The following is a 72,089-nucleotide window of genomic DNA, read 5'->3' on the forward strand; positions in this document are numbered from 1 at the left end:
ATTTAAAGCATGACATGAAGATAAGTGCAAAGAAGAAAAGAAGAGAAGGATAGAAAGTGTATCAATGCGTCAGCACACAGCAGACAACAGAACATCACAAGACATAACAAGTATTTCAGCAATCTGTTGTTTGCAGTTACAGAGATCTAAAATGTCAGGTTACTGTCCTATGGTGACGAAGTTGAACATGTGAGGCCCTGAGATTATCTAAAGGTACAGTGTTAAACTGCAGATATGAAAATTGCCATTACATTCCTCCTTTTGAGCATTCTATGCTCACTTTAATAATTAACATATCTGATTACTACTAGCACCGTTGTAATACACAAAATCAAAGTGTGAAGATACTATGTGATTTTGATTTAAGTATATGAGAAAGAAGGAAATAAACTATCTCAGACAATATCATCATAAAATGGTGGCGTCCACCCTGGAGGTGGAAAAAGGTCAGGAATGCCTTTCTCCAGCTGTGGTGTATGTACATATTGTCCAACAGTAGATTTGATCAAAGAGGCAATCATAGCTTTAGCACAAGGAAAATGCATAATCAATTTAACAAGTCTGATGTACTCTGTAACACATATAAGATAATAAAAAATAATAACTAATATAATATAGGCATAGGAATGAAAATAAAAATGAAAAACAAAAAAGATAAAAAGATGGCCATGTGTTTTCATCAGGTTTGGTCAGTTTGTCGGAGAACTTGTGTAACAGGTCTCTGTCGTCCCCCATGCTCCTGCATTAGTATTATGTCATGTACCCACCCCGGTCGTCAAAAGTCTGTGTCAATGGTCTGGTGCAGTCTGTTAGGTCCAATGTTGGAGGAGATTTAGAGCTAGCCTCAAATCAACAAAAGCTTTTTCTTCTTCAGATGTCCAGACAATCTTATATTATTGTGTAAGGGCAAAATTTGTCAGTTTCCCACAGCAGAGAATCAGAGACCCTGTGAAAATCAACTTTGGGGTCCGCTGTTTACTCCCAACCTGTAGCATCCTTACACCTTTTAGTCTAAGGTCCCAATTCTTGCCACCTTTCATCCTTCGATTTGACCAGTGAGACGTTGGGATCAGAGTGTGGTATGTGAAATAGAGACTGAAAAAGTGTGTCAGGCAGAGTCACTGAAACAGCCAGTCAAGCTTCAGTTTGTCCTTATCAAGGCCTTCTGTGTACCATTTGTTTTCAAACTCACTATCTACTCCAAAAGAGATAAGCGAGTTGCATTGCAAGTCATGTTTTCTCATAATATCTGTGTGTGTGGCTGTGGAGAGAGCTGTAGCTTGGTTTATGAGAGTGTCATTAACAGAGTTATGTGCAGTGTTTGGGGTTTTCCACTGGTAGGCATATAACAGGTCCTCCTTACTATATTTGAAAAAAAAAATGTTGTTTGCTAATTCTGGTTACAACTATGCCCTGTGGTGTAGCTCTTTACCAGTTTCCTGTACAGATTCAAGACATTCAATTGCTTGTGAAATCATGAGTTGTGTGTCTGTGTTCTTACGTGTCTGATGTGCAGATAGGTCACTGTTTCCCGTCTCCGTGTCAAAGCTAGATGAATCCTTCACTGTCCTCGACCCCTCCGCTAGTCAATCAGCCTGTGTGTCCTGGTTCTCAGGGCAATTCCTTGCCCAGTGTCCTGTCTTTCCACATCTGAAGCAGGCGTCAGATCTCCACCTGCCTCCACCACTTCTGCCATGCCGTGATTTTCGACAGTCTCAAGGTTTCCGCATTCCCAAGTGATGCAATTGCGTTTTATCATCTCACTGATCTCTGGTCTCATTGATGAAGCGGTCCCGAAGATGAGCTTCCCAGGGACCGACCTCATTGTTTGCCCTCATGGCAGCTGGTCGTAGGAGGCCACTGTGTGTTGTGAACCTCTGTGAGTCTGATAAGGTACGCAGACACAGTCTCATAGTCTCTCTGCTTGCACAGTGAGATTTTGCCAATGTCCATTCTCACTGGGAAAGCAGTCTTTACACCGTTACAAAGTCCAGTTATGGTGTGCGAGGGGCAGTGTATGGTAACGGCTTGGTTGGTGAGCTTGTTTTGCCCTCTTCCTCCGTCATGGCTCCTTCCACTGGTGAAGGTAGAGGTGGCGATGGAGGTGGAGATGGAGCGCTGGGCAGCACTGCCTGGGCCGGCTGTTGTCGTTGCGGGGTCGAGTCCAGATCAGGATCTAGTTAGAGACACTGAGACATGGATTTTAGTAGTGCTGTCCCTGATGTTTTGTTTTCTGTCCCTGATGGTTGCTTCTTCTACTTTGTTTTTTAAAGCTTGGAGCTGTCTTATGCTAAAACTGCCAGTGCTTATAAATCCACACTCGTTAACCCACACGTCAAGTTGGTCGAAACACCTTTTACTGTTTACTGTATTTGGTGGTTGTATCTCTGATGTTAGGCGACATTAATTGAGGTGGATTATCACAATCCTTTGAGTTTACTATGATTTGCACCTATTTTTAAAAAATAGTTTTCAAGATCTCTTCAATATCAATGTACTTTTTAGTTAAGGGCCATGGACTAAGGAAGGGAAAGAATTTTTTATCAAGATTTTTGCTTAGAGATTTCTACAGGTGGTTGTACCTTTATATACTTCAACTCCTACAGGTGGTTATACTTTAACTCCAGTAAGGTCTTACTTCTAGTTACTCTTTCCCCCCCTCTTTTTTCTTTTTCTTCTAGTGGGTGATCAGTCCACTAGATCAAAAGAAAAAAGATAGCAATATTATTATTATTATTATTATTATTATTATTATTATTATTACACTATGTGTGATTACAGTGTATTTATTTACTGAGTTCCCAGAACTCCTCCGAGTTCCCAGAACTCCTTGTGTATTTACACTTATACAAGAAAAAACAGTGTATTGATGTTATCCCTCTGAGTTCCCTGAACTCCTTGGTACCGTATTGTGCTAGCCCTGGATTCTACAGCGGTTTCCAAAACCTGCCCTGTTGACACGTCTGTCACAACCACCCTCGAGGTGGGAGAATCACTTTCTCTTCATTCCCCCAACAGCGCTTTATCCCCCTGTACAGATACTGTATCCCCCTGTACAGACGCCATATGAATGAAATCTTACTTGTTCATGTATGCTTTTTCTGAATGAATTCTTACTTACCAGAAAGACGGAGTTGTTTTGTTTTTTTTTCTTTGCCACCTGGTTCTTTGGATCACAGCGGTGAGCGAGACTTGGTCCTCCGGCGTCAGGCCCCCACTTCTACACCCTTTTATGGGGAGGTTGAGGTTAGAGTCCCGGACTCCAGCCGTGCACGGTCTTTACCCTCGCACAGAGTTCCAGCGGTCCCACTCACACGAGTGATCCTGCCGACAACGCCAAATTGTGGTGGCAGTTTCTGTTAAAACAAGACACAAACCAACGTAACAACTTGTCTTTCAGTGAATTTAATAAAAAGGGATACATTAATAACTAAAACATCTGCAGATGGACTGCAGATGGACTCACGAGCACAGCCACCTGTTGTGCACTGTGGCAAGTGAGCCCCGAATACAAAGAGTAGTCAGTATTTATACATTTAAAGCATGACATGAAGATAAGTGCAAAGAAGAAAAGAAGAGAAGGATAGAAAGTGTATCAATGCGTCAGCACACAGCAGACAACAGAGCATCACAAGACATAACAAGTATTTCAGCAATCTGTTGTTTGCAGTTACAGAGAACTAAAATGTCAGGTCACTGTCCTATGGTGACGAAGTTGAACATGTGAGGCCCTGAGATTATCTAAAGGTACAGTGTTAAACTGCAGATATGAAAATTGCCATTACACTACTTAGTTAGGTTTAGGAAAAGATCGGCTTAGTTAGGCTAAGGCAACAAACTACTAAGTTAGCTTTAGGAAAAGATGGTGGTTTGGGTTAAAATAACTCCGGAAGTGCCGTAATTTAAGTGACAAATAAATCAACTTTGACTTGTGGTTTCACACGGGACATGAACAGCGGTCTCCTGGGTGAAAGTCCTGTGTTTTTTGACCCATCCGACCTCCTCTCTACACAGCGTTTGCCACTCTTTATACTTCCAGGTTCACAATTAGGTGGAATACAGATTGATTTTGTGCTGACCATCACGAAAAAAAAGTGAAATTTGTGTCGATGTACACGATCAGTAAACACAATTTTGTGACTATTTCACGAACTGCTGTGCGACTGGGCTGAAACTTGGCTTGACTTATTTTGGGTCTAAAGGTAACCTATTGAGTTGAGGAACGGTTCTACCGGTTTAAATTTGAACAATACATAATATAACTAGAATGGCACTCGGAGAGCTCAGACCTCCGCCAAGGTTCCTGAGTATGATTCCCCCCCCCCCCCTCTCCGTGCAGCCTGCGCCATCATCCACGTGTATTTTTGCTTATGTTGAGATCAGCTGTACGTAGCGGAGCATCGTAAAACACTTCAATCAAACTGGACAGAAACAAAATAAAACTCACCTAAACCGTCGTCGTTACTCTTTCCAACAATCACCAAGTGTGCTTTGGTCCAACTCAACTGGAATTTCACCAAGTTTGATGTGAAAAAACGCAGAATCTACAGTTGTTATTTTACAGCTGTACAGTTGTCATGCGTCATCAACGCGTCATCAGTTACACTGCGCATTTGTTATACCCAGAGGTCTTAATGTTCTGGCTGATCGGAATCCTAAAAAAAATCCTGAAGCCGGATCATGATCCGGATCACCACCAAAATCTAATGGATTGTTTATTGTGCCACACCTCACCCCTCCAAAACATTTCATTCAAATCCATAGCGGACTTTTGTAGTAATCCTGCTAAAAAAAACAAAGAAACAAAACAAAAAAACAAAACAAAAAAAACCCCCAAAAAAACAAACAAACAAACAAACGCCTTCTTAGGCCTTCAGCCTTGGCGGAGGTAACAAGGCAAAAGTGGACATGGCTCACATCCTCCCCCCCCCTCCCACCCGACCCCCTCCCGCTCACTGCTTGACCCCTACTAAACTAGGGCCAAAGGTTTTGCCCTTTTAGAAAGATTCCTAAAATGTTGGGCACCCTGGACTTCTAACCCTCAAAAGGCCCAACTAGACCACACTGTCAACCATTGGACCAAATTTGAAGTTCCTAAGTTAAATAGTTTCTGAGTTCTGCTCCGGAAACAAGTGTGACACGCGAACGGAGGGAAGGACGGACACGCGGAGTGCTATCTACCCCCGACTACGTTGTCGCGGGGTTATAATAAACAACAAATGATAATAATGTAATAAAAAAACAATGTAATGAAGCTTGTGCTATTCGCCAAACAGTAATTAAATAACGTGCATTAGTCGTATGTGCATCACTGCCCTACATCATGGCGAGGGTCGTTCTGGGGAGTTTGAGGGTACGGGCAAACAACGTATATCGATAAGTAGTGGAAGTCAATTGTTCGTTCCATCGCAACATCAGCGCCCAGCAGCAGAGCTACGCTTCCGCCATTTAGGACTGATAGCGACTACCAGATGCCAGGAAAACGTCCGCCTACAAAGTAACGTACAAAAGTAAAACAATATTATTTCTATTCTATTGTCATAATTTTAATGCCTCTACCGAAATGGCCTGTGTTGAACAATAAAAATATTATAAATATACATACTATTATAACTATTTGTTTATTTATTAATTTATTAAACATTTTTGCCTGGTTGCTTCCCAGAGGAGCATAAATGTCCAGATTTTTAAGAGACTGATAAAAAATGATAATATCTGACATGACAACATGAATATTAAAGGGGACATATAAACAAACACACTTTTTCAGTGCTTGTGCACATACTAAAGATGCACGATATGTTTCTCCCCAGCCAATCAGAGCAGACTGGACTGAGCAGGAGGAGGTTCCTGAAGAGACAGGTGGAGGAGGGTGAATACAGGTATATTCAGACAGACAGGAGGAGGAAAATAATGATTTTTTTTTCATCATTAAAGCATGTAAACATGTTCTAATAGAAACCCCAAATACAAGTATGAACCTTGAAATGAGCAGGACATGTCCCCTTTAAATAACACATCATGTCATGTCTTTTATGTACAGTACAGTGTTTCTAGATAACCCAATTTAATTGTGTTATTTATTGTAGAACTCATTAATGCACAGCTCCTGAATGTGATTGTGATTTTTGACCTACTTTTCTGTGTAACATTACACTGCAGCTAACAAGGTGAAAAGGTCATTTTTCATTACACTGTGATTACATTTGTATTAATTATTTATTGATTAATTTATTTCAGTGCTGCGGGGCGTGCCACGTCCAATGAATAAGACTGTCAGCATCACACGGCTGAATGATTAGCTTCATTTCACAGAAACACTTTGCAATTAATGATTGACATTATTTTCACCCATCTCAGGAGTTCATATTTCACTGATGTATAATATCTGAGACTAAACCTACTACTGCAACACTGGGCTCTGTGTTCAGCTGCCATACTGCCATACCATCAGTGTGTCAGGGCTTAGAACATTATGATAGAACTATATGATGGCCATTCCCAAGCTCACTTACGTCTGGGTTGATACCATTGTTTCACAGATGTGGTGCTAAATTTATAATTTTTGTTAAAACATTATCAATAATCCCTCCAAAATACCACATTAAGACACCAAGACATTGAGGAACACCATAGAATAAGCCATGCTGTGATTTGGTATCAAAAACTTTTGACATTTGGAGGTTTCTGCAAGAATTGCATTTTTTGGGCGATTGAATGGCGATCACTTGTGTTGTGCAAACTGCTCAGAAAGCCCCTTATTGTCAATATACCTAGGAAAGCCATCCATCCTCTGAATGCTCTAGGTCTCTAGTCTGATCCATCCATCCTCTGAATGCTCTAGGTCTCTAGTCTGATCCATCCATCCTCTGAATGCTCTAGGTCTCTAGTCTGATCCATCCATCCATCCTCTGAATGCTCTAGGTCTCTAGTCTGATCCATCCATCCATCCTCTGAATGCTCTAGGTCTCTAGTTTGATCCATCCATCCTCTGAATGCTCTAGGTCTCTAGTCTGATCCATCCATCCTCTGAATGCTCTAGGTCTCTAGTCTGATCCATCCATCCATCCTCTGAATGCTCTAGGTCTCTAGTCTGATCCATCCATCCATCCTCTGAATGCTCTAGGTCTCTAGTTTGATCCATCCATCCTCTGAATGCTCTAGGTCTCTAGTCTGATCCATCCATCCTCTGAATGCTCTAGGTCTCTAGTCTGATCCATCCATCCATCCTCTGAATGCTCTAGGTCTCTAGTCTGATCCATCCATCCATCCTCTGAATGCTCTAGGTCTCTAGTTTGATCCATCCATCCTCTGAATGCTCTAGGTCTCTAGTTTGATCCATTCATCCTCTGAATGCTCTAGGTCTCTAGTCTGATCCATCCATCCTCTGAATGCTCTAGGTCTCTAGTCTGATCCATCCATCCTCTGAATGCTCTAGGTCTCTAGTTTGATCCATCCATCCTCTGAATGCTCTAGGTCTCAAAATGCACAGCCTTGGAAAAATGGTCTACCACAGTCAATATGATTGTGTTACCTTCTGACGGGGGTAAACCGGTGACAAAGTCCACAGCTATGTGGGACCAGGGTCGGCTGGGGACGGGCAGAGGACGCAGGAGACCAGCTGGGGGTTGATGGGAGGCCTTGCTGCGGGCACAGACGGAGCAGGCGGACACGAAGGCACGGGTGTCGCGGGTCATGGATGGCCACCAGAACCGCCGTTTGATGAAGGAGAGGGTGCGGTGGAAGCCAGGGTGGCAGGTGAGCTTAGATGAATGGCCCCATTGTAGAACTTGAGATCTGGCTGAATCAGGCACAAACAGACAGTTAGGAGGGCCATTACCTGGGTCTGGATGAGAGCGCTGTGCCTCCCGGATGCAGGTCTCAATCTCCCATTTAGCTTTTAGGAGGTAGAATGGTTTCTGGCTCTGAGCAGGATTTCTCTGGGACAGACTGGCGGGAAAGGGCATCAAGTTTGGTGTTTCGTGAGCCAGGACGGTAAGTGAGAGTGAAGTTAAACCTTCCCAGGAACAGAGCCCACCGGGCCCGGCGGGAATTTAGCCGTTTAGCAGAGCGGAGGTAAGAGAGGTTTTTGTGGTCTGTCCAAACTACAAATGGCTGCTCAGCCCCTTCCAGCATGTGCCTCCATTCCTCAAGTGCCAGAACCACCGCCAACAGCTCACAGTTTCCCACATCGTAGTTGCGCTCAGCCGGAGAAAGGCGTCGAGAGAGGAAGGCACAGGGGTGCAGCTTGTGATCCTTAGGAGACCGCTGAGAGAGGACGGCCCCCACACCAGAGTCAGAGGCATCCACCTCCACAACAAACTGCAAAGAGGGATCAGAGTTAGTTAGAATTGGAGCACTAGTGAATAACTGTTTCAGAGTGTCAAATGCTATGTCAACCTCCGGCGTCCAAGTAAAGGGGATGGCTGGGGAGGTGAGTTGTGTGAGAGGGGCCGCCACTCTACTGTAGTCTCGAATGAACCGTCTGTAGAAGTTGGCGAATCCTAAGAACCGCTGCAACTGTTTCCATGAAGTGGGTTTGGGCCACTCAGCCACCGCCTGAACCTTTGCTGGGTCCGTCTTCACCTGCCCCTTCTCGATGATGAAGCCCAGAAAACTCACAGAAGTCACGTGGAAGTCACACTTTTCAGCTTTTACAAACAGTTTGTTTTCCAGAAGACGACGGAGCACTAACCTCACATGTTGAACATGTTCTTCCATGTTCCGGGAGAAGATGAGTATATCATCTAGATAAACAAAAATGAAGTGGTTCAGCATGTCACGGAGGATGTCATTAACCAAGGCCTGGAAAACTGCAGGGGCGTTGGTGAGACCAAAGGGCATGACTTGATACTCAAAATGGCCCAGGGGAGTGTTAAATGCAGTTTTCCACTCATCTCCTTCTCTGACTCGGATCAGATGGTAGGCGTTCCGGAGGTCCAGCTTGGAGAAAACAGTGGCTTTGTGCAGGGGCTCAAAAGAGTGGTTGATGAGGGGTGGTGGATACTTGTTTTTAACGGTTATGTCGTTGAGGCCACGGAAATCAATACAGGGGCGTAGAGTGTGATCTTTCTTTGCAACAAAGAAGAAGCCGGCACCAACAGGAGAAGAGGAGGGTCGAATAAAGCCAGCAACTAGTGAGTCATTAATGTACTTCTCCATAGCCTCCCTTTCGGGACGGGAGAGGTTATAGAGACGGCTCGAGGGAAGGGGGGCACCAGGGTGCAGGTCTATAGCACAATCACAGGGCCTATGTGGGGGCAAGGTTTGGGCCCGCTGCTTACTAAACACCTCACCTAAGCCATGGTACACAGGAGGGACTAAAGAGAGGTCAGGGGGCTCAAAAGTAGGAGCAGCAGTTAAATGAGAGGGAGCTATGGCTGACTGGAGACAGTGGGAGTGGCAAAAGGTGCTCCAACTAGCAATAGATGCGGTGGACCAATCAATATGGGGGTTATGGAGTTTAAGCCAGGGCTGACCTAGGACCACAGGAGCATGAGGTGAGGGAATAACTAGCAGTTTTATAGATTCGTGATGATTACCTGATAGGATGAGACTCAGGAGAACAGTGTGATGAGTAATGCGGGCCAGGAGCCTTCCATCCAGCGCATTGACATCCTTAGGAGCAGGAAGGGCTTCAACAGGGATCCCAGCTTGGGTAACGAGGGTGGAGTCAATGAAATTATCATCAGCGCCAGAATCAACCAGAGCAAGAAGGGGGATAGAGTCACCCTGGCACACAAGGGATGCATTAAATTGCATACGGGGGTGAGGGGCTGATGGAGAGGTGGAGGTGTGGCTCATCAGGGCCTCTCCAGTTCCGGATGAGCCTAATCTTTTGGCAGGTGAGGACAAGAAGCGAGGAAGTGGCCAGCCTTGCCACAATATATACATACACCAGCCTAGACTCGCCGTTGGCTCTCTGAGGGTGAGAGGCGAGCTCGTCCCAAGTGCATGGGCTTTTCCATTGAGGGTGGAGCTGAGGAGCTGGCTGGTGAAGGACTGTCAGGGATCACCCGGGGGGCAGATCTGGACAGGAATGGAGAAGTGAGGGCATGCGGGCGGCCGGCTCTCTCCCTACGGCATTCAGGAAGACGGTTGTCTAAACGTATGGACAGGGAAATGAGGGAGTCTAAACTATCACTCTCATCCCTTGCTGCCAACTCATCCTTAATATTCTCAGCTAACCCATGAACAAACACTCCTTGTAAAGAAACTTCATCCCACCCACTCTCTGCTGCCAGGATCCTAAACTCAACTGCATACTCTGCGACTGATCTAGAGCCCTGACGGAGTGAGAGGAGACGGTTAGCAGCCTCTTTACCCTGAACAGGATGGTCAAAAAATGTTCTTAACTCAGCTATGAATAAGGGGTAAGATTCACAAGTAGGAGACTGCCTCTCCCACAAAGCTGTAGCCCACTGAGAAGCTTTACCAGTAAGTAAACCCAAAATAAATGCTATGCGTGACTTATCTGATAAGTAGGTGGTAGGTTGCTGCTGGAACACGAGAGAACACTGGAGAAGGAACCGCCCACAAGCCCCCAAATCCCCAGAGTAGCGTTCTGGAGTCGTCATGAAAGGCTCACGGGCTAGTGGGGCTGGGGTGGCATGCCCTGGTGGAGGCGTGGGGAGCGCTGGTGGGGGGTCAGCTGGTGAAGCTGCTGTGGCAGACAAGGCAGAGGCAGATGAGGCTGTGAGATGGGCGTTGACCTGGTCCATTTGGCTGCCGAGTCAAATGACATTGGAGGAAAGGGCTCGCAGATTCTCCAACAATTCATGGAGGACTTTGTCATGTTGTCCAACCAGAGCACCCTGGGAGGCTAAAGCTCGGCGGAGTGAATCTGTGTCTGCTGGGTCCATGGTGGCCAGATTGTTCTGTGAGGGCTTTGGTTTAGGACCCAGAAGCAGACACAGACACAGCTGGATGGTGATTGAAAGTCAGGTGGATTTATTATAATAAAGGTGGTGAGGGCGCTGGAGAAGGCAGGGGACAGGCAGGCTGCTGAGCAGGGTGGAGTGGCTGGAGGAATGAGCTGAGGCGGCGTGAGGATGGCTCGATGGGAGGCTGGCACTGGAATCCAGAACACAGGAGAACACAATGTTAATACGAGAAGCACTAGGAAAAAACACAAGAATTACTCTGGTAACTATAGTACAGAGCGGCCGAGAGAATACCAACTGGTAGGCAGAACAATCTGGCGAGGACTGGCAGGAAAGCTGGTGTTCTTGAACTGTGGGTTGATTAGGTGATTGTTGACAGGTGCAGAGTGCAGAGTGAAGAGTGAGACCAGGTGCCTGATGAGGAAGTCGCGCCCCTGCCACACCCACACACACACACAGACAGACAGGGGAGGGGGAGACACAGGGGAAACAGAACATAGGAAAACCAATGAAGTCACGGCCAGAGCCGTGACAATGAGGCTGTGATTATCCTAGAGATCACCACAGGTCATTTTATACAGGGAGGTCAGGTTTCAAAAAATGGTCTCACTACAATGAAATGTCTCCTTTGGGGACTAACATCATCACACATGAATACAGTAGGGCTGATTGGATCCACAAGACTCTCAGCTTTACAGTGAGACCCAATTTATGGAATTCCAAGACTGTTTAGGGACCCTAAGCATGCAGAAATATTCAAATACACCATTTTAGAATAGGTCACATTTATACTGCATGCAAACAAACTGCATGATTTTTGCCCCAAACTGCATGTGATTATCATAAAGTTGGCATGTCTGTAAAGGGGAGACTCGTGGGTACCCATAGAGCCCATTTACATTCACATCTTGAGGTCAGAGGTCAAGGGACCCCTTTGAAATTCTCCATGCCAGTTTTTCCCTGCCAAAATTTTGACCAACTTTGGTGCGTTTTTAGTGTTCTTCCCGAGGTCTTCCGGCGATCTTTCGCTTCCATTGGACATGTAGAGCAGGCGTAGTAGCAGCCACTCGGTCTTACTCTGCCTCCCAGCCCTCGCTCCAGCCTCGGTCTAGGTCTCATTCACATGAACGGAGGAAGAGAAATAACTCTGGATTCAGCTATTAGTGCGTTTTACAACTTTTAGGATTTATTGATTTAAATAAGGACTATTAGAGTGTTCATACTGGGAAGTTGATTCACCTCCAAAAAAAATGATCCTCTGAGTTACAGACGTCTCTTTCCCAATGTAAGTCTATGGGAAAAAGTATTTTTGGGCCCAATGGCATCACGTGACGGACACGGAAGTTGCAGTACTGCCGTTTGGCCACTACGGAAATTGGCTTCAACAACCGGCGCTCTTCCTGGGGGCTTGCTTCCTCCCTGAAAAAAACACAAAGTACAGCAATTCATCCAGTAGTTGTCATATTTTGCTAAAAGCCAAAAGGTAGCACTAGAGTAAAGGTCAGTGGACCGAAGGTCTGGCAGTCCATTTTGAAATATTTCAGTCTGGAACAAAGTCCTCCCTAAGGCCGTGCTGCTAGCTCGGCTGAACACAGCTTTTTTCTTATTAAATCTTGCTTCCACGTGTACGATGACACTATTAGCACAAGTTAGCTGGAACACTCACTATTAGCTGGAAGTTTTGTTAGGGATGTAAAGGCTGATATTCTTTATTTAGCAGCAGCAGTTTGCCAACACAAAATGAGCATCCTGAAGAGGAGGTGGATCTGTTGGTAGATGCACTGCCCTCTGCTCAGTCCACGCACCACATTTCACTGGCTATAACGTGTGGGTTGTGCATAATTTAAATGACAGAGGAAGCCAACATCTAGCTGGAAACATGCAATGATTTGATTTCTATTCGATTCATTCCTGCATAATGGGGCTGCAACTCTTGTTAGAAAGTTAAACAACTAGTGGTGTTGACAGGGCGATAACCAGAATTTAAGACACACTGAGGTCAAGTCCACAGCGCAAGGAAAGTGTGGCCATTAACTATCTAAAAGGGTTTGATTGTGGTTGCAGTTATATTGTGTATATTTCCCGATTTCCAAACATGAGGATCTAGCGCAGCCTTCTCCACACAGCAGGAAAACATCCTGATGCAGAAGTATTGATTGATATTTGACCTTAAAGTCGAGATGAAATGAAAAAAGCCTTTTTAATCACATCCCCGGTCATACTGTTCCCCTAGTTAACAATAATTTCTTCATATTTGTATATTAAAATCCAATAATTTTTTCTTCCTGTAAAACATGTGCTTACATAAGCTACATGTAGTACCAACCAGTTTTAACCAATAATGTGACATCCAGCCATCAATTCATTATTAACTAATATCTAGCAGTCCAATCAAATGTGAGGGAAATTATTCAAATCCAAAGTTACGAATGTAACTACGGTTCCATGAATCCTGGATGACTGCAAGAGTTCTCAAGTCGCTGGGAATCTTGTGAACCCGCTAGAACATTCTGTAGGACTGATCTCACGGAGGACACCAGGGCTCCGGTCGAAAAGTCAAAAAATTACATCCTAACGTCTTTTCCTAATCACTTCTCCTTGATCTCGATGGAAAACGTCATGAGGTCAAGGAACGATGAGAAGGATAATTCAGAAGGACTTAGGAAAAGACAACCGTGGTGTTCAGAGAATCCGACTGCTCTTTCGCTGGACTCCGTCATTATGAAGCGACGGCGGCGGATGTTAGTGACGTCAGTCTGTCGTGGTGAAACTACAATGTTCTGAAGATGGACTACAAAAGGCGCCGCGACCCCCGTGTGTTCTTAAATAGGTCTTTCAGTGACAGACTGCTTCACCAGCGGTGTGTTAAAGAGAGATACCACAGGTCTTCCTGCTGCTGGAACACTCTATCAACAGATAATAAAGATCATCTGACCTTGAACGTGGACAGCCGGTGAAAAACATCACTTCATTACCGAGGATGGAACTGAAATAAACAAAGGAATATATGATAAATATTGAGTTAATTGGAGAAGGACCATATACTTCTTCCAATTTCTTTTCAGACATATAATATTTATTTATGTTGATGATTTGTTAATTGATTATTAAAAATAAAGTGAAACTAAATGGTCACTGTCCACTCATATGAATCCCAGTTAGTGTATGAGCTTATGAAAATAATATGCAAGATAAGCATATCGTTTGTTATCAGGAACGGCCGAATGGTGTGTCGCTTTAAATGCTGTGGCCGCAAGGAATTATGGGATGTTAATCTCTCTTTTCCTTTGGTAAAGGATGGTTCAGTGTATCCTCTGCTAAAGGAGATAGTAAAGGAAGCATTGAAGCTCCTTTCCTCAACATTTAGAGGATTCAAACAGCTCTCATCATGGTTGGAACGTAAACCTAGCCAGGGTCATCCTGGATCACATGACTTTGTTTATATTAATACTTGACCTGTGCATGCGCGAGACGAAGATATTCAGAGTTAAAGCACTGCCTCTGGCGGTCAGCGAGGATAAAATAGAACCCTCTTGTAACTGTTCACAGAGTTTGTTTTTTATTGGTGCGGGTTAGCCACGCCTGCCTCCTATACTTAAAGTCAGATATTTCATGAACCATGCATGGAAGTGGTCGCAGCTATTGCAAATTCTTGCTTTTTTTAAATGCAGGACTCAATGGTGGTTAAGATCACTCATTTATGTCCAAAACACAGATTGTGAACAGTATTGCGTCCTCTATTGCGTTCTGCAGCAATAGAGTGCTACAGGAGTTAGCATTTTAGCACTTCAGGTTCCCTCGTCTGGAAGTCATTGGGTTTCTTAGTTAGATGCAGTGGCGGCCAGCCAATAGAGGGCGCTAGGGAAATCGCCACGAGCAGGCGGGTCTATGTAGCAGCTTAGCCAATAGCTGATTCATGCTCTGAACAAATGACATTAAATTTAGCCAATCAGCGTCAGCAAATCTAATACGAGTGGGGCAATTATTTTATCAGCTACTGCTAAAGTCAGGACTGCTCTCTGCGGTCTCTACGGGCGCCATTTTAACTATTACCATGGTGACCTCGACCACTACTCCAAGACCAAACCCTAACTCTGTAAAATCTCTCCTCCTGGAGCCGTTTGAGAGAAGAACTTTGACGGATAAACTCCAGGTGAAGGAGCTGGACCCAAATCAACCCGACCTGGTAATAAAACAGCAGACTGGTGAAAAAGGGAAGAGGTATATGTGAGGCTTCTGTCGTAGCTGCTACACCAGAAATACCTGGCTAGTTGGATACGGTCATGCTAATGCCTTATTTTGCTTTCTGTGCTTGCTCTTTAAGACGACGGGGACGGATGCAGCGTGCACAACAACGGGACTGAGGGATATGAAGCACCTGTCGGAAAAAGTAAGGAAACACGAGAACACCAGGACACACATGGAGAACTCTGTCAAGCATGCCGTGCTAGGCCGTGCTAGGCCGAGTGAACATCGTTACGCAGCTGGGTGACGGCCACAGGACTCCGGTCAGGAAACACAACGAGGAGGTGGATAAAAAACGGCACATTTTATCCAAAATAATCGATTGTGTGAAGTTTTGTGGTGCTTTTGAGTTGGCCTTGCATGGACATGACGAGACCGTTTCCTCGGTCAACCCTGGGGTTTTCAGGCAACACTGTGATGGAGGAGCACCGGCGGAGCCCGGTGTAAGATAATGGATGTCCATGAAAATGCGCACTACGTCCACTGCTATGTGCATCAGCTGAACAGCATCCTGCAGCAGGCAACTTCACACATCCCCAGAGAGGCTGGGGGCTTTGTGACGATGCTTGAAGACGAGGTGTTCTGTTTTTTTTCTGACATTGTTCCACAAGATCATGCAGCAGGTGGACATGCTTTTCAACCAGCTGCAGAAGAGGAACATCTACCCTGTCTTCATCAGAGCACTGGTCCAGAGGTTCACAGACAGCATGCTAACCATCAGGGAAATAACTCCCATATAGTTACTATTTGCTGATAAAGTTGTCGTTAGAAAGATGAGTTGCTCAATTCCAACAGTCTGTAAAAGCCTAAATGTGCCTTGTCATCAAAGTGAATGAACATCATAGAAGAGCACATCACAATTATATATGTTTAGAAGTTTAGAAAGGAAAGAGAAGAGACAATCAGATTTGGATAATAATGCAGGTAAAGTAGTTATTAAACACAATCCACCAGGTCAATTTGTAGAAGAGGCCTAGTTGTTATTGAAGATTAATTTAATTGAATTGTTATTCAGACTATACACAGGTTAAATGCACAGCAGAATAACATTACATTGCATCTGGCTCATGAATGTGATATAAAGATGACTAAAGATTAAAAAAAGTGAATTATATAAACATACTGTAAACAACAGTGAGTATATTGCACACAATGAATAGAATTGCACATTAAAGAGTCTGATGGCAAATTAGCAACTCAAACTTTATTTTTTCAGGGCCTCCATCTCCTCTCTGTGTGAGGACAGCGAACCTCACCAGCAGCACCAGAACCATGAAGCGACGGAGGATCACCTTAATGCTCTGGCCATGCTCTCCATGGAGAAGAAACTGGTCTGAGACATTCCTGACTTTAAGAGGAAGGTCATTGAGAGGTTTGACAATCAGAAGGAGAGAAGAACAAAATTCTTCTACAAATAAGCTGTAAAAAGCATGCAGGCTTTCTCACCACATTGACTTTTCTTGTACATAGTTGTCCTCAGTCTCATTTGCTTAAATTGGTCATGGAGGCATCACAATTTAATAGAGATTGGTAAATTAGTTGTATTGTTCTTGTTAACTGTATTTTATGTAGTATTAATATCTGTGGATGTGTTGTGGTTGTTCCTTTTGAGTAAGGTGAGAGAGTTGTAAAGCGGACGTTTTGCTGGAGTTTACCATCTCTACACCTCAGAGCACTTTAGTCCCGTGCTTATGTACATTCAGTTAAATAGCTTCAGGACTTAACAGCAGTATTACTATCTCTACACCTCAGAGCACTTTAGTCCCGTGCTTATGTACATTCAGTTAAATAGCTTCAGGACTTAATAGCAGTATTACTATCTCTACACCTCAGAGCACTAGAGTCCATGTTTCTGTACTTTCAGGTGTCTAGATAGATAGATAGATAGATAGATAGATAGATAGAAACTTTATTGATCCTGAGGGAAATTCAAGGTTCCAGCATCACAGTTCCATAGTGCAAAGCATGTTAGTAAAAAGGCAGTACAAAAGTTAGTAGTGCAAAGTACAAAGTACAAAAAAATATACCAGATATAAAAATACAAGGAGATGAAGAAAACTGTTAAAACGGAATATAGTGCGGGGTAACAGCTGCGATACACGACTATTAAAAAAGTGAATATAGTGCAGAAGAGGCTGTTAAAAAGTGAATATAGTGCAGAATAGAATAGAAGTTCGGGAAAGCTTTAAAATCTTTTGAAAATTTTTCAAATAAATTTCTCCCTAACCCAGAATTTTCACTCTTCATAGATAATTTTTTCATCAAATTGTAGGAAGTTTTGTGTCGGTCGCAGTCATGTAGCTATGGAATCAGTCGACTGACACATTTGGTGATAAATGCCTGGAAGTGAGAGCAACTCCCGGTTACGTTCCCATAGAGGCTCATGTTAAATTTGACAAAATTTTTTGGGATCAGAGTGAAAGTTACTAGGTTTAGAAACTGCTGCCGAGGCCACATTTTTCACATTACACAGACAAATTTCGCACCATATCTTCATCAGAGAGTCCTTACTCGTCTCATAAACAATCTAAGCGATAGGAGTCACGTTATGACATGTACGTCTCTGGTTAACTCCTATTATAAGTTGTCTAACTGAGTGTACTTAGCAGTGGCCATCACCACGGCAACGTTTGATTGCTGTTAGACAGACAGGTGATTAACATTAGCCAATCAGAGCAGGCTGACTAACACACACACACACACATACACACACACACACACACGCACACACACACACACACACACACACAAACACACACACACACTCAGGATTTGAAGGCATAGGGCCTTTTCCTATCAGTTTCATTCTGAGACCTCAATGGATCAGGGCCATAATTAGGGCCCATGCACTTGAAATTTAGTCAGTACCATCTAAGGACCTTAAGGATGAAAAGTTATTAAAATCCTGAGTTTTCATTGAACGACCTGACCGTGGCGTGGCGGCCATTTTGGGCCATTCGCCATGAAACATGAAGTTGTTGTAACTCCACTGTACATAGTCCGATGTGCCCCAATTTTCTCAGGCATGATGAGGGTTCAGTCCTGAGGACATTTTCATGTCAATATTGAGTCACACTCATAGCTCCCCCTACTGGCAACAGGAAATGACATGTATTCTATTTTAATGTACTCCTCCTAGCAGGTTGACCAGATCCACCTCAAATGTGGTCAGAAAAGCCTTAAGACCTTGATGATGCATTATTGTGAAGACTGTGAGGTTTCGTTGATCGGCGTTGCCGTGGCATTGCGGCAGTACTTTATGTTTAACGACTTGTAGTTTTAAAGGTTTATTCCACCCAAATACTACTCTCTCTCTCTCTTTCCCTCTCTTTGTGTTTAGCAATGCAGTTCATCTGTCTAATATACATACAAAGCATTTCTTCTTTCCTCCTATTCAGGAAAATTCAAATTTACCACTTTTGACGGTATTACAGTTTAGCTTCCAGCTTTTCTAGTAATGTATTTCAGCTCTTAGCTTCTTTAGGTAATGCAGTTCAGCTTCCAACTCTGCCAGTTGTACATTTCATCTTCTAGGTTTATCAGCAGTGCAGTGCAATGCATTTGAGCTTTAACATTTTTAAGCAAGTCATTTCACATTTCAGAATTTTCAACAATACTTTGCAATTAATTTCAGCTGTCAGCATTCCCACGCATTTTCAGCAGGAAATGCATTTTCTAGTTATATAACATTAGCATTGTATTCCATGTTTATTATTGTATTATAGTATATACAGTGGTGGAAGTACTCAGATCTTGTACTTCAGTAAAAGTAGCAATACTACCATGTAGAAATACTCTGTTACAAGTAAGGGTCCTGCATTCAAAATCCTTCTTAAGTAAAAGTGCAAAAATATTAGCATATGAATATACTTAAAGTACCAAACATAAAAGTACACATTATGCAGAATAATGTATATTATTGGATTATACTTATTGATGCATTAATGTGTTCATCACTTTAATGTTGCATCAAGTGGAGCTCTTTTTAATGACTTTATATACTGCTGGGTAGTTTAATCTATAATAATACATCATTTATTCGTTGATTATATTTTGTATTAATAATCTGAATCTGTAAAGTAACTAAAGTTATTAAATCAATGTAGTTGAGTAAAAAGTGCAATATTTCCCTCTGAGATGTAGTGGAGTAGAAGTAGAAAGAACATGGAAATACTCAAGTAAAGTACAAGTACCTCAAAATTGTACTTAAGTACAGTACTTGAGTAAATGTACTTAGTTACTTTCCACCACTGAGTACATTTTAAACTGTTGTGTTTTTCTAAGCATTCTTTACTGCTCCTGTTGGAATAAAATAATTGTTGATTATTTAACTGAAAAGTAGTAATGTGTTTCTGATACCTTCACTTTTTTTGCAGTAAATCATACCGGGATGTTTGCTGAAATTGATTGGATGTGACACAGCCCTACCTAGAAACATTTCCACAAGCCGCCACTGCCTTCTATGGAAAGTGTACAGTACCTCCTCCCTGTAGGCAGGAGTCGAAGCTCTGCTTGAAGAAGGTGCTGAGGTGTGTGTGTTGTAGCTGAAGGCAGGGGTGTGTAAACTAAACAGGAAGGCGGAGAGGTCCGTCCCCTGAGGGCCCCCCTGTGTTAGGCCCTGTTCACACCTGGTATTAACATGCGTCCTCAGTGATCCGGTTACAAGTGGACAGCTTTTAGTACGTCTGTTCACACCTGGCATTAGAATGCGTCTCCACATGCGTCTTCAGTGACCACTAGTGATTCGATCTCACTTCCCCGCTCTATATGCAAATAAACACGCAGTAAACACACGGCTAATACAGCAGATATTGTGATGTGATATCCCACATATTCGTAAATTTGGGTACATTTTATTAACATCAAAATAAAAGGTTGTTGTACCGCCGTCGCCGCTGCTTTTGCCAGACAACAGCGAGGTACAGCGCTCCAGAGAGCCGGGGAGGACAGAGAACAGATGGGGGGTCGGGTGTCAGCTCCGCGCAAAGCAGCGGAACAAAAACACAGACGCATCTCCGACAGTATAATAATAAAGCACTTTGCGTGCCTAGTCTGATAGTCTGTAGATATGTGGCTTTATCAAGACATATTTTAATAAAATACAGTTGTACCGACAGGATCCAGTAGAGCCCAGAGGCCGTTCCCATGCTGACAAGTGCCCGTGTCTGTCTGTTTATTCACCTGAGGGGCCCAGAGCCCCGCGGGTCCCAGCTGGACATCAGTAGAGTAGGCGGTCCTTAATGTGGCCCAGGACGCAATGTGACACTTGTCTAACCTGTTCAAGAATACGTCCCACTCGTCAGATCAGCTAGTAGAGGAGGAGTAGTCAACAGTCACCGTTAAAGACAAGAACAACAATTCCACACTCTCACAGTTGCCTGTGCCGACCTGACATCAACTACTGGAACTCTGCTAATATTTGCTCTGAACTATGACTGAGGCCGAGTTATGCACAGTTTACAAAGGGATCTCTATCCCTACATCTCAACACACTCCGCAGAGCCTGAAATACTTTGAGGAGTTTTCTTTTCGGCCAGATGACATCATCATTGCAACGTATCCCAAGTCAGGTAAGCAGTCATTCTTACTTCTCTAGTGTGTGCATCATCACATTTCTTATATATATACATGTATATATACACTTAAAGAAAAGATAAACTACTAAATGTGCATTTTAAAGTCTAACTACAGATTTGAGAACATTTGTGCTGTCCTACTCAGGTACGACTTGGACGCAGGAGATTGTCCCTTTGATAGTCAGTGGAGGAGATCCAGCTTCTGTTGAGACTCTTCCTAACTGGAAGCGTGCTCCCTGGCTGGAGAAGACCTTAAACGTTACCCTTGAAGAGAGGCCGTCTCCACGACTGTCAACTACACATATGTGGTACAACATGATGCCTCCATCTTTCTTTGAAGTTAAGCCAAAGGTAAATCTGCCATATGGTTTATGTCATGGTCATTATCATCAGTCTTTTGATTGGCACATTCTACCTTTGATGTCATAGAAATAGCTGAGTTAATGATGAATGTGACAACATCCTTTCAGGTCATCAATGTCGTGAGAAACCCAAGAGATGTGTTAACATCTTCCTTTCATTATTATGGGATGGCCGCCCACTTGATCAACCCAGGCTCCAAGAGCGAGTTCCTCCACAAGTTCCTTGATGGAAAAGATTGTTCTCAATTTTATTTCAATACGATATATTTGAGTCCTAAAACCCAGGGATGAGTTAGCATTTTAGCACTTCTGGTTAGATGCCTGAAATCAGGTCTGTGGTTAACACGAGCTGAAGAGATTTTAGTTTTTTGTTCTACAATATAAAATACGTCCGTAAATAACCCACTTGTGAATTCTGAAGCCTTTACGTGTCCTAAAAAAAGCGGTTGTTAAAAAGTGGCTAAATGAGACTAATAAATGTCATCACACCGACTGATCCTCCTTTACAGCCTCGTTGTGTTTACTCATGCTCATGTGACCGTGGTGTAGTTAGTTAATAGCCTAACGTTAGCCTTTTACTGCTGGCGATTGCATTCATACTTCAAAAATCATAAAAGTGGTGTTCATTTGTGTAGATTATCTTGTTGAACAAAACGTGTAATTATCAGAAACATTCGTTTGTCACAGAGCTAATTTTCTGCAAGAATCAAAAACCCAATGGAACAATCCTGTTGGCTTTTTGTCGAGGGAATCAAGGCGATGCTAACTTCCTGGTTGACCTACAAAAATGCGTCATCCCTGGAGCACTCTATACAGTAAAATTTACCTGAACTGCTGTTCAAAGACCTGAATGTTCTAAGTTATAGCTCACTCTTGATAATGGAGCTTTTGTGATTTTTTTTTTCCTTCTAGTTTTATTTGGCACATGGTTTGATCACGTAAAGAGCTGGCTGAATGCTGAAGATAAAGAGCACGTGATGCACATCTCCTATGAAGAGATGTTAATGGTGAGATATTCAACAATACTTCTCAAAAGGTTTGAACAATACTAATAGTCTACAGCCTAGGAAATAAATCCTGAAATAAATAAATGAGGCAATAAATATATAAATAAATAGAAATGTATAAATGAGTCAATATAGTTACAATAAATAAATGAATAGGTTTTTATTTTTTTTAAAAAGGATGTTTTGTCAAAGGACTTCTTTTATTTATTACAGGAGACTTTCATTTCCTAATGCCACATTTATTTCACAGCTCTTTTTATTTCCATCTGTTATATTCAAATGAATGGGGCGTGGTTGTCTCACAGATTCAAACCAAAACACAAGAATTAGCTAGCTGGCACACCCCCCACGGTCCCACCGCCTCACTCCCCGGAGACGCTGGAGACTACTTCGCCGGAAAGTTTGCTGATACACAATTATTTATTTATTTATTTAATATTGAATGAAATGGCATTCCATACAGACTAACCTTTTTACGACTAATTTGAATGTTTGGTGTGCTTTAATTATTTATCTATTATGTAAAGTGTCTATGGGTATCTCGAAAAGTGCTTTATAAATAAAACATATTATTATTATTATTATTATTATTATTATTATTATGTCTAGCAAATATAGCTTTTACCAACTTAGTTTAGTGTGCTACCATAATTAGCACTAAACACAAGTACAGCTGAGGCTGATGGGAATTTGTCATTGGCTTTGCAGGTATTTGGTCATAAACCAAAGTACAGGACAAACAGAAATGAAAAAGTCAAAGTCCTACTGTGAGAGTTGTTGCAGGAATATGAGCTGATGGGTGTTTCTCTGTGGTGCAGGACCTGAAGGGCTCTGTGGCCAGAATCGCTCAGTTCTTGCAGAAACCTCTGGATGCTGAGGTTATAGAGAAGATAGCCGACCAATGTTTGTTCAAGAACATGAAGAAGAACAACATGTCCAACTACTCTACTATGCCTGAATCTGTGGTCATGGACCAGACAAAGTCAGAATTTCTCAGGAAGGGTGAGTTTCAATGAATAACACATACAGTACAATTTCAATCCACGGTCATGGGATGCAATTCATAGTCATGCACACTATCTTTATACAGAAAATTAACTAGAAGTGACTACCTATACAAACTAATGTGCACAGATTTAATACTATATAGAAAATTACATAAACAAAACATAATTTAAAATAGGGACCTAATTTCACACACAAGTTCATTATGATTCCTCTTTTTGCATGTTGTGTTTTCAGGACTTTCTGGAGACTGGAAAAACTATCTAACAGTGGCAGAGGCAGAGTACTTTGATGCTGTTTACAAAGACAAAATGAAAGACGTTGAATATAAATTTGTTTGGGATTAAAATGAATGAAAATACTTTTTTCATAACATTCTCAGGTTTTCGTACCTGACAGACACTTAATGCTGACGAGCTAGACAATGGATCTTTAACCTTTAACCAAGAGGCTAGAGAAGGATCGTTTTTTCTAATAACAACAAATCAAATACATTTCATTAGTAGTTGCTTTATTTCCTTTTACAAGATTATTATGAATTCTCTTCTTTTATTGAGCCAAGGGTATTTTAGTCCCAGTTATGATTTTATTCCTCACATATAATCCCATGTTTTGTGCTCATTTAAATGGTGGTAACAAGTAATTGATTTGATTAATTTATCAACATGTAATCTTCTTTGCTTTACATTCACTGAATGATAAATACTGTCGTATGTAACAAAATGGAAGAAAGGCTCCTTTTGCTATGTTGCGCTCAATGCTGAAGTCTGGCAAAGATGAAACAGGATGTCAGGTCTGTAACCATGGTGACCCCAAAGAACGTATACTGCCAAGAAGTGAAAGTCAATTGTTCGTTCCATTGCAACGTCGGCGCCCAGCAGCAAAGCCACGCTTCCGCCATTTTGGACTGAAAGTGACTATCGGACGCCGGTAAAACGTCCGCCTTCAAAGTGCCGTACAAAAGTAAAACAAAATAATTTCTATTCTTTTGTCATATTCTACCAAAATGGTCTGTGTTGACCAATACAATATTATAAATATAATAAGCATTTTCAGTCCAAAGTGGCAAACAGTTTTGTCTCTTTGTTTCTAAACTCTTTGGTGACACTTCAACAATGGAGGACAAGAAGCAGCCAGAGGGGCTTTATGACCTTTTCTTTGGGGCTTTTCAGGGCAAATCTTTTCATTAGAGCATTTTTTTGTCATTTTGGCTATATTTGACTTTTTTGTTTCTGTATTATATTCATTCAATTTCTGTTCTCATTATTGTTAAAAAACAATAAAACTGGGTTGTAATTTTTCCATTTCCAACCAAAGTTCCTGTCTTGCTCTTTCTCTGAGGGTCTCTGAGGGTATTTAAGGAAAGGTAAGAGGAGCTCCTGCCTCGAGAAAAAGCTGACAGTAGTTATCAATTTGAATTTAAATTCTCAGCAGCAAAGCTAAATAAGGTTGAAGCCAAGTTGTTATATTCTGACTTGTCTGACTAAATAGGATTGGCTTGGGTTTGTTTTATGTTCTAAATGTTAAGTTGAGCTTTGTGTGGCTTATAACATTTCTCAAACATAGTTGGTGTTTTTGCCTTAAGTGTAAAAAAATAAGTTCCAGTATCAGCAATCTGTTGCAACTTATTCCTATTTATTCATTATGTCTTTAAGCATGTTTTACTGTCGTCGATCTGAATATGGAGATAACCCAACTCTAAAACAAATTTGATGAAAAAATTATCTATGAAGAGTGAAAATTGTGGGCTAGAGAGCAATTTCTTTGGAACATTTTCAAAAGATTTTAAAGCTCTCCTCCACTTTAGCCGTGATGTCAGGCGCTCTAACACTTAACGATCCACGCAATACACACCCATTATAAAATCTGAAACGGTCTGAAAATTTCACAAAACGTAAACTGCGATTTCATGAAAACCGTACAAGCTATCAAAATGCCCATTTGGCGCAATAAAGTCCCAAATATCGTTACCCATTTAAACTTTTAATCATGTTTCTACGTTAAAGGATGGTGACTCTGTATGGCCCCAAAGATGAGTGTTTTTGAGTTCTCTTCACAATGATTTTCCATTCATTCCTATGGAGCAAAAAAATCACGATTTTGCGCGATTTCTTCCGAAACCGCTGCGCGAATCTCTTAGAAAAGTCATAGCACACCAGTCCCGATCATTCCGCATGTTTTGATGTATTTTTTGTACAGGTGTTGGCCACGCCACAGGAGTAGTGCTGCAAAGTTTAGGAAGCAGAAACAAATAAGCCCGCAGGATAAGAGACCAGTGTACACTGGAAATATTGGAGAAGGTGTAGGACCATATACTTCCTCCAACTTCTTTTCAGACATGTAATATTTATTTATGTTGATGATTTGTTAATTGATTGTTAAAAATAAAGTGAAACTAAATGGTCACTGTCCACTCATATGAATCCCAATTAGTGTTTGGGTGTATGAAAATAAGCTGCAAGATAAGCATATCGTTTGTTATCAGGAACGACCGAATGGTGCGTTGCCTTAAATGCTGCGGCCGCAAGAAATTATGGGATGTTATTCTCTCCTATCCTTTGGTAAAGGATGGTTCAGTGTATCCTCTGCTAAAGGACATAATAAAGGAAGCATTGAAGCTATTTTCCTCAACATTTAGAGGATTCAAACAGCTCTCATCATAGCTGCTACTGAGATACTTCCGGGTCATTTCACTCCGTTAGGAACCTTCCTAAAAGAAAAGGACTATTCCATCGCAGCCTGGAACGTAAACCTAGCCAGGGTCATCCTGGGTCACATGACTTTGTTTATATTAATACTTGACCTGTGCATGCGCGAGATGAAGATATTCAGAGTTAAAGCACTCCCTCTGGCGGTCAGCGAGGATGAAATAGAACCCTCTTGTAACTGTTCAGAGTTTGTTTTTCATTGGTGCGGGTTAACCTTGCCTGCCTCCTATACTTAAAGTCAGAACTTTCATGAACCATGCATGGAAGTGGTCGCAGCTATTGCAAATTCTTGCTCTTTTTAAATGCAGGACTCAATAGTGGTTAAGATCAGTCATTTATACTCCTACAGTCCAAAGCGGTGTCCAAAACACACAAGACCCTGAACAGTATTGCGTCCTCTATGGCGTTCTGCAGTAATAGAGTGCTACAGGTGTTAGCATTTTAGCACTTTGGGTTCAGTCGTCTGGAAGTCATTGGGTTTCTTAGTTAGATGCCCGATATAAGTTTTGTGGTTAACACAAGCTGAAGACATTTTGAAGCTTTTGTGCGTTTTCAAAAAGATGGTTCCTAACAATTGTCTAAATTAAACGACTAAACGTCATCACGCCGACTCGTCCTCCTTTACAGCCTCGTTGTTTATACTCGCGTTCATGCAACCGTGGTGTAGCTCGTTTTTAGCCTAACGTTAGCTTTTTACTGCTGGCGGTTGCATTCAAACTTCAAAAATCATAGAAGTGGTGTTCATTTATGGAGATTATCTTGCTGAACATCATAAACATGTTTGCCACAGAGCTGATTGGAACAGTCCCACTGGATTTTTGTGGAGGGTACCAGGGTGATGCTAACTTCCTGTTGGACTACAGAAATACATCATCCCTGGAGCTCTTCAAACAATGCGGCTTTAATTGGCTTGACATATCCCGTTATCTATGCTGTGTGTGTGTGTGAAGCACATTTACTCAAAGATGCTCCAGAGCTGGCAGTGGCCTTAAAAAAGCAGAAAGCTTTGAAAAATGACAAATGAGTCCATTTGTGTAATTGATAAAAGGTGTGAGCCCGAGTAGATAGATCAGACAGAGTGTTAGGAGAGTGGAGGCCCTCAGAGACTGATTAGAAAATAGGCAACTACCAGAAGAGAGAAGAGCAAGACATCAAAAGGAATAGATTGTGTCAGTTGGCAGGGTGGGAAACGCATCAACAAAATGTACTTGTCCTGTGAATTAGTGCGATCATAGGGCTCAATCTGGCTTATTAGAGCGCGTTTTCAAGTGGATCCAAAATGAATCTTGGCTTCTTTCCCACCCTGGGACTGAAGAGTTTCAGAAGTGAGCAGAGCAGACAGAACAGAGGAGAGAGACAGAGGAGGTGAATGCAGAGCTACAGAATAGTTTTATTAAAGCATGCTACAGACGTAATGCAGAATACACGAGAGAGACCATGAGAGGGAAAACTCAAAAAGCAGGAAACCAAGGCGCACCTCCCCTTGTTAGAAAATAATTCAGCCTTTAATTGTGCCTCTTCAGAACTATACCAAATCCTTACATGTTGAGCTGTATAAAATCCGACTCGGAAGAAAGAAAAATACACAGAACTATTATTTCGGAGCAATAATAACCTCAAGCCAACAGGTCCCGTTGGGTCGTTTTAAAAAAAGGGAATTAACTCACCACTTAAAATTCGGGGGCATCAAATGCTTTCTGTTCAAATGAATTAAAAGGAACACTAAAGGCACAGAAACTTTGGTCCAACTGAGTAGCCCTCTCGAGTAGACTGTCACATGACAATGAAATCACAGTGGACTCATCTTCTAACCGCTTCCACAGCATGCAACACCGTCTGATGGGAGATCCTATCGGAACTATACATGCTTAGAAAAACCATTGTCACTGACAATTACACCTCACTGCTATGGAAAAGGCTTCAAAACACGGATAAAGAAATACTTAGCCACGCTGTGATATGTGATGTGATGCAAATTCATACTGGGGGAGAACAATCTTACAGTGGACGTACTGGTGGAATAATGAAATCAGTGTTGCCAGATTGGGCTGGTTTCCGCCCAATTGGGCCACTTTTTGATAAAGTCGGGCTGGTAGATGACATTTGGGCTGATTCCGACAACATTTGGCGGGTTTTGAAAATATTGCGAAAACAATATTACAAACACTACACACACTGAAAAACACTAAATTCAGTAAACTTTGTTGTGTCCACTCACTCATATTATTGACATGAGTTGTATTCAATCGGCCGATTGACTGGTCGAGATGGCCGCCCACCCAGAGTTCTGCACAAGGTTTCTACCTGGTTTTGTTGAGTGCAAGCTCATGGGGGATCTCTTGTTGGGTCTATAAATTATACAGTACAGTCTACATGAAAAGCGTCTCGAGATAACTTCTGTTCTGATTTGACACTGTATAAAAATAAATTGAATTGAATGGTCGTTGGGGATAACGGAGGACCTACTTACCTTGACGTCATCATCATTGACATTGTGTATTTTGTTGTCTGACTGCACTCTCTGTGAGTTGTGCGATCCTATTTATCCACGTTTTATCTCGTATGTTGTGTATGTTTATGATGCATTTTTCTATTACACATGTACATGGTTTAACATGGGTTATGATTTGGGCTGTTTTTGTTTTTTTTATTGATATGGGGCGGGTTTGAAACTGTCAATCTGATCTGGCAACACTGAATGGAATTCGAGTGAAGCTGCCTGTCACAGGATGCTGTAAAACTCAGGAATATCCTCTCCTGTTGCTAAACGAAAAACAGGGAAAATGTTGTGTATTTAAAAACAAAACAAAAAGCTACGCCTGGTTAATGGCAGAGCTTCAAAAACTGTAATAATGTCTAGAGGATGATAAAACAGCATGTATTCTGACTAAACCCCCCCAAAAATATCTAATACCAATGTGCCTCAAAAGCATAGGAGGGTAATTAATGAACATGTCCAGCTGTAGAAACAGTTGATATTGTCAAGTAAGGCACATAAGTACTGTATCTTTTCAACTAAATAAAGAATTAAACACTGATCTACATCAAACTATCATACAGAGGGGACAATCAATCATGTCAATATTTTGCTTGACATAAAAATACAGAGGTACAGTTAAGAATAGCTGGGAGGATCCAGTATCTGCAACATACTCCATTGTTCTCTTTTAAAAAAAGGATGCAAGTCAAAAATGTCAGTCTCTCTCAAGGAATGACAGGATCAACAAAACCCCGACAACAGAACTGATTCCCTCAATGTGCCCCCCCACCACCACCATCACCCCCATCCCCACCCCAGTGTCCAGACACAGTCTGTATGGTTTCTGACCGCCAGCTCCCAGACAGTGAACCCTGCTACTGCAGGTCACAGTTCTTTAGATGGTGGACTTAGAGAAGGAGACTCTCAGGTGCTGGTTGCCTCCCATGTTGTAGTTGTGAAGGTCAATCAAGGCCTGGATGGCCTCCTCCACTGTGGACATCTGGATCAGAGCCATTTTACGATCCCTTTAAAAACAAAAACATGACACGGCGGTGAGTATCACAGCAAACAACACAAACAGAATGCTAAACTACAGCAGGAATCAGTCGTTGTTGCAAGAGGGATGTTCAACAGTAACGTGTTGTCAGGTCCCATTCAGTGGCTCCATGGGACTCATCACACAGTGGGATAGGTCTACGTACTGGAAAAACTTGAATGCTTTCACAGTGCCTCCAGCGTTGGAGAATAGCAGCCGCAGGTCGTCCTCTGTCACATCTTGTCTGTTGAGATAAAGGTCACAGATTACAGTCGGGAACATCATGTCACACTGTTCACAGGAACTCATCCTTTACAATGAAGGAGTTCTAATGAACGGCAGCTCTGTGGGTTGACAATGTTTCTGATAAGAAATGCTGTGGTTTCATTTTAGAATAAATGCTCTGATCCATGGACGTGAGGAGTGGGGGGGCTGTTGACTGTAGGTGCTGCAGCACCCCCTGTTTTTTTTCTGTAGGCCTTTTGTATGTCATACATTAAATATATGTAGATTAATATATATTTATCTTGTCTCACATGAACCTCCGTGGGGTGAATGCACATTGGTAGATCCTCCCTCGTCTCCTGCATCCTACTGTCCTGCATTATTAGAACTACAGTAACCTGGTTGTGGTCTTCCGTACACTGCCTCCCTCTCTCTCCTCAGATGTCATGCTTTAGCTCTGCGTTGCTGACTGCGTCAACATTCACTATGTTGATTAGGGATCGACCGATGTGTTTTTTTCAGGGCCGATTATTATTCAGATACCGATTATTAGTAATCAAGGATACCAGTAACCAATATTTTGAACCGATATGCATTTGCAGTAAAAATTTAAATCTTGGTGTCAAAAATGGGAATAACACAAAACTTCATTGAAATGCATTAAAGCATATGTTTAATTAAAAGAGAACTTTTCAACATTATCTTAAAACAAAAAAGTGCAGGGAGTTCCCAGCTTCTTATAAAGTGAACTGAAAACTTTAATAAATAAATAAACAATATCTCTCTGAAGTTTTATAAAGTGTAAAAATAAATAAAACTAGCAAAACTTAAATTTGAGTCTCAATTCAGCAGACTGTGGTGCAGATAGCAGAGTGGCTCAGCCTGTTCTCCAGTGAGACGGGTACTAGAACTGGATATGTCCAATAGCAATACAAGTGACTATTCAACTCTATGCAGTGTCTGTATGGATTAACACAGGCCTTATATACAGCTCCATTACATTCCATGACACTGGGCCTCTCTAACAGCAACATGTGACCGCTACTGCTTTCTATTTATTTATTTATAAAGCCTGTATCATATAACACATTACATATTACTGATATTATAACACAACTGATCCAGGTCAGTTTAAAACCATGATGACCTACTATGCTATTCTTTAATGTAAGTGATTTTAACTGTGTTCTGGTTTTGTCTGTTTGTTTTCTTGTTAATTATTTGTGTGTGTGTATTTATTCAGTTTGAATTGTACTCTGGACATCACTGAAAATGAGGACATGTCCTCTATGATTCCTTTAGATTTAAATAAAAGTTAAATGAATTACATCTAAAGTCGCTAACAACAATATCCAGCACGTCTCTACCAGAACCAGAGTCAGAGCTGCTTCAGGACAGACTCAGTAACGTTAGTCCTGGTTGAGACTGAGAGGACAGACTCAGTAACGTTAGTCCTGGTTGAGACTGAGAGGACAGACTCAGTAACGTTAGTCCTGGTTGAGACTGAGAGGACAGACTCAGTAACGTTAGTCCTGGTTGAGACTGAGAGGACAGACTCAGTAACGTTAGTCCTGGTTGAGACTGAGAGGACAGACTCAGTAACGTTAGTCCTGGTTAAGACTGAGAGGACAGACTCAGTAACGTTAGTCCTGGTTGAGACTGAGAGGACAGACTCAGTAACGTTAGTTAATAATGTTAGTCCTGGTTGAGACTGAGAGGACATACCCAGTAACGTTAGTCCTGGTGGAGACTGAGAGGACAGACTCAGTAACGTTAGTTAGTAGCGTTAGTCCAGGTTGAGACTGAGAGGACAGACTCAGTAAGGTTAGTCCTGGTTGAGACTGAGAGGACAGACTCAGTAACATTAGTCCTGGTTGAGACTGAGAGGACAGACTCAGTAATGTTAGTTAGTGTCCTGGTTGAGACTGAGAGGACAGACTCAGATACGTTAGTTAGTGTCCTGGTTGAGACTGAGAGGACAGACTCAGATACGTTAGTTAGTGTCCTGGTTGAGACTGAGAGGACAGACTCAGTAACGTTAGTTAGTGTCCTGGTTGAGACTGAGAGGACAGACTCAGTAACGTTAGTCCTGGTTGAGACTGAGAGGACAGACTCAGATACGTTAGTTAGTGTCCTGGTTGAGACTGAGAGGACAGACTCAGTAACGTTAGTTAGTGTCCTGGTTGAGACTGAGAGGACAGACTCAGTAACGTTAGTCCTGGTTGAGACTGAGAGGACATACTCAGTAACATTAGTTAGTGTCCTGGTTGAGACTGAGAGGACAGACTCAGTAACGTTAGTTAGTGTCCTGTTTGAGACTGAGAGGACAGACTCAGTAACGTTAGTCCTGGTTGAGACTGAGAGGACAGACTCAGATACGTTAGTTAGTGTCCTGGTTGAGACTGAGAGGACAGACTCAGTAACGTTAGTTAGTGTCCTGTTTGAGACTGAGAGGACAGACTCAGTAACGTTAGTCCTGGTTGAGACTGAGAGGACAGACTCAGATACGTTAGTTAGTGTCCTGGTTGAGACTGAGAGGACAGACTCAGTAACGTTAGTTAGTGTCCTGGTTGAGACTGAGAGGACAGACTCAGATACGTTAGTTAGTGTCCTGGTTGAGACTGAGAGGACAGACTCAGTAACGTTAGTTAGTGTCCTGGTTGAGACTGAGAGGACAGACTCAGTAACGTTAGTTAGTGTCCTGGTTGAGACTGAGAGGACATACTCAGTAACATTAGTTAGTGTCCTGGTTGAGACTGAGAGGACAGACTCAGTAACGTTAGTTAGTGTCCTGGTTGAGACTGAGAGGACAGACTCAGTAACGTTAGTCCTGGTTGAGACTGAGAGGACAGACTCAGATACGTTAGTTAGTGTCCTGGTTGAGACTGAGAGGACAGACTCAGTAACGTTAGTTAGTGTCCTGGTTGAGACTGAGAGGACAGACTCAGATACGTTAGTTAGTGTCCTGGTTGAGACAGAGGACCAGCCGATCAATAGTTTAGTTAGTCAGCTGGCTAAGTTATGGTTCAACAAATGAACGTATTGACGTTCGCTATCACATTTACGCTCTACGGCGCTCCACATCAGCTCACGTTGTTCATGTAAACGTTCATTTAAAACACCAACTCATACGGGCGAGTAATGTTACATTAGCAAATCAGCAGCTAAAATACATTTCAGTTCCACTGCCACCAACATGACTCAGATGTAACCAACGCTACATAAATAAACGCTACTATCTCATTACTGAATATCACTGCAACAACGAGCCTTGTTTCGGACATTTTCAGCGGTGTAACCGGTAAACTGGACATGCTTGTCATCATATAAATAGATCATTAGATCGTGGTGTTTTTGCAACTTCAGCATAAAGCATTGAGATGTTTATTGCAACTTACACAACAATATGTTCCGTCTTACCAAGAGGACACAGCTCCGTCTGTCTGTGTGTTTCTGTCTGCACGTCTGAGACACGGTAACCCTCTGTGTTGATTGGCTAGTGCTCATGGTGTGTAACCACTCAGATAGTGCTGTGGGCGGGACATTGAGCCAGACTGCAGTGGAGAGTACTGACAGCGGGCTGACATAGAGAGGAGGCCGATCAGAGCCAAAGTAGCGCATTTATAAATTAGTGTATTTTATCGGTTATCGGTTGAAGTTCAGCCAACATGCACGTATTTTCAGCCCAAGATTGTTAAAAACAGCAACTAATTATGGTAGCGAGAGCAACAAGCTAGCGGGCCGCCGAGCTGCTGTCTCTCAGCTCCGCGCACACGGAGTGTGCATGCAAAGCTGCGCCCTCGCTGACACGCAGCGATCAGAGGAGAGAAACAAGCGTGACAGTAAATGATAGCAAAACCCAGTAAAGACTCACACTGAGCTGAATTGAAACCAAACTCACGATAATGTTCCGTCACTGCATCGATACAGAATCGTTCACGTCCGCATCAAGATGCATCTTATAACAGACATGCAAGCTCATCGGGGGTGAAAACGGTGACAAAGATGCTAACCCCCCGATGGGGGGCGGGGTCTTCCAGCTCCAGCGTTTCATTTGTGAATACCATAGTGTGTGACTGACTCCTCTGGTTGTGCTAACCTCAGCACTTGTTGCTAGCGCCGTACGGCTATACGTTTCAGAGCCGATCGATCCGGAGCTGACCGCACCGCTACTTACGGGACGTTGGAGAGGTGGAGGGTGGCAGATGGCGGGAAGATGTTCTGGAAATTCTTGGAGCCCGGTTTCTTGAAGCGATGAAGCGGGGAGTTGGCGTAGTCCTTGGTCAGGCCCTGGTCGTCCAGGCCGTCACGAGGCAGCGCCACGGTCTGGTGCTTGGACAGCGTCACCCGGATGATCTTCCCGTACATCTTTTGGCCATTCAAGTGGCTCATTGCTTTGGTCGTGGCAAAAGAAAGGAAGGTCAGTGGTGAGGATGCTGCAGCCTGTCATGTGGTATTCACTGGATCTACTGACTGAACCCAATAATAAGAACAGAATGTAAATTACAAACGGTTGAAATATATATATATATATATCCACTCACTGGCCACTTTATTAGGCACACCTGTTCAATTGCTTGTTAACACAAATAGCTAATCAGCCAATCACATGGCAGCAACTCAATGCATTTAGGCTTCTAGACGTGGTGAAGACGACTTGCTGAAGTTCAAACCGAGCATTAAAATGGGGAACAAAGGGGTTTTAAGTGACTGAACGTGGCATGGTTGTTGGTGCCAGACGGGCTGGTCTGAGTATTTGCTGATGTAACTGCTGATCTACTGGGATTTTCACGCACAACCATCTCTAGGGTTTACAGAGAATGGTCCCAACAAGAGAACATATCCAGTGAGCGGCAGTTGTGTGGACGAAAATGCCTTGTTGATGTCAGAGGAGAATGGGCAGAGTGGTTGGAGATGATAGAAAGGCAACAGAAACTCAAATAACCACTCGTTACAACCAAGGTATGCAGAATACCATCTCTGAACGCACAACACGTCCAACCTTGAAGCAGATGGGCTTCAGCAGCAGAAGACCACCTGGTACTAGCAAGGTGTACCTAATAAAGTGGCCGGTGAGTGTATATATATATATATCACCTAAAGATGGGTTGCTAGAGACGGACGTGTCACTCTATTGATTTGATATTTCACAACGTAGCAAGTGGATGGCGTATTCTGCTGTTAAATAGACAGTGTGGTGAGTCCATCGATCAATAAACGATATAGCATTACATGCTTTCAAGTTCCGTACATGTTGATTATATAGCACTTAAAGGTATAGGTAATACACTGACTATGGAGAAGTATCTCATACAACCCCACCTCAAAACACCCCAACCATCCCTCTAATATAGCAGCAAACAACTATCGTCTATATATATATTAATAAAGATATAGTGAACTTCATTTGTAGCACTCAACAGGTGTGCAGTTTTACAGTACAACACTTCCACTAGCAATCACAGACAGTTAGACGTGAATGAGCGAACGCCGCTCACCTAGCTGGGCCTGGTTGGCGTCGGACATCTGAATGAGAGCGCTGTCCTTCTTATTGTAAAGGATCTTCACCCTCTGGACATCGCCGTACACTCCTGCATTAGAGCCACAGGCAGGCAGGAGGAGAGGAGGTGAGGTTGGAGAGAAAGCAGACAGTTAAAGAAAAAAACTGAAAGCCAGCACGGGAGACAAGGATATTTAAAAAGACAAGAAAAAACAGAAGAGAGACTAGCAAAGAGTACACACAAGAACTTTACAGCAGACTTTGAGAGTGAGAGGTGTGTAGAGAGAGAACAGGTAAAAGAGAAAAGAGACACCCTCTAAACAGATAAGTTATCAAAGCTGGGTCAGATGGCTAGAAATAAAAAAAACAGCATGCAAAAATAAGGACTTAACCGTGCATTAACAGATTACTACAGAGTGACCACTAGGGCAAAGTAATCAACATTAACCCAAACCAATAAACAGGGGGCCAAATGTATTACACATTACCTAATATGCAACTGTGCACAAACAGAAGCTTGTATTATTAATAATAATAATAATAATGACAAATGTCTCAAAGATAGAATGGAAATAGAATAAAAAGAGAAGGCAGAAGAGAGAGAGAGAAAGAGAGAGAGCAAGAGAGAGAGAGAGACAGAGAGAGAGAGAGAGAGAGATAGAGAGATAGAGAGATAGAGAGAGCTAACGATAACATACCGAAGAGGGTAAACAGACTTTGGGGCGTAACCATCTTTAGAGGGAGAGAAGAGCAACAAGCAGCGTGAGACAGGTAGAGAGGTAGAAGAGTCGGAGCGGAGCGGAGGTAGAGATGGACAGATCGATCCAGAACGGAGGTAGGTAGGTAGGAGGAATGGTGGTTTTTGTTTTTCCCCCCGGAGAGTGATGGAGGTGGTGGGTCATGGAGGAGGGGAGCAGGCGGCAAAAGAGAAGTCATGGAGGGGGGGGGGGTTGGTTAATGTGGGAGGAGGTGGAGGAGGAGGAGGAGGAGGAGGAGGAGGAAGAAGGGGTGATGTGAGGATTAAAAGTCCCCCAACCAGCACATGGAGTGGAGGGGGGAGGCAGGATGAGGGGTGGGGGGGAGAGAGAGAGAGGGGTAGATGAATAGGGAGGCAAATGCAAATTGGGGGGGGGAGAATAAAAAAAAAAAAAAAAGTGAGGAGGGGGGAGGGACAAAAATAAAATATAGGTCAGTACACTGGAATAATGCAGGTAGTTTGGTCAGAGATAATGGCTTGGATCAATGTTTTCTTTAGTCAAAATACAGCAAATCACTTGAGCCAAAATGTCTTTCACCCTGGACAGGCATGGGGTAAAGGTACATTCATGTCAAAATCATAATAAAATCAGCAATATAAAGTCAGAACCATGGGATCAAAACAACATGCAGCAGGTCGGAAAATCTGAAGATGTACAATCTTTCAGCGAGGGAGGATGGTACTACGAGAGTGTGAGAAGCTGAGGGGGGAAAATTAGTTAAAAGAGACCCATGCGGTTCAAATGTTGTTGAGCAGTACAGTTTGGGCATGCGAGAGTTGATGTGAAGGCCACCTGAACGTGGCGTTCACACAAGTCTGAGAGGCTAAAAGAAAGATTAAAGCACAGTATCTTAACATCGTGGTGTGTTTTAGTTTGGATGGTTGAGATACTGTCGGAGGCTTAGGTATGACACATTCACTCAGCCAGATGAGGAAAGAGACAGAGACATTAGGTGAGACAAATTAGATGCTCTTTAAGTCAGGAGGAGGGAAGAGAAGACAGCGAGCAAGCATTTCAGAGAGGCAGGTATTTGTTCCCAGAACTGAGACACAGGGTTAAGGAGACCACAGAATGATTTTCATATGAGTTTTCATATGAGCTGAGGAGAGGTGAGGAGAGCTTAGAGAGAAAAACAGAAGAGAGACAGTTAGCCGAGTTAGATACAGTTTGGACAAGAGGAGGGAAGGGCAGAACATCGGAGGAGGGAAGAGGGGAGGGGAGGGAACAGCAAACCCCCTCTCTCTTACAGGGACATAATGAGTCTTGACCAAAAGTAAAAAAAAAAAAAGAAAAGTAAAAAAAAAAAACAATAACAGCAAGGCTCTGGGTATGTAAAGAAAAGCAAAGAAAAAGGTTAGACATTGTTTTTACTTCATATCATAACTAAGTGGAATAACAGGAGGTCCGGTCCATCTCTTCTAAAGAGGTTTGGATTCTCAAGGTGTGATGTCAGTTGTCCCCTGGGACAGTTCAGTGGTTAGTGACCATTGAGCTTGCCGTGGTGTTCGGGCATACATCGATTACATTTCTTGCCCACCGCCGTTTTTCTCTTTTTTTATAGAAATAAATCATTCATTATAGCGTATAAATAGACACAACCGCATACGCTGAGGATGGCAATATTTTGGATTTAAACCCAACGCTAACAGGGAGCCATAACGTTAACGAGGCAATCTGTAAACTTTAGGTATGTAGCCGTGCGAAGGACGGAGCGGTCGCAGCTGGTGTGCACGCGCCGCAGCTAAAGATCCACCGGAAAGGCCAGACGCACAGCCATCCAGGGACGCTGGAAGTCAGTCAGTCAATCGGTCAGGGTGCTGAGAGAAAGTCAGTCTATATGATGACTTCATACAAACGCTGCATGACATTCATGTTTTTGCTTTAAAATTGAATTGACATTTTACAGTGATTTTCAGGTTTCCCCTGGGTTTTTAGAGGGCCTAGGTGCTGAGCAGCCTTGGGCAATGGGGAGTGTGTGTGTGGGGGGGGGGGGTTTGACTTAAATCTATGCAGAGATGTCCTAAAGTCAAATATATCAGGATCATTGTCAGGAATTATTTATTACATTTTTTTCCAGCAACCCAAAAAGAATAAAGAATAAAGACATTTCCCTCACAGATTAGTGGTATTTTCTTTTTGATTTATAAGGGACATGTAATGTTTTATACTTCTGCTGAATATAATCCAATCAATCTTATTTCCATAGATGTATTTTGTATATACAGTTCCCTTTGTTAACACCTTATTTTGAAAACTGGACGTAGTCACACATGTATACTTCCTCTAACTTCGCCAAGTCCATCTAGCTAGGTCTCCCGTCAGCTCCGTTTGAATGCATTTAACATAATGTCAGTATATGGGTGCTCTACAGTTGTAGCGTCGGCCCATTTGACCACGGAGATGACCAGAAGGAGTCAGCGTGCAGCTTTAGCTCTGCTCTGTCTAGCTCTGCTTTTCCTGTCAATGTGTGAAACCCAAAGTGTTTCCATCCTTTACTGGATGTGTAGTGTTTATCACGCTGGATTTAACATGTGAGGGTGCAGATCGGATCTACGCGGTCACTCCGCTGTTTTCGTGTACTTTTTCGTTTCGGCTCGCTGCGGTTTGTTTTGGTTGACGGATACGGAACGGATATGACGTCACGTTACTCAGACTACAACAATAAAAGCGTTAACTTCCTTCTACCTCCGCATAGACTCAGATGAAGCAAATATATCCATTCTGGCATTAAAAAAATCTCTTTCAAAATTGTAAAAAAGAAAAAGAAAAAAAGAAAAAAGAATTGCGATTCATAGGTGAATCAATTGTTTTTCCCACCCCTAGTATTTACACATATCACAGCCTTTCAGATTCAGAACACTGAACATGGCTTTATCAATGTGTGACATTCTAACAGAATGACCTGAGGAGAGGACGAGGGAGTGAGGCAGTGTATGGATGACCCATAACCAGGTTACTATAGTTTAGAATAATACAGCAGATGAGGGAAGATCTACCGATGGACATTCACTCCGCGGAGGTTCATACGAGACGGCATGAACATATTTTAATAATATATATTTTTAATTTCCATTGCAGTTTAACGATAGGCCTACAGAAAAAAACAGGGGGTGCTACAGCACCCTCAGCACCCCCACTTCCCACGCCGACGCAGCCATCCAACGTTAAAGATCAAAGTGCTCTGCATATATTTAGCGTCATTGTTTCTTGTAAAATGCCCGGTGTAATCGGTAACACCTCTGTCGACAGGTGACCATCAGAACAGACACCAGAAGTTAAATCGCACCTCACATCTCAACCTAAAACATGACAAAACATGGGAGGATTTCCTGGAGCTATGGAGTATAAGGACTAGTTTCCTGCCTCAGATATTATCAGCCTGACTACAGAAAAACATTTTGTAGAATAAAAAGCTCAAACAAATCTGTGGGTGCACAAAACCACCCTAGAATTCTCACAGAAGAGTTGTTACTCTCTGCTTTCTAATTTCTGCTTTGATATCATTTCTAATAACTGCATAAGAACAGAATTGTCCAGGATCACAGAAGTGTTAAGTAGGTGGTTTAGTTAACGCCATTCAAGTTGAGTTCTCAGGTCAAATATGTACAAAACATCCCACCATGGACCTTCTGTATCAGACAGACACAAGACAATAAAAATAGTAGCATGAGGAGGACTACTGGCAATAACCAGCAAAAAGAAAACAACAGATGGATGAAGGTGATGGGTGGGGGGGTCCGTCTGACTGCTTTATAGGTGTGTTACTGACCTCCTCGTTGAGGTTGCTGACCAGCAGGACCCCACTGGAGCCCGCCTGTCCAGCTAGGGCCACCCTCCCTGCAGCAGCAGCAGCAGCCGCCGCCGCGCTCAGAGGATTCAGGGCTCCTGACAGGAAGTAGACAAGACAATGATGGAATGGAGAGCAGCACTTCCACTAAACCATGGCATTACAACACTGAGCAACGATGCAACTTTAAAACCAGCCAAAATGACTGATATTCTACTGGTTTTAAAAACACAGCATTTAAAAATGATTCTAACTTGTCCAGAATCTGATCAAAATGTGATCATGAGTCTAAATACAGCCAATTGGTACAAGCAAAAGCAACAAGATAAAAGGAAGAAAAATAAAAGTGTGATCTACCTGGGATCTTACCGAGGAGGGAGTTGGAGTCTTTGCTGAAGGCGGCGGCCACCGTGGGGTCGAGGCTGGGCTGGCCGTCACCAGCAGGCAGCTCCGGTCGCGTGTAGTCGCGACTCTTATCGTTGTTGTACTTGACATTTAGGTTGACCAGCTTGGAGAAGTCTATACGCAGTGTGCAACATGAGTTGTAGATGTTCTGGCCGTCCAGGGCCTGGCAGGAGAAAACAAAAAAAAAGGTATCATATATGTTATTGCAAAGCACTGACAAACAGGACAGTAGGTGATTGATAATAATGATACAGAGCATGACTAGTGGGAGCTGCAGGAAAACAACCTCTTACCAGTTTGGCCTGCTGTGCATTGACAGGATCGCTGAACTGCAGGAGGGCCTGGAACTGATTGTTCTTGGTGAATGTGATTATCTTCATGACTGTGCCGAACTTGGAAAAAATCTGCAAACAAAACAAAATAATACAGGACAAACACAAATGTTAACCTTCAAGAACAAGCAGTGGATCTGTTACTGTGTGGGGTCACAACAACGGTCGCCTACCTGCTGCAGTACATCCAGCGTCACGGGGTAGAACATGTTGTCGATGATGATCCGCAGCACGGGACTGGAGGCTGCAGCGAGAGCCTCCTGTACATCAGAGCTTGGTGACCCGCCGGACTGGACTGCAGACACTGCCTGAAGCACCGCCTGAGTCCGCTACGGAAAATCACAAGCTGCCGGTCACTATCTTTAACAATGGGGCTCAACAAACAAGATGGTGACTCATTTTATTAATTATTAATGCAAAGAAAACAGAACGAACTCTGACATATGTGTCCGGACTTGCCAAATACTAAACAAGGTAGCCTCTGTGGTTGTTGATTATTAGACATAGAGAACATCATTATCTTTAAAAGTATTAGATCTCAAGTACTAAGACAGCCAAACAGAAAGTTCTCAACCAAATACTAACGAGGCAACAGAGTAGTAGCCATGTATTGGAAGCGTGCTAACTGGTGTTTGCTTAAAAGGACAACCTGACTCTTAACAAAATTCACTCTGAACACCGTGGTCCGTTATTCTGGCTCTACTAACCTGATTGCCAGCATCAGTTTTAAGTTCTTTGTGATTGGAGTACTGAATAAAGACGGGGACGTTGCGGATATGAGGAGTTACAGTGGTGTAGTAGTTAACCATGGTGATGGCTGCCTCTTCTGTCCCCATCTCCAAGAACGCCTGGAAGAAGAGAAAAGACAGAACAAATCTCAAATAAATTCCCCACCGCTGTTACCAAGAAGGAATGATCTGATCCTTTCTACTCAGGTTCCACGAAATTTGGACAAACTTTCTACCCATTTTCACTGAATTATGCAAAGTCATTTTAGATATCCGGACCAGTGTTTCCCCTATAAGTGCACAGGCGGGCTGCTCGGCCAACAGGAGCCACCGCCAGGCCAAAAGATACATATTTTTTAATGCCAAAAATAACAGCAAATATCCACTCCAGTGTTTCCTCTATAGTCATTCTGCAGCAGTGTCTGTTATCTAAAAATTGAAGTGAAGATAACGTTGGCAGTAGCCTACCGGTTACAAACAGGCTCTGTAGTGAACGATATGCTAACGTGCTGACGGATTCTGTGTTTTCATTAGAAAATATTCCGTTAACAGATCGGTGATGTTGTTTTGCCCTCATTGTTCTCTGTGAAGTTGGAAGTGATGTAGTGATGTACCCCCGGTGTGTTTTATGTGGAGTGACCACAGCGCCAGCCTCAGTTTAAAAACATACAAAATATACAAAATAACTGGAGGAGAAGGGATTTGTGATCACAGTAGATCAGTGCGGCGGTGCAGTGGTTAGCACTGGCGCCTCAAAGCAAGAGAGTCGCAGGTTCGAATCCGGCTTGAGGCCTTTCTGTGTGGAGTTTGCATGTTCTCCCCGTGTTAGCGTTGGTTTCCTCTGGGTACTCAGGCTTCCTCCCACAGTCCAAAGACAAGCAGATTAATTGTTGACTCTAGGTGTGAATGGCTGTCTGTCTTTATGTGTCAGCCCTGTGATAGGCTGGCGACCTATCCAGGGTGTACACCACCTTCCCCCAATGTCAGCTGGGATCGGCTAAGCGGTTGCAGATGATGGATGAATGGATTGTATAAAAAGTGGCAGTTCTCGAGACTAAAAAGATACATTTTCTCCTTCGTACTCGCCTCTCAGCAAATATTGGTTTGTATTTGGTCCGCTTTAATTTGCGCACTGTGAAACCAATCCAGACTATAAAGAAAATGATCCAAAAGTATCAATTTCACTCTGATTCGGACTAGCCAAACGGACTATGGCTTGTGAAAACGCCCTTAAATACACATTGGACATTGCTCGTCCTCATCCATAACTTAGGAGGCAATTTGGCCTTGTGTGCTGGGATTCATCTGGCGTGCAGTTAACACACCAGTCATAATTTAGTTTTAATGAAAACTCAACTCCTAGCATTTTCTCCTGGTGTTCTTCACCGCTGTTTTGGAAGACGGAAATAACAGGAAGTAACAGGAAGTAACCGGCGAACCAGCTTTAAAAGTGCTATATTTTCTTTTTAAATAAGTGCTGTTCGGTGGATTTTATTTATTCCGACGTGAAGAGAGGTTCAGGTGGATTTCAAAAAGTGATAAATATTTGGAAAAGCAACTGATAAATTTGAGAACGGAATGTGGTGTGGTGTAATTCCCGGAGGTCACTACTGCAAAGTGTACACCAGACTGAGTTGTAATTCACCGCTGTGGTGGAAACAGATACAGTGAGTTATCAGACTGGTACTGTGGGGAGAACAAAGCTGCTGTATTTGACAGGAATCTAGGGGACGAATCCCAAGTAGGCTGTTGGTCAGCTTTTGTATGGAGCTGTGGGCATGTTTCAGATGCAGTCCAAGATAGCAGGACCGAATGAGTCCAAGTAGGACTCATGTGAGATGTAAGAGGTTAGTGGGCATTCGGTCCTTCACAGATCAACACAGAAAATGAAATAAGATTTGACTACCAAAAAAACCCCATCTAAGACTGAAGCCTAACAACGGTCATGTGGTTCTCACAAACACACCATGTCCATCCGTTTCCTCCACTCACCTGGTTCTTTCCCTTCAGTGTGAGGATGTTGGTGACTTTTCCAAAAGGCAAGCCGAGGGCGATGACTTCGGTCTCCGAGGCCTCGTTGGGCAGTTTCCTGATGTGGAGCACACGAGATGGAGGGGCCTCCTCCACCTTCAGCTTTTTACTGTCACTGCCGTTGGAAGCCCCGTCTAAAAGTTTAGCATAGACACTGATTAACTGTGCTAACCAATGCAATGATAACCACCCTAATCTAAAGGATAAGGCTGGCGATATTCTGGATTTTTGTCACTGACAAAAGCAACAATGTCTTTTCGGTCCATCTCTAAATCTCTCCGACTTTAAACGACGAGGCTACATCAAAACTAGCAATGTGTCAGTCTGTCTCTGAATACTTTCTCTCAGCACTCAAGTCCTCTTGACAATCATCTGCAAAGCCCCAATTTTTTGATGGTTCTAATGTTTATCTTTCCAGATGTTCCTGTGGTGTGAGGTATGTTAAGAGTGTTATTTTACATCCCCCGATCGGCTCGGAAGTCCATCTTGGACGCACCGATTTCAAATGGTAAATATAAAACATGTTCAATATTTATGATGGGGTATCCTGTTGTTTGTGAGGAACCCTGAGGACAGACAATGACACAGTTAAGTGGGAAAGAACGATAGCCAGCAGGAAACCAAGCTGCCTGAAGACGGAAGGACAACCACCGCAGCTAATGCATGAGCTAATGCAAAACCTAAAGCATAAAGTAGAAGTAAGATTGACTCAGAAGTGGAGGACCAACACAAGTGTGTATTTAACGTGTCTCCATGACTTCATCCATCCATCCATCCTTCGTGAATGTTCAGTACAAAGTGGTGCAAAAACATCGTTGATTCTTCCTGCCCGTCGTCCGCCATGTTTGTTTAAACTAAAGAGAGATTTTGTGAGATTTGCAGTTTTTGAGATTCGGGACTCTTGTTGGTTCTCCCACATTTTCCACATCTGATAAGATTTGAGAGAAAATGTGAAAGACCCCACATATAATGACATGTTCTGTTACATTTAGCAGTTTTGTTCCTATAGTGTGTGGAGAGCGACGATTTGGCCAAAACAGCACACCTCTAGGGATGTAACTGTGAGGAAATTTTCCCATCGGTTAACAAACTTGTTACAACACCGATTACACCGGACATCAATTGTGTACCGCGATAACTTTAATCTTTACCGTCGGGTGGTGGTGTCTGGCCTCTCCGGTAGAGCTTTTGCTGTGGGGCCGGTCTACCTGGTGCCGTGCACACCGGTTGTGACCGCTCCGTCCTCCTCGTGGCGATTGCCTCACTATCGTTATGGTTCTCTTAAAACACTGGGTTTAAATCTGAAATATTGCCAAATAGGCGCGTTTGCTTTTTGCTTCGACACCAAATCCTCCACCATCTCTCGGTCTGTCAACCCTCTCGTCCCGCATTTGTGAAATATGACTCCGGATGCATTCACTGTCAGATTGCAGCGTCCGCCGTCCGACTATTGATAACATGTCGCTGATACGTCAAAATGAACTAAATGGGTTTTATTTCTGTAAAAAAAAGCTAAATGACGGTGGGGGCGGTGAGTACGTAATGTAATCGGTGTGTGCCCGACCACCGTGTAACAGCGGCAACACAGACTACCCACAAGCCTACACACCACACACTAACCGATTCATTCATGAACAATACTTCCTCACCAGGTCTAAGCATCAGGGATTTATGTATTTTTAAGACGTTTTTTTAAACTAAAATGTGTTATGTGCATGGCATCAACCCAAAGCAATGTGTCTGAGCTTGCACACTGACGTGAAACTGATCAACTTTGTCTCGTTACACATCAAAGTGAGAATGCATAGCACAGCCATGTATTCATACTATGTGTATATCTGTATGTTGCTATGTGTTTATTTGTATGTTTCGGTGTACTGGCTGTGTTAACACATATCCCTCTGGCACAAATAAATCTAAATCCATGCAACCAGTGTTACATGTTGTACTGCTCAAATATCTAACTCTGAAGCTTGGTTTTCTTGAAAACAGAAATAATGACAGCAAATTAATAATCTAGATAAAAGATTCACGGTGTGCGCACAGTAGTCTTTGTCAGTCAAACTACCCCAAGATGATTAATAATGATGTTCTGTAGCACAACACCTGACCTACTTGTGTTAAATGTTAGAGGCTATCTGTGACAGATCCTTCTTTTTTTTTTTAAGCTATCATAGGAACTCCTGCATTTAAAGGACCGTCCATCCACATCAGTAAGACTGCTTGTTCAAGATCAACAATGGTTGATATCGTCAAGCCTCCAAAATAAAGGCAGTCTGAGAATCTTTATCTCACTTTATTAGACAGGTCCCTGGGGTGACTTTAGCTTGGAAGTGGGGGCGTTGTGTAGCAATGGCAGACTGGGACTTTGATTAAAGACCCGTGTGTATGCCATTATTTTGTTGGCAGAGTGTTTAATAGCCTAACTTTGTCCGTCTTCTCTTTGTTGGAGACGTAACCAGCTCTTTCACTCATCCTTAATTCTGTGATTTTCTTCCGATAACATCTAAACAGTGAGGAGGCATTAAAATGCAGTGGTATACACCATGTCTGTTCTAGTCACATGCTGTGGTGTGTGGGTGCCCACCCACTGAGGAGCGTGATGTTATTCAGACACTAAATGGCTCTCATGGGAAAACGGTTCAACGCAGCCTGTTTCACTTTTCACACAACCTACCCATCCTTTCATTCCTTTTAATGCCGTCTGTCACTATCGATTAGGAATACACCGATACAGATACCAGTATCGGGTATTGGTCCCATACTGTGCTCGTGTACTCATATTTGTAATCATAAAACTATCCGTTACAGCAGGTAGGCAGAGGAGGAGCAATGCCAGCAGTTTGGAGAGATATTTTAAGATGTGTCTTGCATGCCAGCCGCCTGCTGATTAAAGTGAAGGGGGTTAGCCCTGAAATTAGCAACAACACCGGCTCAGGCTCACCTAAGGTGGGCTGACCCTTAAAGGGATAGTTTGGGTGTTTTGAAGTGAGGTTGTATGAGGTACTTATCCATAGTCAGTGTATTACTCTACAGTAGATGGCGGTCAGCACGCCCCCAGTTTGGAGAAGCACCGGAATGGGAGCAAAGCAATGTACTGCTTTGGACGGGGGCAGAAGCAAAACATATTTTTTTTTACCTACAAGAAAGGCTCAACTAAAATATTTGTTTAAGTGTAGGCTATGTTTAGAACATTTTCAAATGGGGAACCAAGCCCAAGGTTCTCAACGGAGTCTGCTGGCTTTGAACAGAGCATAGCTAAGTTTCACTTTCAGTTCAGTTCCCCGTCTGAAAATATTCTAAATATAATGTACACTTAAAGGTATAATATCTTACAGTCGTCGGCTGCGGTTTGTAAACACACAGAATTCAAAGTTGGCCCCTCCTTGTCGGCTCAACAAGCGAGCGAGCGAGGGAGAGCGAGAGCAGAGATGGTTGAGCGAGCTATAGAGTGAATGAAGAGAGGGAGCGGCGTTAGTGAGAAAAAAAAAGCAGCGATTCAGATTAATAAAATGTAATTTTCTGATTGTTTCATGGCAGTTACGTTCTAAAACACAAATAAACACGACCACAACTCCGCGGGAGGGTGCTGCGTTGCTGGATTTTGAATGAATGTAGCCGAAGGGCAGCCTTCAGTCTGCTGTGGTTCAGTGCTGCTCACGGTCAAACTACTGACACACACCGATCTAGCGATCACTGCACACAGCAGTGGTAACAGAGCTCTGACAGAGCTGAAGGGGGACTTGTGTCTCAGTATCAGATGTTGAGGGTCGTGACAAAGCGGCCTGAATGGGCTGTACTCACACTTTGCGCTCTGTTATTGGCTGTGGGTTACACCATCACGTGGGGCAAAAAGGCCGTTTGCAGACGCCTATACCTTTAAAGGGATATCGGCTTTTTTAGGTGAGCCTTTCTTTTAGGTGTCTATAATTTGTTTTGCTGCTGCCCCCGTCCACAGCAGTACATTACTTTGCTCCTGTGCTGGTACTCCTGTCTCCAAACTGGGGGCGTGCTGACCGTCATCTACTGTAGGTAATACACTGACTATGGATAAATACCTCATACAACCCCACTGAGAAACACCCCAATATCCCTTTAAGGTGGACCGGCTGTTCTCCTTTAAGTGAGTTTTTCTATTTATTTATTTTCTTTTTGATAGCATTAATCAGTCAAAGTTAATTATAAACAGTTAATTATTAACATCCCTACTGCAAACCATGCTCTGTTTGCATCAGGAAAACACAAAGAATGATAAAATGTCAACAACATCATCATGTTGTTTACTTCATTTGTTATAGTCAAAAAGTGAGGAACATCTGATGAAAATAAAACAAACTGTTAAAACATTGTTAGAACTGTAATGGTATTATTATTATTTTTTTTTTGTAATGGTATTATTAAGTACTCATATTGGTACTCGGTATCTGCAAGTCAGTAGCGCGGTGTAAGTACTGAAAAAAAAGTGGTATTGGCGCATCCCTACTACCGATCAAATGGTTGCTTGCAAATGACGTCAAGCCCCTCCCTATTCAAGGGTGGTCGGAACGAACTCACCATTGATACTGCTCATGCCAGAGTTGGGACTGTTGTACATACTCAGCTCGTCTGATCCTCTCTGCGGAAAGAAAGACAAAGACAGACAGTCAGGCACAGTTGTGAAATAATGGGGGAAACTATTTCCATTTTCCAGACAGGCCCTCAAAGACAACAATAAAGCAGAGGTCTCTGAAGACAGTTTAAAGGAACAAAAGGAGAGAAGAGGAGTAGGTGGAAAGGGACATAAAACAGAAGAAGAGTGGTCTGCTCCTCCTCTTCTGGTGTGGGTTTAATCTTGCTGAATTTAAGATGTCAAGATGTGTCATTTCATCCTGAGCTCTACTAGGTCCCAGAAGGCTTGCTGGAGCTGACGGGCGCCCTGTGCTCTTAAACCTGACTGATGGGATGAAGAGGAACCTGGCTGGGGACCCATTACACACACAACTTTATAATAGCTTCACACACCCCTCCTTGTTTCTGTCTGACTGAATTTGAACCAATTGTTCTTTTGTCACTAACATTCTTTATGGTTACGATAAACTAGATGTTGCAGGCCCTGCTACAGCGGCATGACACAAATAAATTTAAAGGGTAATAACGTTGTCTGACTTGGGCCAAAATGTGAGCACACAGTGCACGAGCTGCAAGAATCCAAGAAATGATTTCTCTACCCAACAGCTGGCAACCCTCTCTGTTTTGCCTTTGACACTGAAATATTGATGAAATAAACAGGATGACAACGACCCACCATATCGGAGGAATTGGAATTTTATGACTGTTCCGTTTCCCTTCGAAAGAGGACTTTAACTTTGTTTTGTGAAGACTGAAATGCAGCAGGCACTCAACAAATCAGGTTAGGTGGCCAGAACAACAATGCACTTACACAAGGAAACAGGTTTGGTGATCAGCGGGGACACGAGCCCTACCCATTTCATTAAAGCCATTCTAATGCTATGGAAGTTCAAAAGAAATATTTGAAAGAAATGGGATTGTTCTGGCGTTGACATGAAGGTACAATGTTGAATAACGGAATCTAACAACTTTGTGGCATGTCTCTTTATGTTTATTTAATAGATGTTTGTTGTGTTACAAAAGCATTAAAATACAGCTACGCCGGTACCAATGTCTCAAATGTGAATATTTGCTGATATCATTAGTCATGATCAGACCTGCAAACTCTAGAGTAGAGACAGAGACGGCATGATATTGAACTAAAACTAGGTAGGGGGAACTGGAAGATAATTTGACTGATTTTAATACGCAAATGAAGCCTTTTGAGACACAATGAGAAAACATCTTGCTTTGATAAACAAATAGGATGTATTGCATTTTGAGTGTTTCAATCACAATATCTAACGACGGGCAAGATGGGCCACAGGATAAACTGGCACTTAAGTGAAAGTTCAAAGGTATTACCATCAAAACATACTTAAATAGTTAAGTACTTATTATTATGCAGAATGGCCCATTTCAGTATAATATATTATTGGATCAGAATTATTCATGCATTAATGTGTTCTTTACTTTAATGTTTCAGCTGGTAAATGTGGATCTAATTTTAATTTATATATACATTAGGGGTGTGCATCTTTCCCTCTCAAGACGATTCAATACACATCTTGATACATGATCGCGATACGATACAAAAACCACCGTTAACCACGTAACGATTCGACACACTTCAATACGATCCGATTCGGCTCAGTTTGATCCGATTCAGTTTAACTTAATTCATAGTATTCCCATGACGTGTCATATATGTCCTATACCACGGCAGCTCATTGGTCATGGTTTTAATTTAATGATAATAACCTTTAATTTCAACTGTTGTTTGCCTTATATCTGTGATGATGATGTGATGGAATACTATGAATTAGTGACATGGTGTTCCACATTGTGTAAACCATAAGGTAAGATCCTTATTATATACAACACAGACAGCAGACAGACTTCTAGGTCTGCAACACACATCACCTGATGCACAGACAAGTGTTATTTCACAACTGGTAACTAAAGATAAATGTAGTCGAGTTAAAAGTACAATACTTTCCACCACTGGTAACTGAGTTGAGAAACGACATTAAGTTAGCTAATCCTAGTTAGTTAAGCTAACACTACATATGAGGAAGAAGCTTTTAACAGTCCGTAACATTATTTACGTTGCGTTGTCCTGTAAGGCAGTGGCTACTGTGCTGTTACCTTACAGACACTACATTTGCTCAGGCTGCAGGTGATCAAACTGGACTCAGCAAACTCACGCATGCCATGGCAATCACTCTTTCGCGCTAGCCTGAGCAAATAAAGTGCCGCAAAAGCTAGAGACATTCACCAAGGTCGAGGGTAGAGGTTTGTTTCCAAGCGGACGTCACGTCGCAGACGAGATCAAAGTTCCGATTGGCCCACAGAAATTAAATACTATGCTATTGATTGGACTATACATTAAGTTTGATGTCAGCCTGGAACAAAGACAGATGATGCAAAATTGCAGTCGTTCTCTCGTCACTCACTCAGCACGTCCTCACCTGCTTTAAAATGTAATTTTAAGATGTTATTTAAACTAAAATGTGTTATATAAGTAGCTAACTCCTTTAAGGTATAACTTGCGTGTGCAAAGGTTGTGTGCGCGACGTTAGCGAGTGTGCGATCGAGACAAAGACAGACAGAGAGAGAGAGCGGATGACGGTGAGTATGAAGTTAGCAGTAACGTTATAGCTGTGAACGAAGCAGTGCAGTGTGTGTACAACCTATTTGCCAAGTTCCCATGTCTTGCTTGCCACCTGCTAATTTTCGTGAAGGGGGTTAACCCCGAAGTTAGCCACAACTTCAGCCCAGGCTCACTTAAGGTGGACTGACCTTCCACCCTGTGGAAATGTGAGTCAGACACCAGTGACTAATGTTGTTGGACTTCTAGCACACTTTGTATTAAGGACGCTTCTCCTTCCCCTTACTGTACTGTATGTCTATGTTCTTTCAAGTATTTTAATGCGCCATGCTGTGGAACAAATTGCCCTCCAGGGACAATTCTCACAGTAGTAATGTTTGAAAAAAACACCAATGCATTTAAGGGTTATTGCAGAAATTATGATTTGCCAATATCTATTTCTCTAATCTCAATGTGCATGTTGTTTCATAATGTAGCAAAAAAATTAAAACAACACCTACAGTGTCCAAGGCACGCTCGTGTGAATTGTGTAGTGAAGCAAAAGCCAAAGCAGAAAACTCACCTTCACTCCAACTGCAACATCACCGATGCTGAAAGAGAAACAATTTTCATGTGGTCAAAATGAAGGGAAAAACAGAAGATACTGTCAAGATACACCAGCATCACTCTTACTTTGAAGAAATGCGTTACGGTGTCTATTACCAAGCCTACATTGTTGGGTTACAATCGTCTGCTCTGAAGCATCACATATTTAACCAACTGCAAAGTAGTATGACAACGTTTAAACATACATATACAGATCAGACATAATATTAAGACAGCGTGGGCACCTTGACCGGTCTGCGGCTACGCAGCCCCATACGCAACAAACTGCTCCTCACTGTGTGTTCTGACACCTTTCTATCAGAACCAGCATTAACTTGTTCAGCAGTTTGAGCTCCAGTAGCTCTTCTATTGGATCAGACAACACGGGCCAGCCTTCGCTCCCCACGTGCATCAATGAGCCTCGGGTCTGACCCTGTCTCCAGTTCACCGGTTCTCCTTCCTTGGACCACTTCTGGTAGGTCCTGACCACTGCAGACTGGGAACATCCCACAAGAGCTGCAGTTCAGGAGATGCTCTGACCCAGTCGTCTAGCCTGCATTATCTGGCCCTCGTCAAAGTCGCTCACATCCTTACGCTGGCCCATTTTTTCTGCTTCCAACACAAAGTTCAAAATGTTCACTTGCTGTCTAATACATCCCCCCCCCCACTGCCAGGTGCCATGGTAACCAGATAATCAATGTTATTCACTTCACCTGTCAGTGGTCTGAATGTTATGGCTGATCGGTTTATGTTTGTTACAGTAAGTCCTAGAATTGTTATGAACGAATGCCAGTCCACCTACAAGCCCAACAACACTATTACTCCCACTGTGAACCAGAGCAGTGTAGTTGTATACTGTTCATAGATTGAATACCTAGTCCAGTCCAGTCTGAATAGAGAATGCCTCCTTTCAATAAATTCAAATACCAGTAGGCTATCTGTAAATGAGACGATGATGGACAGATGGACAGACACAGACAGACAGACAGACAGCATTATGTGGCTGCATGCTGTTTCAACCACCCTTTTCCCATTTATAATTCTTCACATCTTCCAGTAAGGTTGAGGTCACGCTTCATGCACGGTCCACCCCCAGTCTGTGACTGACACACCCTGGTCTACACCTAAAGGACGATGCACTGGCACACCCTCTCTCTATATATATATATATATATATGTACTCCTTCTAGCAGACACAGTCCCGTCAGGCCTACAACAACAGGATATAGGAGTCATAGCAACGCTCCCATTGACCACCGTGCAGCTCTGCTACATAACACAAGTGTTGTGCACGTATTGATGTAATTTACACATCGCTCTGATAACTAATGTAACGATCCAGTACCGCCGAGCCTTTGTGTTGTTGCTAACTAGCTCACTAGCTCAGCTCAGCAGGCGGCTCCAGTGACTGTACCGTTACAGGATGTGTGAGGAGATGTTGTTTAGCTCTTCTTCACTGTGTTAGCTGATGCTTCTTATGTTTTGCACTATCCCCTTTGCTGTTGTATAAGTTAGTATACATGTCCCCACTGTGGGACTAATAAAGGGACATCTGATCTGATCTGATCTCAAGTGTTGTGCATGTATTGATGTAAAACCAGGACACAACATCTCCTCACAACAGAGTCACTGGAGCCGCTGGGGCAGGAAGCTAAGCTAAGCTAGGCTAGTTAGCAACAACACAAAGGCTCGTTGTTACTGTAGCGGTACAGTAGTTAGCATTAGTTAGCAGAGCGGTGTGCTAAACCAGAACTAGCCGCTTCGTTAGCTCACTGCTGCACACTGCTAGTGTGGTGAAGGAGGACATGTTGGCGCTGTGTTGTTATCAGACAGAAGAAGCTACGCAGCTAACGTGATGAGCAGCGGGCTAACATGGTTAGCATGATTAGCATGCTAACGTTAGACACTTAGCGCGTGGCTATGGAAACCCGTTAACACGAGCACGCGACTGCTCCTCGGGCTTCTGCTCCACATCACGCGCTCACACACATACACACTCGGTGCTCTGCAGCAGCTCCGTGCACGTCTACTGAGATGTATAGTTAGAGACATTACCCGTCCATGTCTTCTGTAGATATGTCTCTCAGTGCGTCCTGTCTCCGTCCTGTTGTCTCTCCAGTTTATACAGCGACACTGCGCACGCACACATACACACACACGAGAGTAAAATGGAGGCAACGTTCTATTGCGAGACGATGCGATGGCGGAAACGGGCGGAAAGTGCCGAAGCTGTTGAGAGCGACCGAACACACACAATAGTCGTTAACTGAGGAACTATTGACAGTAGGCGTACATGTAATGACGAGGCTGTCACCTTTCTGGAACTGATCCCGTTTATTTGAACAGGGACAGAAAATATGGCAGATGCTTCAATACAACATGATATAACCTAACCTACAATAGGCTTACTGTATAGTGTCAGAAATAAAAGAATTGGATTGGATCATAGACTATATGGTTTTGATAAGAGGATTTAAAAAAAAAGAAAAGAAATGAACCTCATCTCTCAAAGGGTGAACAAGCAAACAAAAGGCTATGTCAATAAATTGTAGGTGCTACTGTTCACATTTTTTTTACAAACCTATAACGAATAAATTAAATAATATATACTTTGAATTAAATATTGGGGTTTCGTTTTATGGAATTGTTACTTTTATGGTCAGTTCATGTAACATGTAGGCTGATTCTCAAACATTGTGACATGTCCCAGTAGGAACAGCTCAGCTGAAATGATCAAATGAAGAAGAAGAACTAAGATTAATTTAATGTTCATCTCATGGAGATTGTTGTCTGGTCCTATAGAATATGTCTGATTAGTTTTCACTATGATAGCTATGATCTACTCAGGTTATGCTCCTTGACATTGCTTTATGTCTGTATTAAGGACATCCTGGAAATGTCTGATTGACGTGAGAAACATTTCCAGGATGTCGGGGAACCGTATTCAATCAGGGACTGTTCATGTGGACCATTCAGACAGCGTTTGTTTTTAGCTGGGCAGTTAGGGACTCCTTCCGCATGCAATGGGAAAGGAGAGGAGAGAAAAAAATAAATAAACGGGGCAGTTTTTGCATAATGATGAATCTTGACAGACATACGTCATGCTCCTGGGCTCCTGACAACGTCACGCCCTGGGTGAAATTAACGCCTAACTGCTTATCTTAAAGGACCTGGGATTTAATTAAAAATGACATTTCCCCAAAGACTTGCGCCTCTGAGGCTGCCATGTTGAAATTAGCTGATGAGGGGCCCTCTGAGCAAAAGGGAAATAAGCAAACTGTCAAACGCTCAGCAAATCACTGCCGTTTATCAGTCCTGCTCGCTGCTCAGGAAATAACAGTGGACTGACATCCTGCGTAGCGCCCACTGCACCGTGGATACAAGTCAAAAACATATTGTTATTAAAAAGAAGTAGGTGGGGGGGGACAAAAAAAACAAGCCTGTCAAATGTGATATGGAGGCAAACAATGTGGTTGGGCTAAGTAGGGGAATAGGTTGCTGAAATGAGCTCTTAAGTCACCACAGACATATTTTGCCACTGACAAAGGCATACTTTATGACTTGAAATTTCTGTATTTCGTAATGAGTGCCACTCAAATAGTGAGTCCTCAACAAAATTAAACAAAGTAGGCAATGGAAATGGAATGCTACTGAACTGAATACACATGGGACTGTGCATTCAGGGCCATTCAGCGTCTCAGAATCACTCCCAGGAATCAAAAAAGATTGAACTAAAGGTGAAACTGGACTAGGAACACGACTGTGAACAAGACGACTGTGAGACATCACTGTTTTACACTCTCAGCTGCAAAGTAGAAATTATGGTGTCACTTTGTCATTTTGCTGACAACTGTGGTTTGGAATGTTAGACAATAGAATCATTTAAATAGTGGAATATAGTAACATTGATTTACATAGTATACATAGGCTATATTTCAACTAAACTGTAAAATACAGAACCGTTCAATGACATACAAACCGAACCATGGTCTACAGTACACTACAAGAGGTTTCTGAGAACATCTGAGGAGAGAAATAAGCATTACAGTAACAGAATATTGATTCATATTTGATCAGCGCTGCCTAGTTTGACCGTTTGGTTGGAGTTCGCGAGTGATTGACAGCTGCTCAGAGACGGCAGGCTCCAGATCAGCTCTGATTGGTTGTTTTCCTCCGGTCTGTGAAATCTTGCAGATGCCGTTAGGAGCACCGGAGGACACTGGAGGACACTGGAGGACACCCGAGGACATAGAGGCACATGTTTCTTTTTCAGATGACCTGTCTCACACACTACTGTCAGGATATAGTGACCATTTTATAAAAAAAATTACTTTTTTAAAATCATATTTGCTCCATTTCTACCCACTGCTACTTTAAATACAGGCCTGCTAATTATTTGATGAGGACATAGACCTACTTGAACATTAAGTAGCCTGCCTTTTTCATGTATAAAATCAGTGTTGTGGCTCCATATAATATAGAAATATCAGTCATTACTATCAATCAATCTATCTATCTATCTATCTATTTGTATATTTTCCAGTTCAAACGCATTGGAAATGGTTATGTTTGTCTTCTCCCTGTATGTATATACATGCGTTATACCAACACACAAGGCACCCTTTAGCACCTGTAGGAAACGCACCGGGCTCTTAACTTAAGTGGTGTTCATTTGTGAAGATTATCTTGCTGAACAAAACATTTAAGTATCATTAACATGTGTTTGCCACAGAGCCTTTTTTCTGCAATAATCCAAAACCCAATGGGATTATTCCATTGTCTTTGTCGAGGGACAAAGTTGTTTTTTGTCGAGGGAACCAGGGCGATGCTAACTTCCAGATTGGCCTTCAAAAGTGCTCTCTATGAGATCGACGACAACAAAAACAAGACTTGGTTTAAACCGAGTATATGTCTGGACCGTGTACTGTATGTCTGGATCGTGTACTGTATGTCTGGATCGTGTACTGTATGTCTGGACCGTGTACTGTATGTCTGGATCGTGTACGGTCAGTCTGTGAGTTTGTGGCTAAATTGTTACACAAATAGTCAGTGGTCATGTTTATAATGTTAAATCCAGAGGTACATGTCCACCAGGTCCAGCGAGGACACTAGGGGACACGCTGCTCCACTCAACTGGCCGTTCAAGCAGTGACGTACCCCATCATGGAATGCCCCTGAATGGTCCCTGTTTTTTTGCTCGCCGTTTCCAACAGGAGACAACATGGCGGCCTGCTCGTCAACTTTCTGTTATTCCGTCTAAACGATCCACCAAAATGTACTTTCACTAGTTTCACAGCTTTATCCAAGTTTTGTGTCTCATTTGCATAAAGGAATGTTCCAGACTTTTCATTTTGAAAGAGCGACGGCGAATGAGGAAACTCCAACACTCGGCCGATCAATCGTGTAACTTCATCACTCACTCAGTTATGGAGTAATGCGTTTATATGACTGGCCCTCTGCGGTCCAGCCAAAAAATGGAATCAAATTGCTTGTATGTGTTCACATACTTGGCCAATAAAGCTGATTCTGATTCTGAAAAGTAGGACCAAAAATTAGTCAGTGAGAATTTTCGTCCAGATTCGGACTTATTTGTGGCTCTTGAGATGCAGGCACAGAACCCAATGTCTGGGCCTAAAGTATTAAACTCTATTACTTGGTCTTACTGACTAACAATAGGGTGTTATCTGAAATCGATGTATACAGACTCTTTGTGTGTGTGTGTGTCTCTGCGTCATGCAGACACACAGCTCTCATCTCTCGTTGACAGAGGTGTCACAACAAAGGCATCATTAGGAGGAGGATTGTGACAGGCTCAGTCAGAGGTGATGTCATCACAGAGCGACCTATACGAGGACGATGGCACTCTGATCGGGTCAGGCCGTTTGTGGCGGTGCGGGGCCGAGGGACTGGATGTGTTGCTGGAGGTTGTGAGGTGTGTGTAAGCGGGTGTCGCCTCCAGTACGTCCGTCACCTTTAATCGGCCACATTAGCTGATACATCCGCAGGACAACACACAGAAACACACTCACAGTAGGCTACAGTGGAGCTTCCCGAGTGACTTCATTGCTGATGCACAGTCGGTATTCAGGTTGGTAATTTAGCCCTGCACGCTTGAAATTGAAACATTTAAACAGAGAATAGTAATGTCATCAAATGTCATTTGTGTCATGGCAACCGGCAGGGAGATAAAATGTCATCTTGTCTGAGAATGAATATTTCTGCAGGGTCGGAGAACCCATTTATTAAAATCACGGCGCCGGTGCCCCTCTGTGCTAAAGAGACAGTATTCCCTGTCATGTTTCACAGTGACCCTCCAGCTTGACATTTTGATTTCTCTCATTTTGTCCTTTCCAGTTTTCTCTCAGAGTGACAGCACGCACGCCGGTACGTGTATGTGTGTGTACGTGTGTTTAAGTGCGCCGTAGACTAAAAGCCGCCCATCCTAAAAGGCAACACAAAGTGAATGTCAGAAACGTCAGTACGCCAACATCGCCACCGGTGACATGGGGGATTGGCAGATGTGCCAGGCATCCTCGGAAGAACGTGTCCCCACTGCTATTGAAGACGTCACTCTCGTGATGTCTGATCTCTTTTCTCATTGCTTCTCAGTGGAGATTTTCAAGCTGAGACTTCTTGAAGATGGCACCAGAGAGACGGGGGGAAATATTGACTCCAAAAAGCTCTTTTCAAAGCGCATCTCTCCATGTCTACATGCATTTCAGCAATCCATCATTTGCAGACAACAGCTGTAGGAAGAATGTCAATGTGATATTATGCAAATGTATTCAGTAGAATATCACAAACATTCATGGATTGCGGTGCATTGTGGAATGTGAATTTTATGTGCTTTGACACTGTGCTGAATAACTAATGATGTGGGACTGACCTGTTTGCTTGAATGCCTGCCACAAAAAAACTGCACTAAGCTGCAGAATGAGAGGAGAGAGCAGCAGCAGACTTTCCCACTTTATTTGATCAAACCCGTAACTTACTGTCACAGCAAACTCATTCATTTTGACAGGAAAGGTAAAGAGGCTTTCAGACCAGTTCTGACTGATAGGCTTTGTCGAGGGCTCGCACAGACACCTATTTTTTTAAGGGCTGAAGCTGCTGATGCTGGATAATTTGTGCTGATATTGACTTTCTCAAAATTAGATTATTTTTGCTTTTGAAAAAAATCTTAAAAGAAATAAATATTTATAAAGCAAGACTATGTAACTTTTGAAGGAAGTGACCAAATGGTGCCCTGCCTATATGGGCTTTCAAGACACTGGACAGCAACAACAACCAGGATGGCCACATGTCCAATCATTACATACACAAAGAACATTTTAAAACGTTCAATTTCCATAACAAAGAAGTCTTGTTATGTTGGAGAGAGGGGAGGACAGTTTCCGGTTTGGGGACCTCATACTTGTATCTCTGCTCTTTGCAGATGATGTGGTTGTGTTGGCTTCAGCCAACACGATCTCATCCCAACTTGTCACATACCGCCCCTTGGCATCACGGCCGTCACGCCCCTTGGCGTCACGCTATTTTCAGCATCACTTTATTTTCGGCATCAAGACCCCTATAGTTACCCTTGGCATCCCTTTAGGATGAGGCAACAAAACCACTGTCTTTTCGCTGCAGTAGGCAGAATGTTTTAGGCATCATTGGGTGAAAATTCCATAATAACCTTTCAGCATATTGTAATTCAAGTGTTCGGAGAGAAAACTAGACTTCTGCTCCTCCTCATGGCTCTGTTTTCAGGATTTAGAACATCTAGCCCATGACGGGAGACTTTGGCCAATCACAGGTCATTTCAGAGAGAGAGCGAGAGAGCGTTCCTATTGGCTGTTCATTCAACGGAGGCAGCTGTCAATCACTCGCGAACTCCGATCAAACGGTCAAATTAGGCAGCGCCGATCAAATATGAATCAATATTCTGTTACTGTAATGTCTATTTCTCTCCTCAGATGTTCTCAGAATCATCTTGTAGTGTACTGTTTAGCTGTAAAATGAGAAAGTTTGCTCCGGCTGGTGGGCGGTGCTTAGTATTTCCTCAACTGATCTCAACATGGCTGCCGGGTCACAAACATTCTCATTTTACAGCTGCAGGATATAGGGACTTTTGTAAAAACAACTTTTCCAATTCTACGCACTGCTGCTTTTAATCTACGTCAAACCACTTTCTCTGAGAGTTTACCATTGCCGCGGATGGGTTTAAATTGTAGTGTATGGAACGGCTGGTGCGTTTCATACCGGCGCTAAGGTGTACCTTGTGCGGCGGTATCGAACGCCGACGGCCGTGACAAACCCTCAGTATTTGACGCCCTGGAAATGAGAAAGGGTTGCTTCATCAGACCGTGACCTTCAGAATGCATTAGGGCTATTTGCAGCCGAGTGAGACGCTGTCGGGAGGAGAGTCAGTATCTCCATGTCTGTGACCATGGTTCCGCCAGAAAACGGTGGATTGCCTCCTCCAGGTTGGGAGTGAGACACTGCTCCAAGTGAGGGAGTTCAAGTATCTCAGGGTCTTGTTCACGAGTGAGGGTAAAATGGAGCATGAGATGGGCAGACGGTTTGGTGTGGCGTCAGCAGTGATGCAGGTGTTCCCTGTGTGGCCCAGGCTTTAGCCTGCTGCACCCGCGACCCAGCCCCGGATAAGCAGCAGTGAATGGATGGATGTTGGATACAGTGCTCTCTGTCTTAGTTGCCATGCGTTTTCTATAAATCTTGCTAAAACAATAATCTTCTCATTAAAGATCCAACTCAACATATTACCTTCGGACAACCAAAACAAATCAGGGTTCTTCAACTGAATTTGTTCAAACAGATTCCTCAAGTCACCGTACATCAGGCAATGGAACACAAAATTAAATTCATCCTCAACACCACCAAATGAGGTACCATGTGATGACCTCACACAGTCATTACAGCTATGATAGCATCACTGTGACAAGTTAAAAAAAGGCTATAAGTGTATTAAAACCTGTCTGGTGAGGAGATAAACTTACCTGCTGAAGATCTGTCTGATGATCACTCACCAAATACCTCTCCGTCATCAAGTGCTGCTGCAGAACACGATCCCTTCTTGCTACAGCATCTAACCGCCAGCGCAGCTGTTTCCTGTCTACCCTGCACCTGGATTGGTTCCATGGCTGCCACCGCTACAGCCATATTACTTTCAGCCACCCTGCATGTATGGACTCCAACAAGCGTGAGCCTACTGCTTTGACATGTTTGATTAGAACCACAGACTACTTGTAGACTGTTCATACAGACTATTGCCCTCGACAATTCATGGACTGTTTTCACAGACTGTTGTCATGGACAATTTGCAAACTGCTCATACTGGTCATTGAAACTAATGAACTGTTGATCAAGAGCACGTGGAACAACTGGTTATAGACTGTTTATGGACTGTTTATAAAGTTACCAGTCAACAAATATGAACTGTGAATATGGACTGTTGACGGTATGTAAACTGTGACCCTTGACCTTTGTACCTTATTACTGTTAATGCAAAAGCATAGTAAATTCATAGTAGGCTAAGTAATGATGTTAAAATCTGTAATGAGGTTAAAAAGATCATACATCATACATTACATCATACATACAAGGATTATCTAAAACCATTAAAAGTAGATAAAATAGTTAAAACCTGTCATATGTTGTTTAAAAATGGTTAAAACGTGATGTTACATTGTTTAATTTATTCTTTATTGTTTAATGTAAGATGTAAAAGTGGTGATCTGTGATCTACTAGATGGTCTTAATCTAGGGTCCTGAGATGGATTATTATACCAGGGGAAGTCGGGGTATTTTCCTCATCAGAGTAAAGTTCTCTCTGAGGAAAAGTCACCGTCACTCTCGTGATTATTTCTCTCCGTTTTCAGGTGTGTTGTCGGTGTGAAACAAAGTTTACATGGTTGTTATAATCCGTTAACGTGTCAGGAGTCTTCCAGAGGCTTTGTGGGACATTTTGAGTAAATTAAAGTTCGGTTTTGCCGAGTGTAGTAAAATGTGTGTGTGAGCGAAGTCCCCGGTCGGAACATAAACCAACCATGGACGTGCCGAGTGCCGCCGCCGTTTGGTGAATTCCCATGTTCACATGTTGTTTGTTTGGCACTGTTGTCGATATAATAATGTTTCATGCACTTTAGTGATTTGTCTGACAGTTTATTGCCTTAAGCTATTTAGTGGTGACAGTAATATTAGAGAAGATCAGAACTACGCCTCAGGTAAATACTGTGGAACTGAACAATGGTATGGACTTTCTACTACTCTCTAAAGAGATGCATTTCCTGTTGTTGTATTTTGTAAATTTATGTATTTTTGTAAAAGCTTTCATTAGAGTAAAGTTCTCTCTGAGGAAACGTCACCATCACTCTCGTGATTATTTCTCCCCATTTTCAGGGGCGTTACATAACCATGTATTGGACCAACAACATCATACAGACACAATACACAAATATCTGATCCCTCCAGCCCCCCCACATCCAGGCTCCAATATTAAAACAACCTCACATTCCACATGTGATTATAAACACGTATTGATTTCCAATGTGACTGCATAGAAGTTCCCATGTGTCTCCACCGGGACAGAGACTCAGAGAGAGCTGTCTCTCTTGCCTCCACACTGTACTGAATCAATGTGTCGCTATCCAGGCAATAGCCTCAATATTCTCTCCCGCTCTGTTTCCAATTTGGTGCTCGATTGGAGACATCATTCTTCAGTTGTCTTCACAGAGAGTGGCTGTCAGTGGGGACGTTAGTCTATCCACTGGCCGGTGGGCTGTGGAGGCGGCGCTGCATTTGTATTGTGAGTGCATGCGGGGCCTCTGGGTACTGAGGAGTGTTGCAAGCTCTTGTCTTGTTGTCCTCACAGTTTATTCTGTATTCACTGCCATCACACAACAACTGATCTCTATATTTGAGATTTGTTAAAATATACACCTGTACAAAATGACATTAGAACGTGCATATTTTTGTTGTTGTTCAGATTTCTAAAGATATGGGTCTAAGTAAGACGCTCCAGTGACTGAATTTAAAGCTGCACTAGTCAATATTTTGATATTAACAATAGTCCCTCCCCTTCCGGACCTTATTTCAGAAAGAAATATGTACGGTAGTAAATAATAAATATTTTTATGATCCCGTTTGAATTGCGCCATGAATCACACAGATGATATTTGTCAATTTAAGAGATAATTTTGCAAGTCAAGAAAGTCTCAGTTTGTTGTAGTATCATTTAGTTTTGTGTGAAACCGCTCAGTGAACGACATCTCTCGTCTCGCACAACATACGCACGCTATGACTAGGCTATAACTAGGCTATAACTAGGCTATAACTAGGCTATAACAATTTATGGTGTCTAAAGAGGTTAGTGTAGATGCAATAGCATCAGTTCTATCAGAGGATTTCTTCATTGAAAGAAGAGCAGAGAATGGCGCTGAAGGCTTCTCTCCACGGTAAACATGTTTTCGCTCTTATCTCGACTGGCCTCTGCAAGAGTTTGATTGACAGACGGTTCATCCAATCACCTGCTATGTATTTTTTTGTTTCCAATGATGTCTTCTCTGATGGTTCTGTGTAACAAACCATCTGGCGCATCAAGTTAGGCCCATGCGGGGCAGGCATAGTAATATGTATGACACAATAATAAAAATGTAATTTCTCCGTGCAATAAACACAATGTGCATAAACTTTAAGAAGCTGAATGGGTTTAGATAATGACACAATATTAATATAAGTCAATGTGATTCTCTGATGTTGCTGATGATGTTCTCCCTGATGTGTGATGAAAGCTGATTTCTGCGTCTAATGCTTTTATAATCTGCTGGTTAGACGTCACATTGCACTTAAAATACATTGCTGCAGCTTCTCATGCCACTTTATATATTAAAAAAAAACTCTCAGAGGAAACTGTCAACATCCCAAAGCCTCACATATCATAAATGTGTGTTGCCATTGAGGCAGTGGGTGGAATTGGAATATAAAAGTGTTAACCTGACAGTCAATTAGTATGCAGCTATCTCTTGTGGGTGTGTTGGCTATGCAAAATCAAATTGAGCAGCTGCTGATAGACACAACCTTTTTTTTTGTTAAATTCAATTATTAGAAACACTTTTGTGAATCCTTCCACATTATTGCTTTGTTGACTATCCAGCCTAGTTAGGCTACTTGTTATGAAGTTGGGCAGGTTGTGATAATTTGGGCTGCTTTTTGAACCATTTGGGCCGTTTCCTCTAATGAAAACTAAATAAATCTACCCCTCCTCTCATATGATTGAGTTTGACAGGGCAAAAATGAATGTTGTGAGCCGATGATAATTCTCTGTGAGTTCATCACCACGACCAACCCTGTTGACATTACACATAGCAGTCATGTAATCCATTGTTAACATAAAAATATTGATTAATGCTGCTTTAAAATGAAGTAATATCTAATTGAAACACCTCATCACATTTGTATGTTCTGTTGTTATGTTCTGTTGTTACATTATGTTATGTTCCATTATGTTCTGTTGTTCCGTTGTTATTTTCCGTTGTTATGTTCCGTTGTTCCATTCCATTGTTCCGTTCCATTGTTCCATTCCGTTATGTTCCGTTGTTCCGTTCCGTTGTTCCGTTCCGTTATGTTCTGTTGTTATGTTCCGTTGTTACATTCCGTTGTTACGTTCCGTTGTTACGTTCCGTTGTTAAGTTTCGTTGTTATGTTTCGTTTTCATGTTCTGTTGTTATGTTCCATTGTTCCATTCCATTGTTACATCTCGTTGTTACGTTCCGTTATTATGTTCCGTTATTATGTTCCGTTCCATTGCGTTACGTTACGTTGTTACGTGACGTTGTTACGTTCCATTGATACGTTCCATTATTACGTTCCATTGTTATGCTGTTGCGTTATTATTTCAACATAAACATGATTGTTTTTCTAACCTTAACAAAGTAGTTTTGTTGTCTAAACCTAACCAATCGTTTCACAATGGTAACCATGTGGCATTGTGCGTTTTTGCAAGCGTGATACAAGATTGATATAAAAAATATTTATGAAACGTATTGGTTTGCAGAAACATACAATACCAACATCTTTTCTGGTGACTGGGTTGTTGTTTTTTCAGTTTCAGAAGAGTATTATAGTAGCAATAGTTTTAGTTATCTCTGTGTGGACTTGTATAATCTCATCCACAAGAAGATGACATCACCAGTCTTACAGCTCTGATTGGCCAAATTGTTTTTCTAACTGCTGAACAAATATGTGATTCCGATTCTGATTAAGATTTCTTTTTTTTATGGGACTCATTTAGGGGTCCTGACCCCCAGGTTGGGAACCACTGCACTAGAACATCAAATGTGTATTAATCCGCTGCTGTAAATACTCCCCAACAAATGCATTTCCTTCTGTTTGATAACATTTAAACAGCTGTTTCAGGAATTTACTGAGCCTTTTTGTTAATCAAACTATATATTTGTGAGCTGTTTTTAAAGATTTATGTCTTCAGTAGGAACCAATGAGCATGGAGTTGACAGCCACACACAGGAAATCAGAAAGAATTGAGAGATGGACTAACACATTGTTAGTTTGGGTCTTTATACGGGGTATAGTAACATGTAGAACTAGAATGGTACTCGGAGAGTGCAGACCTCCGCCCCCCCCCCCATTCTCCATACAGCTTGCGCCATCATCCACGTGTATTTTTGTTTATGTTGAGATCTGCTGTACGTAGCGGAGCATCGTAAAACACTTTGTTCAAACTGGACAGAAACAAAATCAAACTCACCTAAACCGTTGTTGTTACTCTTTCCAACAATCACCAAGTGTGCTTTGGTCCAACTCAACTCTAATTTCACCGAGTTTAATGTGAATAAACACCGACTCTACAGTCGCCCTCCCCCCCCCTCCCTCCGCTCTCTTGCTGAAGGAAGAAGGCGTCATCAATGCGTCATCAGCTACACTGCGCACTGCGGATCATGATCTGGATCGCCACCAAAATCTACTGGATTGTTCATTGTGCCACACCCCACCCCTCCAAAAAATTTCATTCAAATCCATCGTGGACTTTTGGAGTAATCCTCCAAACGGACAAACCAACAAACCAACGCCGGTGAAAACATAACCTCCTTCCTACGCCTTCGGCCTTGGCGTAGGTAATAACCGCAGGCTTATTCTTTTAGGTCATGATTGTTCTGATATTCATGTCTTGGTAGGATTATAGTGAAACCAGATTACACAAAAAGAAGAATACATTTATTCCAACTAGCTCATCTCGTCGAGAAACCTGAAGAACTGCACCTGAAAACGCAGCACAGCTGGCCCCGGGTTGTTTTCAGAGCGTACAGTATTCGGTGATGTATGTGCGTCAGTGTGTGAACATGTGCTTGCAAGTGTCTGTGCAGAGGGCCGCTGCATTTCATATTCCTTCCGTCTCCTTTTTTATTAGATTGTTTACCAGTAGAGCTGAATACCGAGCAGTCGGGGGTAGTGAGTGAAAAGGGAGGGGGAGGGAGTGGGGGGTGCGGGGGTTTGAATTTAGAGCCATTTTTCTAAATTTTATCCAATTTCTGTAATTCTCAAGCCTCCTGTTTTCAAAGGTCCCTCCACTCTCCTTTCCAGTCTGTGGCAGGCAGAGAAGCCTGAGCGCTGAGGCTTATAGACTAATATAATCACCCTCCCGCCCACCTACCACCCACCCAGCCCGACCGCCACCCTCACACACTGATGCCGGGCCCATTCTTACAATATTTGCACAGCTGCAGCACCCAGGGTGCCTTATGATTATGAAGATGAGGGGAAACAGAGAGCTGCAAGCTGTCTGCTGTCTCCGGGGCCCGTCATCACCTCTGTCTCTCTCTCTCTGACGTGCAGGTGAATCTCAGCTGTTTCACATGATGCACAACCACTGTTTTTTTTCTACCAACTGGTGTATTTTTAGTTCATCCCCATGTTGTTTTCACTGCCTCGCAGCGTAGAGACGCGGCCTGTCCCGCAGACACTAACTGGGGTTCAGGTATGGACGAATACTTACGCTAGAACCGGAGAGAGCATTACCTGAGTGGTAAAGACTAGAGTTGTTACGATACCAATACCAGTGTCTGAAATGCGTCCGATACTGCCCAAAATTCGGTAACGGGTATCGGCGAGTACGCCAGTCTATGCACACAACAGGGCGGTGCTAGTGGAGAGTGCAGCGGTAGTCAGAGCAAGGAAAATGTCAGCCATTTGACAATATTTCACAGTCCAACAAGTAAAAGGGTGATATGTCCAGTATGTAAAGCCTGGGACACACCAGGAACGTCAGCAGTGCGTGGCGGCTGCGTTACTTGTTGTTTTTTATTCCGGCGTCCGTGTTAACAGGTTAGAGCAGCCACATTGCCTGCGTGAGACGCCCGTCTCAGCTGCGTCTCTGCTAGAGAATAGAGGTCTCGCCTATTTTTGACGCATGCCCAGCGCATCTCACAGCAACAACAGACAGTGAAGGTGATCTATTGACTGTATATTGACATCATACCAGCAAGATTACTAAAGTTTCAATGTCTGTATCTGTAGAATATGTTACGGAGATGAAAAAAAGTAGAAACTTATTTTTAAATCAACACTTCCTGCTTTCATTTAAAAATAAAAGCCCTCAAGCATTTTTTCTATGGACAGAATCCCTTCATTTGTTAAAACAAGGCTGCCGGAAAGTGTTGTAGAACATGCAGTGACTTGAAGAGCTCCATGAATGAATATAGTGCGGAGTTTTAATTGTGGATTATTACTATTATTGACAAATTACCACACATTTCTTAACCTTTCTCTGTCTAAAATAAATATAAATGACATTTATAATGAAATGAAATGGCCATTAAAAGGCAACCTCTATGTAGAAAGAAAGAGCTGACAGCAGCAGCTGCAGCTGCATTGCAGCTGGTGTGAACACCCGACGCGTGAATCACGCAGCCACCACGCCACACAGCCGCCACGCGCTCCTGATGTTCCCTTTGTACAGCTAAAGCACTAGCAAGCTGAGGTGGACAGAGAGCTTTATTTGAGCTGATACCGACCCATGCCTGGATCAGTTCCATTACAAATAGGACATTTCTAATTAACCCCTCAGACGTGTTTCATTTGTTTTACAAAGAAAAATCCAGACTCTCAGGTGAAGGAAAACTCCAAAGTAAGTCAAATCTTGTCACACTCCAGGTGAGCTCCAAGTGAGCTCCAGGTGAGCTGATCTTTGCGCCTGCAGCATCTTGCTGAGGCTCCCTGGGGCTCCTGTGATAGCAGAGTCTCCGGGGCCGAGCGGCCCTCAGCAGTCATTGTGAGCCAGCGGAGCCCGCTGACAGTGTGCAGACAGGCTTTTGCAGGAGCTGTTCTACAGCCAACGTACATTGAATTTGCCTTTCCAAGGCACACAGGATGTGATGTAACTATCCCCGGCATCATGGGGTTTGACAGATTTTGACAACAAATGACGATCTTATGTAAGGCAACTACAACAAGAGCCAGGGCCGCTGTGTGACTACCTACTGTGTACTGTAGCTCTGCCATACAGAAGTCTCAGTCAATGAGAAACATGGGAGACTTTTCAATGTGGACACCAACTTGCACCAACATCTTTTGCCTTGTTCCATTTGAATGCTATTGCTTGTGGTTTGCAGTTGTTACAAGTTGGGTTTTATTTTTCTAGTTTTGCTCATCATTTCTATCAGTTATGATGAAGTTATAGGTTCAATTTGGGAACATGGCAACAACAAAGTAAGCAGTCAAAGGTCACCAGGGGCCTAAAGCCCTATGTTCACTGTGTGCTTATTTGTGGTTATTTGATTTATGCCATCACAAAACTTTACAGGTGTGTAACTGAGATCAAAATCAGGACCGAATTCAAAGATGGGTGTGGTCCAAGCAAGGGTATAAAAAGAAGTGCTGTTGGCGGTTAGCCCCTATGGTTAGCCTATGGGATTAAGTAGCTTACTGCTACTTCCGCTAGCTCACAGGAAGTCACGCCCAAAATCATTTCTACAGTAACACCCCCGAGAATAAGGTGGATAGATAAGATATATTTTAATAAAATACACTTGTACCGACAGAATACAGTAGAGCCCAGAAGCCGTTTACATGTCGCGAGGCTCGCATCTGTTTGTCTACTGACATGAGGAGTGCGGCGATGATCCCGCGGATCCAAGCGGGACGTCAGATGAGTAGGAGGTCCTTAATGTGGCCCAGGACACATTTGCATACACACTGCTAAAAGAATGTGGCCATACAGTATGTGACCACCTCTGAATGTGGTCCGGGCATTCACACCTGTACTTAAAGCTGTCCACTTGTCATCGGATCACCCAGAATGCATGTTAATGCCAGGTCAGAACAGGGCAGTCCTCAGTCCTCTGCCTTAAGCCCTGTTCACACCTGGTATTAACATGCGTCCTCAGTGATCGGATCACAAGTGGACAGCTTTAAGTACGTCTGTTCACACCTAGCATTAGAATGCGTCTTCAGTGGCCCCTTGTGATCCGATCTCACGTCCCCGCTCTATATGCAAATAAACACGTAGTAAACACACGGCTGATACAGCAGCCGTTGTGACGTATACTACGAAATGTCAGTAGGATAACGGGTACATTTTATTAACATTTTTATAACATCAAAATATAAGGTTATTGTCTGTGTCTGTACTAGTCTGTAGATATGTAGCCTATAGATAAGATATGTAAGGGATAATGTACAGCGAGCCGGTCATTGGCAAATGTCAATGTTTTTTTTCTCTCTCTATGATAGAGCAACGACACACATTAACGCTCCCACTGGAACTCTTGGCAACATACAGAGCAGAAAAACAACAAGCAAAAATGAATTCATACATAAGATAAAAGATAGTTTCAACTGACTGTTCAACTGTTATCCCCATCTGCTGCATTTCCCTCAGTGGTATAACCTCTGACCTTATGTGGCCTGAACAGCTAGTAAGGATGCTCGCTGTGCCAGAGGCAGAGCAGCAGGGCCGACAGAGGAGCCATTAGCCGGCGACGCTGGCTAGATGGGGCCGCTGACCTTCATAAGCTCCACTCAACGCTGCAATCACAGCAAGTCCTGCACTAAAATAACCAATCCTCTGTGTGACCCGAGGCTTATTCATTACCAAAACGCTCTCTTTTACATGGAAATGATCAGTATTCATGTCTGAGCGCAAGTGTAATACAACGTAAATCCTCCAGTACAACCCGTATTTCAGCAAATAATCTGTTTGAATAAATTAGCATCGATGGTGAGGACATTTGCAGCTATGGCACCTTCATGTGTCCAACAGTAATGGAATTCAACAACACTGACATAGCCCTTTAACACAACCAATCTAAATGACATATTAAAAAGCTGATTACCCTCAGGAACATTGTGACCAGTCATTATGTCTCTACTTCTTTCACTTCTGCTTGAACGTCTTCCACTTCCTTAAAACCAATATCAGCTGTAGGTGGTTCTATCTGATGACTTTGCGTTAACACGCCCTAATTTGAACCCAAACCACGATCTTTTCCTAAACCTAACCAAGTAAACCTGAAAACTAAGTAAACCTACGTTGGAAGTTTTACTTTGAAAAGACACTATATGCATGTAACGAGCGGAAACTGACACGCCGTCCCCTGATGCGTCTGGATCTGATTCCAGAGGGGAACCTAGAGCGTCATAGTTTTAAGCATACAGTAGGGCCGCGGACCAAACGGCGGTATCTGGCGAGCTGGGAGTGAGAATGTTTTGCACAAGCTGGTTAGCCTCGGCTCGTTACCCTTCATATTGTGTGACCTCTCATTAAGACATGAGCTTTGACCACTTTTCAACCAAATATTAGTTCCCTCACAGATTGTTTCATTCGAATGGTTTTAGAGGCTAAACGCCATTCAAAGAAACACTATAAGAAATGTGAAAATTTGTCCCCTCCAATATTTGACGTGGCTCATCATTAGATCCTCCTGAAGCTGAAAGAAAGCTCTATATTCAGTGTTAAACTGACTCCAAATCCCCAAAACCCCTCCTACTTCATGTCAGTGTTCATGTCAACCAGCAACAAAAAGTCTGTGGCCATGCTGTATCCTCTGTGCACCACACACACATCTGTGATACACAAGTCCATCACTTCCATGTCTCGTCTGCTTGAATTGCAGCATCACCGGTGCACATGTTGAATGTAAGCTAGCTCTTGATGAACACATCTGGACAGATGTTTTTCAGTGTAACTGGAGGATCATGTGAGTTTCACTCAGTCACTTGTCTTTTGAAAACTGTCCTCAGTTGATTTGGCCAACACGTCCTCCTACCTGAACGACAGAGGAGGTGGTTTGCCAATGACTCCCAGTTTAAGCAACACAACTATGTGGTTAGTTTTAGGCAACAAAACAACTTTGTTAGGTTTAGGGGGAAAAAAAACATGGTTTGGGTTCAAATAAGTATGTTTGTTAGGTTACAGATGTAGGTTAAGTACATTATGTGAGTTAACTGACTTACAAAAGTTAAAATAAGTCACCTTTCACATGGAACACGAACAGCGGTCTCAGTCATGATTTTTTTTGACCCATCCATCCACCCTGATCTCCTCCCTATCCCTTTGTCGCGCTTTATACTACGTCCCCTGACTTCCTTGTTTGCTCCCATCATAATTATTGGTGTGTTGTTGGTCAAAGCCAGTTGGTCCCTCTTGCTGCCAATAGTCAATATTCAAATGAAAAACAATTAACACAACTTACGATTTTTTGGTTGTAACTGTTTCAGTTTTAAAGCTAGAGTGAAGATTAAACCTGAGGAATCCATCGGTACCAACCATGTCATAATAGCTTGTCGGGAAGAAGGCTAAATATTGCTGCAAAATTAAATTACATTTTGGCAAAGAAAAACTAGCATGGCCATTCTCAAAGGGGTCCCTTGACCTCTGACCTCCAGATATGTGAATGTAAAATGGGTTCTATGGGTACCCACGAGTCTTCTCTTTACAGACATGCACACTTTATGATAATCACATGCAATTTGTTGTTGCCTGTTGGGCTGCAGTTTGCCATGTTATGATTTGAGCATATTGTTTTATGTTAAATGCAGTACCTGTGAGGGTTTCTGGACAATATCTGTCATTGTTTTGTGTTGATAATTGATTTCCAGTAATAAATGTATACATACATTTGCATAAAGCAACATATCTGCCCACTCCCATGTTGATAAGAGTATTAAATACTTGACAAATCTCCCTTTAAGGTTCATTTAGAACAGATAAAAATGTGTGATTAATTTGCGATTAATCGCGATTAACTATTTGAATGGACTGAGCGTTTGCTCAGGAAACGTAACAACAAGTGCTGCTTCCAAGAATGAACTTTGAACCTGTAAGTCAAGTATTAAAGTATTTCAAAACAGTTTCACTTGCATATAACTCATAGCACATAAGGTTGCAACAATTGCACTTTATTGGATCACTTCCAACAGATAACAGTATTGTCTTATATCGATAACTTCTATACTATATATACAATATTATTAAGCAAAGGTCATCATATCCATCATATTAGAGGTGAATGTCAGTAACTCTCTCATATATGATTTATTTTTCTTTTTTATTATCAGCCGGGTCTATTGACAATCCAATATTTAATCTAACTGTGACTGACTTCCCTTCAGTGTTGTGCTTGAGTCGCTGCGTTGACACACTGTTTGAGGAAAAGCCTGATAATGCCATTCTCTGTGTGTTTAGCTTATGATCTCCTCTGAGTGGGTTTTCATCTGGAGTAGGCTGCCTGTGTGTCAGCGCACTTTTACCTTCACACACTCTTCATTATTTGATTACCTGTAACGGTGATAAAAGGGAGACTTGACTGTACAGTGAGCTAGCCACTATACGTACCTCCATTTCAATTTGATCCTGCTAACTCTCTGAGAGTCTTCCTCTTCTAACCCATCAGTCCAACACTTAACCACATCAGTCTGGGGACGACTGTCTCACACACACACACACACACACCGCATTAATAATCATTAGGCTTATTTCCATGTGTTTTCTATGCAGGTGCATCCAAATGTCAACTGAGAAATCATCAGTGCAACTGCAAATTGGAGGTTTGAATTCCTCAACGTACAGAGTGCCATATACGTTAATGAGAGGTGAGCGGTGAAATTGAATAATGCCAAAAAGAATTCCCATGGTGTGAGACCGAGAGAGTGTGGAGGGGGGAGGTGGCGGGGGGGGTCATGCATAAACATTTCTCTCAGTGTTGGAAATCATCCTGAGCACCCTC

At 42.7% G+C, this 72,089-nt stretch overlaps 2 protein-coding genes across 7 annotated transcripts; one reads left to right on the plus strand and one right to left on the minus strand.

The window, feature by feature from the left end:
* Positions 1-20,371: 20,371 nt before the first annotated feature.
* On the plus strand, positions 20,372-23,805 carry LOC119480677 (sulfotransferase 2B1-like). Its single transcript, XM_037757181.1, has 6 exons — positions 20,372-20,698; positions 20,850-21,055; positions 21,175-21,304; positions 21,979-22,073; positions 22,892-23,075; positions 23,316-23,805. Exons 1-6 carry the CDS (start codon positions 20,560-20,562, stop codon positions 23,423-23,425), a joined length of 864 nt encoding a protein of 287 aa, XP_037613109.1. The 5' UTR covers positions 20,372-20,559; the 3' UTR covers positions 23,426-23,805.
* Positions 23,806-27,156: 3,351 nt separating this feature from the next.
* On the minus strand, positions 27,157-53,060 carry ptbp2a (polypyrimidine tract binding protein 2a). 6 transcript variants are annotated; one of them, XM_037756780.1, is made up of 14 exons: positions 52,906-53,060; positions 50,828-50,855; positions 47,664-47,682; positions 43,029-43,201; positions 41,016-41,156; positions 40,482-40,637; positions 40,270-40,380; positions 39,929-40,139; positions 39,554-39,669; positions 35,725-35,758; positions 35,025-35,117; positions 33,704-33,920; positions 29,468-29,545; positions 27,157-29,290 (listed from the first exon to the last, which is right to left on the minus strand). In XM_037756780.1, exons 1-14 carry the CDS (start codon positions 52,911-52,913, stop codon positions 29,161-29,163), a joined length of 1,515 nt encoding a protein of 504 aa, XP_037612708.1. In that variant the 5' UTR covers positions 52,914-53,060; the 3' UTR covers positions 27,157-29,160. The 6 variants fall into 6 exon arrangements, with proteins under 6 accessions (XP_037612708.1, XP_037612706.1, XP_037612705.1 ...); XM_037756778.1 differs by having other exon boundaries at positions 39,941-40,139; positions 47,622-47,682; XM_037756777.1 differs by having other exon boundaries at positions 47,622-47,682.
* Between the last annotated feature and the right edge of the window lie 19,029 nt (positions 53,061-72,089).

The sequence above is a fragment of the Sebastes umbrosus genome, chromosome 21, assembly GCF_015220745.1.
Source record: "Sebastes umbrosus isolate fSebUmb1 chromosome 21, fSebUmb1.pri, whole genome shotgun sequence".
Classification (NCBI taxonomy): domain Eukaryota; kingdom Metazoa; phylum Chordata; class Actinopteri; order Perciformes; family Sebastidae; genus Sebastes; species Sebastes umbrosus.

Excerpts from the sequence above, each read along its gene's own strand:
- ptbp2a (XM_037756775.1), bottom strand. The coding sequence starts at position 51,846 with ATGCTGTCTGTCTGTCTGTCTGTGTCTGTCCATCT. Across the intron at positions 47,683-50,827 it reads ATGTTGCAGTTGGAGTGAAG|AGAGGATCAGACGAGCTGAG; the intron begins GTGAGTTTTCTG and ends TTCTTTCCGCAG. Across the intron at positions 35,759-39,553 it reads TCAGCAACCTCAACGAGGAG|ATGGTTACGCCCCAAAGTCT; the intron begins GTCAGTAACACA and ends CTCCCTCTAAAG.
- LOC119480677 (XM_037757181.1), top strand. The coding sequence starts at position 20,560 with ATGACTGAGGCCGAGTTATGCACAGTTTACAAAGGGATCTCTATCCCT. Across the intron at positions 21,056-21,174 it reads TCTTTGAAGTTAAGCCAAAG|GTCATCAATGTCGTGAGAAA; the intron begins GTAAATCTGCCA and ends ACATCCTTTCAG. Across the intron at positions 23,076-23,315 it reads GTCAGAATTTCTCAGGAAGG|GACTTTCTGGAGACTGGAAA; the intron begins GTGAGTTTCAAT and ends TTGTGTTTTCAG.